At 53.7% G+C, this 69685-nt stretch overlaps 2 protein-coding genes across 9 annotated transcripts; both read right to left on the minus strand.

The window, feature by feature from the left end:
* Positions 1–14401: 14401 nt before the first annotated feature.
* On the minus strand, positions 14402–35698 carry PPP5C (protein phosphatase 5 catalytic subunit). Its single transcript, XM_059150833.1, has 13 exons — positions 35497–35698; positions 29726–29967; positions 22787–22934; positions 21902–22023; positions 19719–19784; positions 19318–19416; positions 18435–18540; positions 17560–17702; positions 17326–17413; positions 16468–16508; positions 16200–16378; positions 15104–15185; positions 14402–14920 (listed from the first exon to the last, which is right to left on the minus strand). The coding sequence occupies exons 1-13, from the start codon at positions 35615–35617 to the stop codon at positions 14858–14860; spliced, it is 1500 nt and encodes a 499-aa protein (XP_059006816.1). The 5' UTR covers positions 35618–35698; the 3' UTR covers positions 14402–14857.
* A 2167-nt stretch (positions 35699–37865) lies between these two features.
* HIF3A (hypoxia inducible factor 3 subunit alpha) lies at positions 37866–65828 on the minus strand. 8 transcript variants are annotated; one of them, XM_059150826.1, is made up of 15 exons: positions 65751–65828; positions 60573–60763; positions 59428–59573; positions 57750–57834; positions 57358–57470; positions 57008–57168; positions 55407–55513; positions 55066–55213; positions 51701–51819; positions 50502–50692; positions 49469–49573; positions 44924–45195; positions 43880–43997; positions 42746–42827; positions 37866–40466 (listed from the first exon to the last, which is right to left on the minus strand). In XM_059150826.1, the coding sequence occupies exons 1-15, from the start codon at positions 65774–65776 to the stop codon at positions 40369–40371; spliced, it is 1962 nt and encodes a 653-aa protein (XP_059006809.1). In that variant the 5' UTR covers positions 65777–65828; the 3' UTR covers positions 37866–40368. The 8 variants fall into 8 exon arrangements, with proteins under 8 accessions (XP_059006809.1, XP_059006808.1, XP_059006810.1 ...); XM_059150825.1 differs by having other exon boundaries at positions 57008–57216; XM_059150827.1 differs by having other exon boundaries at positions 42746–42846; positions 57008–57216.
* Between the last annotated feature and the right edge of the window lie 3857 nt (positions 65829–69685).

Here is a 69685-nt window from a genome sequence, read left to right on the forward strand (position 1 = left end):
AGAAATAGTGTTGTTTTTGCAATTAGTGTTCAATCCCAACCACCCCCCTCTCCCCTGCCCCTTTCAGAGCTGAACCGATCCCGGCAGTTTAAGCCTCCGGGTCGGCGCGTCCTCAGCCGCGGTCCTGGAGCGCCCTCTGGTGGGGATTCTGGGGACCACAAATTGCGTAGACAGCGTCCCGGATCTCGCAATCCGGTGGGTGGGTGGCGGCGGGAGGGGGTCGCCTTAGATCCACGAACCCTCATTCCTCCCTCCGGCCATTCTAAAATCTGGCTGCACACTCGAGTCTCCCGGAGCCCCTTGCCTTGCCTGAACGGGCCGAAGGGCTGGGACAGGGTCAGCTCAAGTGGTGGGGGACGGGTGGGGGCGGCAGGGGGCGGGAGGGGGCTGGTGCGGGGATACCAGGACCTCAGTCCTGAGGATTCGGTCTACACCCCCCTACTCAGGACTAGTGGCGGTAATAAGAGGGGCCCTGGGGTCAGACCTCCGTTAGAGCTCTTCCACGCCTCTCTGAGCCTCAGTTTCATCATCCGGGAAATAGGGATGGAAACCTGCCTTTGTCCTGTTCTCCAGGGTCAGCCCCAGAAAGGCGCCGGGCCTGGCTTCCACCAGTTGGTGACAAAGGGGGGAAACCTGCGGGAGCTGAGCTAGGAAGGAGGGTTTAGATAAATCTAAGCACGGATTTCGTGAAAGAGCAGCTGTGGGCTGAGATCATCTCTCACCCACTCTTCGGCTTTGTGGTTTCCTGTCCTCACGTGGGGTGTACTTTTATGTTTGTTTCTATTTGTTTGGTGTTTATTTGTTTTAGGCCACTTAAGTTAGGGACCCTGTACTTGGGGGTCACCAGCTTGCGGGTATTACGCTGAGGATGACAGCCAAACTTTGGGAATCTGCTCGGGGCGTCAGCTCCGGGTGATGTTCCGCGCAAAGACACCGGGAAGTTTCGTGGGGCGCCTGGGTGGCTCAGGCCTTGAGCCTCTGCCTTCGGCTCAGGTCATGAGCCTAGAGTCCTGGGGTCTAGCCCCGAATCGGGCTCCCTGCTTGGCGGGGAGCCTGCTTCTCCCTCTCCCACTCCCCCTGCTTGTGTCCCCTCTCTCGCTGTATCTCTCTCTGTCAAATAAATAAAAATATAAAAAAAAATAAAAATAAAAAGATACCAGGAGGTTTCGTAGCTTCAGGGTATGGCATAGGCTCGTGTCAGCCTGTGTCACAATCACACTATTGCACACTAACGTGCTCACAAACACAGACTCACTGCAACCCACACACTCATACACACTTGGTCACAACCCACACATTCTAACACACACCGAGGCACACTCACGAACTCACACGTACTCCCAGCCCACCCAGATACACATACACAGGGACACACACACCTTTGAGCATCACACACATGACACCTGGGGAGTGGGGTAGGGCATCCGACTGGAGACCACCCCCCCTCTCTGTGGAGCCCTGGGCTTCACTCTGCCCCACCCCCAGGACCCACTCATCCTGTCCAGGAGCCTCATTCCTGGTCCCACTCCCCAGTGTCACCACATTCCAACAGCATAAATCTGACACTGTCCCTCCCCAGCTCAGAACCTGCCATGGCTCCCCAGAGCCCTCAGGCACCTTTAGTCCTCCGTGGGGGTGTAGACCGAATCCTCAGGACTGAGGTCCTGGTGTCCCCGTACCAGCCCCCTCCCGCCCTCCCACCCCAGGCCCCCACCACCTGAACTGACCCTGTCCCAGCCCTTCGGCCCATCCAGGCAAGGCAAGGGGATCCGGGAGATTCGAATGTGCAGCCAGATTTTAGAACGGCCGGAGGGAGGAATGAGGGTTCAGGGGATCCCTCATTCATCCAGGGTGCTGGATTCCAGCACCATCCAGCATGTAGAAGGGCTTCAAGGAAGTGCGTTGAATTTAAAAATGGATTCATTCTCCGTTTAGATTTTGGTTGCATATTCCTTGTAGTTTTCTGTGCCCACCAGAGGACGCTCTGACCCAACAAATACCTAATTCAGCGAGTCCATCTCCGGCATCCAGAAAGGAATAACAACTTCATCAACCTTTATTAATTTCAGCCCTGCTGCCTGCCAGCCCCCTGCTAAGTGCTCCACACACCTGATCTCTACATCAACAACCTAATCAAGGTAGCTGAGGAAAGCAAGGCTCAGAACGATTGTTTAGTTTTCCTAACTCACACAGCATCTAAGCTACAGATGGGCTCCCCACTCCTGGCCTCTGTGACTTCACGGCTCCTTGCTCTGTTGTTTGCCAAGGTTCCCCAAAGAAAAAAATGGTGACAAGGTGCTGGTCCCCTTGAGAATGGGGGCCAATGCTGGGAAACAGGGTCTCCAGCCAGGCATCCCTCCCCCTCCGCCCAACCCCCAACAGGGCCTGTGAGCCACCGTTGGGCTGGGCACGTTTCTAGCCTTAGCTGCTGATTAACACTACAGCTGGGAGGAGGAAATCGAAGTCCTTCCCTGCAGAAGTAACTAATGGTTGAGGGTCTGAGGGGAGAATGGGAGCCGATTTTAGGAGGAGGAAAGGTAATCCTTTGTAGGTCTACATCAAAGGTTCAAGGGAGCCCAGGGAAGCTTGACTTCTCTGAAGTTTATTTATTTTTTATTTTTTAAAGATTTTATTTATTTATTTGACAGGGAGAGATCACAAGTAGGCAGAGAGGCAGGCAGGGGGCGGGGAAGCAGGCTCCCGGCTAAGCAGAGAGCCCGATGCTATGCGGGGCTCCATCCCAGGACTCTGGGATCATGACCTGAGCATCATGACCTAAGCGGAAGGCAGAGGCTTTAACCCACTGAGCCACCCAGGCACCCTGAAGTTTATGTTTAGAAGAATCCAAAGTAGGGGCGCCTGGCTGCCTCAGCCAGTAGCACATAGGGCTCTTGTTTTCTGGGTTGTGAGTTCGAGCCCTGCATTGGGTGCAGAGATTTGTTTTTTTAAGAAATCTTAAAAAATCCCTCAAAACCCAAAAACCTGAAGGATGCGTGAAGAAAAAGGAAGTAACAGCAAACTGCACACACAGCTATTGAAAAGAAGAATCTAGGTCCATCCTGGAAAAAGTGTCCACATAATATGAGTTAGTGGAGAAAAAAGTCATTGGTAGAAATATGAGTGTCGAGTGACTCCGTTTTGGCTCATTAAATAAATAACTTTCTAAACCCGACATCTATGGCCTGCCAACGACATGCCAGGAATGGTCTAAGACGTTTACATGAACTTTTGTCATGAATTTCCATAACTTCTATAGTTCCCCCTCTTACAGGCAAAGAAGTTGCATGAAGCTGAAGAGGGGCAAAGCATGGTTGCAGACGCAGGTGGAGCCCCACATGAGCTTGATCACCCAGACACTTAACTGACTGAGCCACCCAGGTGCCCCTTCATTCACAAATAAGCATAATTATTTACTAATGGGATATGTGTGCCTGTTGGGCACTGCACAACTTCTCAAACCTTGGGATCAAATTAAGAACCATTGCCTTCATTCTGTCTCGTATGTATTTTTGCGTGGGGTTCGCTTTTTATTGTCTGTCACCCGCGAAATTGCAAATTCATGAAGCTATGACGTCATCAAAAGGCCAGCTTCAAAGGGGGACGGCTGTGAGCTACTGAGCTATCAAAGCGTCCGGCAGATGTCGCTGTGTTTCAATAAAAAATTAAAAATCGCTCATGGCTTGGGAAACCCGGCGCTGGTGTTTTTTGACATATGAACAGGTGACTGTCAGAGCAGGTTTTTATTTGAAAAGCACAGACGGTTCACGAAAAGCTGAGTAAATATATATAGGAAACGAAAACAATGTCTAATTCACACTGCTATGCACAAAAATGAGATCTAGAGCTCTACGTAAAACAAAAAAACTACACACACACACGCGCGCGCGCAACCCATCCAGCTCAGACTAGGGTGTAGGGAGCTATCCTGATGAACTTGTGGGTTTGGGCTAAGCACAGAGTACATCTTAAACAAAACTTCAAAAATATAAACCATCAGGCAAAATCCAGGTGAATCTGATTAAATCAAAATTAAGGGTTTCTAAGAGAGCAGCTCTTAAGTTTTCACTAAACACTCACGATAAAATAAATGGTAACTATGTGAAGTGATAGGTGTGTTAACTAACCTTATTGGGGTAATGGCTTCACAGTATATACACATACCAGATCATCCCACGCTAAGCCTCAAACTTGCACAATGTTGTCAGTTACAGATCGAAAGCTGGAAAGAGGTTTGGTTATTTATTTATTTATTTATTTATTTATTTAAAGGACTTTGTTTATTTGAGAGAGAGAGAGAAAGAGCATGAGCAGGGGGAAAAGGAGAAGCAGACTCCCCCCAGTACAAGGAGTCCAACATAGCACTTGATCCCAGGACCCTGAGATCATGACCTGAGCCGAAGGCAGATGCCCAACCAACGGAGCCACCCAGGTACCCCAAGCTGGAAAGGATTTTTAAAGGGTTTCTGTTAACACATCATCATAGACAAAGTAAAGACACAGAGAATGGAAGAGGAGCACTGCAAATTGCCACATGTTGGGAACACATGATGAGAAATGTACATAGTATTCATGCAAATCAGGGAGAAAAAGAAGGCAAATACAAGAGAAAAATGGGCGAGAACCCGAACAGGCAGTGTGGAAGCGAGAGCAGCGCAAAGGCTCATCTGCACCTGATTAGATGCTCAAAAATAATTGAAATTAGAGATATACGAAGGCAAGTAACAACAAGCTACTGATTTACACCTGTGAGGCTGGAGAAATGAGAAAGCTGGATAATGCTATTAAGGTACCCATTTTCCAGATAAGAAATCTGGGGCTTGGTGGGGAGGTCTTGGGGGACCTTGCCAAGTCCCACAAGCTGGGAAGTAGAAGGACAGGAAGTCATTGGTCTCTCATACCTCAAACCCCAAACTCTTTTTTTTTTTTTTTAAGATTTTATTTATTTATTTGACAGAGAGAGAGAGGAAACAAGTGGGGGAGTGGGAGAGGGAGAAGCAGGCTTCCCACTGAGCGGGGAGCCCGATGCAGGGATCGATCCCAGGACCCTGGGATCATGACCTGAGCCAAAGGCAGCTGCTTAATAACTGAGCCACCCAGGAGCCCAAAACCCCAAACTCTTAACCACTATGTCAGTCAGCCTTCAGCATCATCATCCCTCCCATTCATTCATTTGCTCAGTGATTCATTCATTCTTCTATCAGTTTGTCCAACCATCCATCCATCCATCCAAGAGAGCACCCACCATTGAGAGACACCATTGAGATGAAGATAGGTCTGGTTTGAGCTGACAATGTTAATCACACAATGAGCTGTTTAATTACTACCTGTCAACTCCACGGACTGTTCCATGACCATTAAAAATCACAGGCCGTGTCCCAAAGCACTGATCTGTCAACTGGGGATAAATGAGTTATGGGGGAAGAGATCTAGTGCAGGCACTCGTATCAATCAACGGCAGCCAACCTTCTTAGCCAACGACCTGTCAAGTTATTTAGAAGATGTATGCATTTTCTCCCCCTAATTAAAAAAAAAAACCTTTCAACTCATATGATGAAAATATTTAGATGTGATGGGAAGATGGTTTTATTTATTACTGAGCCCAACGTGGGGCTCAGTCCTACAACCCTGAGACCATGACCTGAGCTAACACCAAGAGTCGGTCGGGTACCTAACCAATTGAGCCACCCAGGCACCCTGGAAGATAGGTTTTCTTTTCTTTTTTTTTTTTTTTAAGATTTTATTTATTTATTTGACAGAGAGACAGGGATCACAGTAGGCAGAGAGGCAGGCAGAGGGAGAGGAAGGGAAGCAGGCTCGTTGCTGAGCAGAGAGCCTGATGTGGGGCTCAATCCCAGGACCCTGGGATCATGACCTGAGCCGAAGGCAGAGCCTTTAACCCACTGAGCCACCCAGGCGCCCCGGAAGATAGGTTTTCAAAAATACTTTTTTAGGGGGCACAAAAAGAAAATAAAGCTTGAAGTCCACCATCCTGGGTGACTTTCATTTACTATAAATGTTCTTACTTAACTTAAAGGGGGACAGAAGCACCGGACACAATCCTTAGCAGGAAGGAAATCCCCCAGATAGATGGAGCAGGAGAAGCTTGCTCTGACCAAAGACCTGCAGTGATTAAGCCAAGGTCAAGGGAAAGGGCTAAGGGTGGGCTGGGGCAGGCTGGACCTGAGCAGGGGATCAGGGGAGCAGGGGAGCAAGGGAGCCCTCCAGCTGTCTTGTGTGTCCTTCCAGAGGGTTACACACAGGAACACACACTTGTACAAGTGGTATCTTCTTTCTGCCATGTAAATGGCGTCACACTCCACACACCTTCCTACTCCTTGTGTTTTGCCCTTATACCAGGCACATCTCAGAGTTGATTTCTTTTTTTTTTTTTTTTTAAGATTTTATTTATTTATTTGACAGGCAGAGATCACAAGTAGGCAGAGAGGCAGGCAGAGAGAGAGGAGGAAGCAGGCTCCCCGCTGAGCAGAGAGCCCGATGCGGGGCTCGATCCAAGGACCCTGAGATCATGACCTGAGCTGAAGGCAGCAGCTTAACCCACTGAGCCGCCCAGGCGCCCCTCAGAGCTGATCTCTTATCAGGACATCGAGAGCTGTGCCTTGACCAACTTGCTCTTTTCTTTTTCTCTTTTCCTTTTTCCTCCCTCCCTTCCCCCCTCCCCCCACTTCCTTCCTTCCCTTTTTCTTCAGTAATGGTTTTATTGAGATACAATGAACATACCATGCAATTCACTGATTTAAAGCACACGGTTCAGTGGCTTTGAGGACGTTCACAGAGTCGTGCAACATCACCACAATCCATTTTTTAACGTTTTCATGGCCCCCAAAGAAACCGCATTCTGGTTGGCAGCCAGGCCCCGCCTCGTCCCCTCCGTCTGCTCTCCCAGCTCCTGATAAGCACCTACCTGCTTCCTGTCTCTATGCATTTCTCTGTTCTGGAAAGCTCATACAGACAGATTGACAGTAAGTGGTCCTTTGCGACTAGCTTCTCTGACTTAGTATACCGTTTTCTTTAAAGATCTTAGAGAAAGAGAGAATGTGAGTGAGGGGAGGGACAGAGGGAGAGAGAGACTCTCAAGCCGACTTCCCGCTGAGTGTGGAGCCCAGTGCGGGGCTTGATCCCACGACCCTGTGATCACAACCTGAGCCGAAACCAAGAGTCAGACGCTCAACGGACGGAGCCACCCAGGTGCCCCAACTTAGCATAATGTTTTAAAGGTTTAATCATGTTGTAGTGCGTGTTAGTTCTTTGTTTATTTTTATGGCCAAATAATACTCCCATTTCCTGGGTCTGCCCCACTGGGGTTACCCATTCATCAGTGGATGTACATAGGGTTGTTTCTGTATTTTGACAATTACAAATAATGCTGTGGTGAGTGTTCATGTACAGGTTTTTGTGCAGACAGATGTTTTCATTTCGCTTGGGTAGAGATCTAGGACAGGACTGCTGGGTCATAGCGGGTATTAGTCTGCTCAGGCTGCCTGATCACAGCTTACCACAGACTGGGTGGCTTCAACAACAGAAAGGCATTTTCTCATCATTCTGGAGGCTCCAAGTCTGGGATCTGGGGCTGAGGTGACTTCTTCTTCTTCATTTTTTTTTTTTTAAGATTTTATTTATTTATTTGACAGTGTGCACAAGTAGGCAGAGAGGCAGGCAGAGAGAGAGGAGGGCAGGCTCCTTGCTGAGCAGAGAGCCCGATGCGGGACTCAATCCCAGGACCCTGAGATCATGACCTGAGCTGAAGGAAGAGGCTTAATCCACTGAGCCACCCAGGCACCCCTCAAGGGGACTTTTTCTGAGGCCTCTCTCCTTGTCTCGCTGTCTTCACCTGGCCTTTCCTCTGTGTGCCTCTGTGTCCTATGGACACATCCTACTGACCTCATGTAACCACCTCTTTGTGTCCGAGTTCGCTCACACTTGGAGGTAATGGGGGCGGGGGGCGGGCGGATGGGGTTTTAACATAAGAACTTGGAGGGGATGCAATTTAGGCTGTCCCATGGGGTAACTCTGTTTTACTTGTGGGGTAAACTGCCAGACGGTTTTCCCAGCAGCATTCTTTTCAAATTTTATTTTTAAATTTTTATTTACTTGAGAGAGAGAGCACGAGCAGGGGAGGGGGCAGAGGGAGAGGGAGAAGCAGGCTTCCCACCGAGCAGGGACCTCAGTGCAGGCTCGAGCCAGCGAACCTGAGATCATAAACTGAGCCGAAGGCAGACGCTTAACTCACTGAGCCACCCAGGAGCCCCCCACAGCAGCGTTTTAATTTAAATGTTGCTGCATTTTCTCTGCACTCATCCTGCCCTCGCAAGAATCCTTGTGAATGTAGACAAAGCTAACCTACATTGTTTTCAAATGTAGAGACATGTAGGCTTATTTAACAGTTACTCAACTTGACTCACTGTCGAGACGTTGAAAGAAGCATTAGCTAACTTCAGTTTTGCTAGTTTCTTTCTGTATTTAGGGCACAGATACTCCCCCCACCCCGGGTTCAGACATTTTGGGGGAGGTGCTCCAAAGAGAGCTCCTGCCCTGCGGACCTTGCGGACCAAGTGTTAAAGGAACTCGGCATAAATGTGTTAAGCTTGTGAATCTGGGTTTGATTTTCATAGCTATGAAAGGCTCAGCAATCCTCCTGGCAGCCAAGAGGAGAACTTTGCCATAATTCTTATTCCCGCTACAGTCTATTAATAAAGTCATTTTGGACAATTTTCCTGATAGACAAAAATAATGCCAAGATGCTTACTTTGTAGATTGTAACATATTCCTGTTAGTTTTTTAATTACATGTACGAGCATAGGAGAAAGAAATCTGGAAGAACCTACATCGAAATGTTAGGGGCTTCCCTTTCCGGGGCTGGGGGGCTCGCATGGTGGGGGGGGGGGTCACCAGCTTCAACTCTGTCCTGTTATAACCACCCGTCATAGTTTTTGGCCTCAGTGATGATTATTATCATCACATTTACTTTATCCAATTACTACCCCCACTGCAGTTGGGGTCACTGGCTGAGTCCTCCGTTGGTCTCACCTGCGGCTGTTGTCAGCTGGGGCTAGGGGCCAGGACACCTGGGCTGGTTCCCCGCCAGATGGCCTCTCTTTCCTTCCAAGTTTTCAAGAGTAGAGCCCGAGCCCCACACAGACACAGTATCCCCCACAGCACTCTTGGTCAAAAGGAGTCTCAAGGCCCTGTGGGCCTCAAGGGTAGGAAGGAGGCTGCCTCTAGTGGTGGGAGGAGTGACATGCACATACATACAGGCAGGGGAGGACTCCGCAGCAATGTTGGCAGGCAGCTGGGCACGGATTATATTTTCTTTTTCCTTTTTTTTTTTTTTTTTTAAAGATTTTGTTTATTTATTTATTTGACAGACAGATATCACAAGTAGGCAGAGAGGCAGGCAGAGGGAGAGGAGGAAGCAGGCTCCCTGCTGAGCAGAGAGCCCGATGCAGGGGTCTATCCCAGGACCCTGGGATAGATCATGACCTGAGCTGAAGGCAGAGGCTTAACCCACTGAGCCACCCAGGCGCCCCCAGATTATATTTTCTAATGAGAAAGGTGTTTTCTAGTTACTATAATAAACTGTGGCAAGAGGTTCGCTTGGATCGGAACCTGTAGAGCTCATGAAGGGTTCAGACTGTGGGCCCCTGCGGTAAAGTTGCTCTGATGAGAAGCTGGTACGGGGTCTTCCACGAACCACGCCCAGGTGGGCAAGAGAGGAGGAAGGAGAGAAGGAGGAGGCCGCGGCTTGGAAGGAGAGGGTAATAAGGCTGGCTTTACGCACTGTGAAGATTTCCCTGTATTCCTCAACATGGTGATAGATTTCTTCTTTTTTTTTTTTTTTTTTTTTTAAAGATTTTATTTATTTATTTGACAGCGAGAAATCACAAGTAGATGGAGAGGCAGGCAGAGAGAGAGAGAGAGAGGGAAGCAGGCTCCCCGCCAAGCAGAGAGCCCGATGCGGGACTCGATCCCAGGACCCTGAGATCATGACCTGAGCCGAAGGCAGCGGCTTAATCCACTGAGCCACCCAGGCGTCCCGATTTCTTCTTTTTTATTATGAAACTAATCTATGCTCTTTGAAACGACTTAGAGAAAGACAAAATCATGCACAGTAAAAATCGGCTAGGATGCTTCCACCCAGAGTAAGAGAATTCCTCTTGTGATTTGATCATATCCTTATAATCTTGGTTACATAGATACAGATAGAGGCAGTTAGGGATATGCACAGAGATAGGGATGTGGTTAGACATACAGATACAGCTGTAGATCTATATGAGTATAGATAGAAGGATGTAGAAGCCGCTATAGATGGAAAGAGGCATAGATGCTATGGTGGGGTGAATGACAGCCCCCCAAAATGTGTCCACATCCTAACCCAACCCCTAGAAACTTCCCTGGGGACCTCATGTGGAGTAAAAGTCTTTGCAAATCTAATAAAGGATTTCGAGATGAGATCATCCTGGATTATCCGAGTCAGGGCTAAATCCAATGACAAGCGCCATCATGAGAGAGGAGGCACAGCGAAGGGGGCGTGGGGAAGAGGCAGAGGTGGGAGCCACGAAATGCCAGGAGCCCCCGGGAGTCGGGGGAGACAAGCAGATGGTCCCCTAGAGCCCTGGGATGCAATGTGGCCCTGCTGCTACTTTGATTTTGAATCTCTGGCCTCCAGCATTGGGAGCAGCAGAAAAAAAAATAATAAATTGTTTCTGTTGCTTTACGCCCCCAGCTCGTGGGGATCCGTCAGCTCGTGGGGTTCCTGTCCCGCCGTGGGACAGGAACAAAGACGGGCCTGAAGGTGGCAGGATGATCACTGTGGATCCAGATCAAGATAGGCTCTGACTGCAGACCCGGCGGTGGCTGAGGATAGGCACCCACGCAGCTAGCAGGGGAGGCAGGTGTCGGCGGGCACAGATGTGGCTGTGGCCGACAGCACAGACAGACAGAATCTAGATCGATGAAGGACCGGAGCCAGCCCGGGCTGACTGTGGGGCGTCACTGCAGGTGCCAAGGGCACAGCCTCCCCCCAAAACGCTCTGCAGCTGAACTCTCAAGCTTTTCCGGAAAATCCTAAATATCCTGCAATTGTTAACCTGCTCGTTCCCAGCTTCTGGGTAATAATCATTTTGTGCCCCCAAATGTAGAAACAAATCTTGTTCCCAGACTGCAGGGTTCTCGCCTTTTCCTCTCGTTTAAATCCTGTTTGCCTGTGCGTGTTGACAGTGGTGCAGTGCCCACCTCCCTCCCTTTCATGTGCCTGCAACTATTTTAGAATCAGGGCTTTGGAGCCTGGGAACGAGGAGGGAGCTAGAGAGAACTGAGGGAGGGAGGTCAGGAGCACTAACAGTAAGGAAGGGAAGGAGGAAGGTGTGCGCCCTGCCACCTGGGGACCCAGCAGCCAGTGTCTTGGAACCAGCTTTAGTCTCTGGGGAGAAACCGGCCCACAGGAGTCATGGGGCAGCTGTGCAAGAGACCCCCCCACCCTCGCCGTCCCCGAATACATTGATCCAGGCTTTGTTAAAATTGGGAGTTGGAGCCCAATTACACTAGTGAGAAATAACGCGTATCCTGTACAGATCATGAGGATTCGGATCAATCAGGTGCAGTAGGAAAAAGTCACTCCCTTTACTGAGGCACTTCCCTGAAAATGACATCTCTTTTGTTTCCTGAAAGGGTCAAAAGCTTCCCCCAAGATGTTCTGCTCTTCACATTCGCATCAAAGGTTTTCATTTCCCGGGTCAGGATCCACTTCCTGGCGGTGTTCTCAGGCAGGTGGCTGGCTGCCTCCGTGCCCATCCCCTCATTTGTAAGATGGGGTGACACGCTGTGACCCAAGACCCCCAGTCCGTGTACCTCCGAATGTCGGCTCTGTCCAGTAGGGCAGCTGCCTGGGTCCATCACGGCCAGTGGGGGTGGGAGGCTTCTAAGACCTCTCCTGTTTCTGCAGCAGGCCCTCCTCAGGTAGTGAGGTATCTTAGGGCCCCTCATTCATGCCCAGACTCTGGGGACCCCTACATTTGCTCCTGCTCAGACTCTAGACCTTCCAGTGGCCTTTGACCAGATTCTGCAATATGGTGTCTACATCTGATCTCCGTGTCTCCCCGCTCTGCCACCTCTGTGCACCTCCCATGACCCTAGCTTGGTGACCCTGACCTAAACTCTAACTAGGGTGGGTTCCCACATCCCAGCATCTGCAGCCCTGCTTCTTAATTTCCTGTTTCACAGACATCTCTTGGCCAAACTCCCTTTCAGAATTTAGACGTTGGTTGTTTCTGTGGTTGGTCAATTGCGTTGAACCCAGACCCAAGCTCATACAGGTCTGTCCCTACTGAGTTCTTTAAAATTAATGGATGTATTGAGGGGAGGCTGAGTGGTTCAGTGGGTTAGGCCTCTGCCTTCGGCTCAGGTCATGGTCCCAGAGTCCTAGGATTGAGCCCCTCAGCAGGGAGCCTGCTTCCCCCAACCGGGCTCTGCCTGCCTCTCTGCCTACTTGGTGATCTCTCGGTCAAATAAATAAATAAAATCTTAAAACAAAAAACCTTACGGACATACTAAGACCTTCCCGTAACAAGTCCCTCCTCCCCTGTCCTTCCTGCCCCACCACCCCGGCTCCGTCATGCTGATGTTTCCTCACATCCCTCACAGCATCTCCTGAAGTGTTTTCTCTTTTCATTTAAAAAATTCCTCTAGTAGTCACTCGGAAAGAGAACACCCCACATACCGGAATAAACTCCAAACAGACCTGAGATCCAGATGGAAAGCACAAAATTGCACAAATGTGGGAAGAAAGCCTGTCGGGATGTCTGTGGAACCTGGGTGTAGAGAAGAGGTCTGACCCCGACTCACAATGTGGAGATCTTGAGAGAAACACCAATGAGTTCAACCTCATCAAAATCAGCTTTTGCCTGGCCACAGCAGCCCAAGCCAAGGCTAAAGAGAAAGGACTGGCATATAAACTGAAACACGGTTAAACTCACACAGAACATAAGCAAATCTTCACAGTTTAAGGGGAAAAAAAAAAAAGGAAAGAAAGCTCCGAGGAAATTCTCTGCAGCATTCTTCCAAACACAGGGGCTCCCACTATTGCCTTACATGCTGTTCCAGCTAGAGGTCCCCGACCCGAATCTCATGAAGAAAACGCCAGACAACCCCACATAAACTTTTCTAAAGGGGGAAGGACTGTACTCATTGCATCTGTCAATGTCCTGAAAGAGCACAAAAAGGCTGAGCACATGTTCCTGATCGAAGCGGACCAAAGAGGACTAAATATAATGCAGCGGGCACCGGGTTCCACGGATACGGACGGACACACGGCAGGTGGACGCAAGCAGACATGCTATCACCGCGAGGCTCTCCTAGCGGGTGTGGGTCATGTGGTTACGTGAGAGGAGCCTGACTTGTAGGAAGAACACACTGAAGGACACAGGGGTCAAGGGCCATGATCCACGCTAGGCTGCGGTCTTCCAAGCGGCTGAGGAAAACACTGGTGGGCACGCGCGCATGGTGTCAAACAGAACAAAACAGTTTGTTCACAGGTGAGCCCAGGTAAACGGTGGATGAGTGTTCTTTGCATTTCTCCTGCAGCTTTTTGTGCAGTTAAGAACTGTTCCCAAATAACAAGTTAAAAAAGACACCAATCAGGGTTTTATGAGGACTGCCAGGCACATACAATCTGGAACCAAGTCATCCCTAACACGCAGCACCAAGCAGCTATTAAATGCTAGCTAGGGGCCTCTTTCTACAGGAAAAACTGCAGCTCTGGGCTTGAAGTTCATTCTGACATCTTGAGCTCAAGCCCTCCTGCTGTGGTCACCTGCCCACAGACGGACAGCACCCAAGGTCTGCACCTCCCCGGAAAAAGGTGGGTCAAGAGAAGCTCGAACTTGAAAACGGAAATGTCTCCACAGGGCCAGGGGTAGGCAAAGCAGCCTGGACAGGACTTGGTATTAATCTCTGATGGAGGATGAAGGAGCCGCAGAAAACACCTCTGGTCTTCCCTGGTAGGGGAAGTATCTGCTTCCCTGGATGCTGTAAATGCCAGGACACTCTGAGCGACTGAGAGCACATGGCAGCCTCAGCGAGGGCCTGTTCCAGCATCGCCAGAAGAAGGACCAGTCTTTCCAGCGTTCTGCTTGGGCCTGGCCTCCCCAGGCCAGCTTGTGCCTTGTTTCCTTGTGTGCGCCCTGGGCCGCAGCTGCAGTTTCCCTCTCCAGGGGCCGCTGTAAGTGCAGACACTGGGGCAGCCTGGCTGGTCAGCCCCAAGCCCAGCCATCCAGCCGATCTAGCCCCCAGGAGATGAAAGAGAAGGGGTGCGGGGCTCGGTGGTCCCCCTACTTGTCGGGATGCTGTGATTATCCCAATCCCAGCAGCTCCACCATCTGACACCAGCTGACTTACAATAATGACTTTATTTTAACATATTTAATTACAGACATAAAATAGCTGGGGGAGGGGGTGAGCCCCAGCCTCGCCCCGTCTCGGGGCCGCCAGGAGAGGGGGATGCAGGCGAGGCCTCCCTGATGACCCTCCTTCCGGGGGGTCTTCCTATGGCGGGGCCCTATTGCTTCAGGGGAAGGGGCCATGCAAACGAGGAAGGCGGGGAAGCATCGGGCCCCGCCCACCCCACAGGCTGAGGCCTCCCTCCACAATGCCCGGATGTGCCCCAACCCCAGCCTCTCCACCTCCTTCCTCTTTCTCTGGGGAGCGGACCTTCTGGTCGGCTCCCCACCCCCTCTGCAAACCTAAAGGGGAATAAATACAAACTTTACAAAGTAAAAGGGGGTCCAACGTTGCCCTGGGCCGGGCCTGGGGTCACACGGGGAGCAGGCCCTGGGTTGCGCGGGCCTCACATCATCCCTAACTGCAGCAGCGTGCTGGCGTAGGCCATGGGCTTGACGTCGGGGTGAGGCTGGGGACAAGAACACACAGGGCCAGGGAGATAGAAATGGGGCATCTTCAGAGCACCAGATGCACACAACAGCCCTCCTGGCAAATGCTGCTAGGCACTGAGCTCTGCCCCTGCCTAGACCGCTCAGCTGCGTCCTCCCCAGGTCCAGGCCAGGGGGGGCAGGGGACTGCACAGGTGACTCACCACTGCTGTGAACTGGTGGAACTGGGGCCGCAGGTCGGAACCCCGGAGGTGGATGTAGGAGGCTTTATTCCCCATCTGGTCACTGTGCAAACAGAGGCAGAGGGGCCAGTCAGGAGTGTGGCAGGGCCCATAGGGACCAGGGCTGGGGAGGTGGTGGGGAAGATACCCAAGGAGTCTGGATGGCTAAGTCTCAGAGAAGAGGGGGAGACAGATGGACAGAACCCATGGGAGATACTGATAAAAAGAGAGGGACAGAGAGGCTTAAGGCTGGGAGAGGGAGAGAGTCATGGATGCAGAAGGACAGGGAGACACAAGTGACAAGCCAACCGGAAAGGCAGGAATCCAGGAGAAAGGATTCCCCACCCCCACCCCCTACTCTGCCCCCTGGGGAGGCTTGGGTAGGAGGAGTGGGGGGATGTGGGGAAGGAGGTGAAGGTGGGGCACGGGGCAGTAGAGGGCCCTCCTGACCCCACAGGCAGGGGGACACGCGGCCCCATGGAGGCAGAGCTCTTGCCAGAACCTGAACTCTGCCCTGAAACACAAGGGACAGAGGAATGTGGTGCCCGGCATCCGGGGGATATGGGTGGCCTGGTTCAGAGCACAGGCAACTGCAAGACGAGGGGCCTGGTTTCTTCACCCAAAACCTGGCAAGAGGCAGGGAAGGAGGGACGGGGAACGGGAACACAAGGAGACTGAGTGTGGCCCTTGTTCAGGTCCTACTTGGAAGGCATCAGACTGGAAAGACATTTATGAGAGACATGAGGAAAGGGCACTGGATTCAGGGGACTTCTCCTGACACCTGATAGTAGGACAGTGGTCTTCTGCTTGCGCAGAGAAGAGTTCTTTCTTCCTGAAGCATATGGGGGTATCAGTGCATGGAAAAGGGAATGCCTGGGGTTTGCTTTAGAAGAGCCCGGGTAGTTGGGAACTGGTGAATCTGGGTGATGACCACATGGGCATTGTACGACTTTACCTCCGCCTGACTGTCTTTGACATTTTCTGATCATAAAATTAAAAAACAAAAACAAAACCCCCCAGCACAAAAAGCAGTAGGTAGGGAAGAGAAGCCCAGACCCGTGGGGGAGGTGGGACCCACCAGTAGTTGGGGGCGGAGAAGACGGTGACACAGCGGCCACCGTGTGCCACCTCGTAGCCCTCGGCCTTGACTTCATGACTGCGGATGATGTAGTCCAGGTGGTTCTCCTCCAAGAAGGCCTTGGTGACATCAGGGCCAAACTGGCAGCTCACGCCCCGCTTGCTGACTGAGCGTCCGTTCTGGGGAGACAGGGAGCTCAGGGTGCTCACCGTCCCACCCTCTCTGCCCACAGCCCGCACCTGCCGGCCACAGCCCTGGGCACACTGACCTGCGGCTGTGGGTCTGACCAGAGCAGGTCGCACATGGGACCTGAGGGGGAGGAGAGGGGACATCAGGGACTGGCCCACCCCACAGCAGTTGGGGTGGGGGCTAGGCAGGGCATTCCTGAGCAGGGGCTCGTGAAGTGGGCTTGGGAGCCCCGTGATCTCCCCTCCAGACCCGTTCAATGTGTTCTGGCCCCGCAATGGGAGAACTTCTAACAGAGCAGTTTAGATCACACCCCTCTGCTGCTCAGAGCCTGCTGTGGCTCCCACCGCCCTAGGAACAAAAACAAAGCCTATGCTCTTTACCCAGGCCTGTGAGGCTCTGTACGGTCTGGCCCATCTACCCCTTTAAAAAGCACATCCCTGCTCACCCTAAAACCACTGGCCACCAACTGTTCCTCGCAGCTGCGGAGCTCACCCCTGACGTGAAAAGCCCTGTGCTTGCCTGGGACGTTCTTCTGTGTGGCGGGTGCCTCCATCCCCATCAGTTCCCATGTGGTGTCCCCCGAGAGGGCATCTACCCACCCTCTCCGGGCCCCGTGCCACGCCTCCCACACTCCCACGGGTGTGTGTGTGTGCGCCCGTGTGAGTCCTCTCCATCTGTGCTCATGGCTACAACAGGAGCCCCGGTATGTCATTCTCTGGGCTCAGCAGCCGAACTCACAAGGAAGCGATGGATGCGTGCTCTCTGTGGTGAACACGAGGCCCCGTGCCAGCACAGCCCCGTGAGAGAGGACACGGAGGCTCGGCCTTGCCGTTCTTACCAAGGGCCAGAAGGCCCACCGGGGCAGAGCCACCCCTCTCGGCCGGAAATGCTGCAGCTCTGGGAGGGAAGGAGGTGCCACCTGGCCCGCCCTGGTCACCTGAATCTGGGGGCTGCCGGTTCCGCTCGATTTTCCTGATATCGTCCAGGGTGACGCCATCCTCACTGAACAAGCCTCCATGCATGATCTGGGGTGCGGGGGGGGGACAGCTGTATGAGTGGAGACGTGGGCCACACCCCAACTCTCCGACGTGCTTCCTCAGCACGTGGCCACATGCAGCCCCCAGGGGTGCGGGAGGTGGAGGGGCCCGCAGGGTCCTGCTGCCGCCCTCACCAGCACTTTGCCGTTGATACACTGGGCCAGCGGGAGCCACTCGAACACCTCGCTGAAGAGTTCATACATCTGGGCTGTGTATTTGGCCTTCACCTCGCCCTCAAAGCCATAGATCTGGTTCATGTTGTCCGTCTCGTGGTTGCCTGGGCAGCAGCAGGATGAAGAGGGGCCTCAGCAGCCCTGCCTGGGTGCCCTCAGGGCCCATGTCCAGGGGCCCCAAGCCCACAACAGTCACCATCAGCTGGTCGGCCCCCCAGAAACCCGAGGAGGCACAGATACTGTTCTCGGCCCCTTTTCTGGAGAGATAAACAGTCTGAGGGGCTCACACTGGGCATCAGGCCACAAGGCACAGGCCTGGTGCAGCCCCAAGTGACCATGGCTGTGTCCTTTGCCCCCGTGGGCCTTGAGCTCCCGTCTGGAGAAGCTGCGTGCCTTCCAGGGTAGAAGGACCAAGGAGGGCACAAGTCTTAAGGAAAAAAGGGGCCCACTATGGAACACGCAGTGTGGGCCGGCCCCGTGCTGTGCCGCCAGCTCCCCACATGCAACCTCCTTCCTCTCTCCCAGGGCTCCTGGGGCTTGGAGGAGACGAGGCAGCCGCCAGACCCCGTGTAAGCCGCAGCCAGCCCTTCAGCACCTCCTACAGGGAAGCCCGCAGCAGGTGGTTACCCAACACCTACCAAGTACCGAGCGCTGCTGGGTCAACCCCTGACCTGGCCACGAATCTGGCACTTGGGCCCCCAGGAGCCCCCAACCCAGCCCACTGCCTCGTTCCCTCCTGCCGCTCATGTCTCCATCTCTTCATGGACAAGGCCACCCTGGGGGCTCATCCTGTACAAGGCCGCACCAACCCCAGACCCAGCTGCCACCCAGCTTACCTCGAAGTAGGTGAAAGTGGTCTGGGTACAGGAGCTTAAAGCCAAACAGGGTGAGGATCACTTCTACGGAGAAGGAGCCGCGGTCCACAAAGTCACCATTAAATATCTGTCCTGCTAAGGGAAACATGGCAGGGCGGACACTGCCTCCCTCCTCAGCCTCCCCACATCCCAGGCTCCTGCCTGTTCCTTCCTAGAGTGGGGGTGTCAAAAGGGCCGGGGGTCTGCGCTGCTGTCTCTCCTGGCTGTTTGGCTCTGGCCCAGCAGCTGGGCCTCTCCGAGCCTCAGCAGGACAGTATTGAAGGTCCCCAACGCACCTGTTTCTCAGGAAAATGAACGGTGGAGGGGGATGTGGGGTGGTCAGCTTGCTCCGCTCCCCCTCCCAGTACAAGCCCTCAAGCCACAGGGGAAACAGAACACAGACCCTCCCACCCAGCACTGCACAGGCCTGGTGGCCCCACACCGTGGCCTTTATCAAGCCATGGTCGTAACCTCAGCAAATACTTCTACAGCTCTGACTGCGGGCTCCTCAGCTCCTCGAGGCCTCTTGACACTCCTAGGAGGCAGACCCTACGATGCCCACTTTGCTAACGAGGCATCTGAGGCCCAAGAGAAGAGGTTGCTCCACATGTGCTGACAGCGGCCTCATCTGCAGACGAAGAGGGACAGGGGCCCAGAGAGAATGAGCCACCAGCCCAGGTTGCACAGCATGCGGGGGCGACCCTGGCCTATCTGGTACCAGCCAGCCACATCTCCCACATGCCCTCGCCTGAGCAACTGCTCTGGCTTCTCCCTTTGCAGGCCCAGGCCCTGCTTGCAGGCAGGGGTGCCTTTCTCAAAGCCCGCTGGAGGAACAGGGAGGGTGTGCTCTGCTGAGGAAGGATACATAGGGATTGGTCTCCGAGGGTAAACCATTGAGCTCAAAGATGTTGAGGAGGTCATAGAACTGGCCATGGGTGTCCCCGCACACCGTAATCTTCTCTGTCTGGAAGAAAAGAGGCCACCGGAGAGGGAGGGGCCCAGAGAGAGACGTGGGGAGGGGGCAGAGGTGAGGGGAGGGGCAAGAGGTCACAGCAGACCAAGAAGAAGCATGCAAAAGACACAGGCAGGGGACACAGAAATGAAGGGGGTGGGACAGAGACCAGGAGGCCCAGAGAAGCGGGGTGGGAGAGGGGAAGAAAAGGCAGATCAAGCCAGGTGGGTCTGTGAGTTTCTGAGCTCCACAGCCCCTCCCCAGCCGGGGAGCTCCCACCTCTGGCCGTCCACACACTGCCCCACGGCGCGCACCTCTTTGAGCGTCGTCTCCACAAGCGTGCTCAGCTTAGAGAGGGCCTCTTTGACCTGTACCAGGATCTGGAAGGCAGGGTGGGCTGTGAGCCCAGCTGGAGGGAGGACCTGTCGCCCATCCCAGGCCCCGGCGAGCCTGGGCTGACCAGCAGACACTGCTGTATGGAGGGTGAGGGAGAGGCTGGGAGGGGAGATGGCTGGGCAGTGGAGGCCGGCTGAGCAAGTGCTGGCGGGAGCCACAGGCAGCCCCCGAGCTGTGACCCCAGCAGCCTCTGTGGCAACGTCAGGATTATGTCACGTGAAAACCGAGATTCTGGGTTCCCCTTAAAATAATCAGCGTCATGAAGAAACAAGGGAGAATCCAGATGTGAAACATTTTCTAACCAAACTGGCCCAGACATGTGTACATGTGTCATGAAAGAGTCTCCCCAAAAGGGCACGAGACTGTTCTAGATGAAGGAAGATAAAAATGCAACATCTGCTCTTTCAGTGGAGTCTGGATTTAAAAACAAAAACAAAAAGCAAAAACACCATAAAAACCAAAACCACAAAATAGCTTAAAAGGACATTTTTGGGAGAATTGGGGGGGGGGCAGGTATTAAAGTATTTTAAAGTATGTCTAGAAATGTAGATAATACTAGTTTTTGCTAAGAGAAGATCTAAGATGACCTTGGCGTTGCTATGTATATTTGACAATGTTTCCAGATCTTGTGGACAGCCTGTGGACTGTCTGCACTAGGCATTATTTACTAACTTCTGAGGGGGGACACCTGACCTGTGGTCACACAGGAGAATGTCCTGCTTTTAGGAGATACAGTTATGATGCAATACCTTTCTGGTTCAGGAAAAGAAACAAGAAGAGAAAGCCTGCTGTGTGCATGCGCGCGCACACGTGTGTAGAAAACGAAGGTAAATGTGTCAAAGTGTTAACATCCAGGTGAAGGAGGCATGGATATTAGCTGTACTGTTCTTTCCATGTTTCTGTAGGTTTGAGAATTTTCAAAATAAAAGCTGGGGAAGAAAATACCCCAAACTATAAAAAAAAAAAAAAAAAAAAAAAAAAAAAAAAAAAAGCAGAATATGTCCACCTCTGGTCAGAATGAGGAGGTTACAAAAGACTGTCACTCTTGTCCCAATGACAACAAACCCCAAATCCATAAAACCCAATTTCATGAAAACCATCTGAGAGCCGAGGGTGCTCACAAAGAAACCTAAATCCATCAGCTGTGGAGGCAACAGGCCCTTCCGTGGGGCTTCCCAGGCGCAAGGCATGAGGCAGGAGGCCATAGGGCTCCTCAAGGCCCAGAGCGAGGGCAGCCGGCAGGGCGCTCAGGCCGTGTGCGGGCTGGTGACAGCCGAGAGCCCCGAGCAGCCCCCGCCACCCAGTGCCTTTGCTCTCACCTGTCAACCCATTGCCGCTGCCGTCACACAAAGGGAGGCATGAGGCAACACGGTGTGCGTGTAAGGGGGGAGCCTCCCCAGGCACAGGAGTGAGGCCTACACTGGACAGCATAGAACTCGCAGCCCAAAAATCTGGCTGTGGGGCTGAAAATCAGAGAGCGCTCCCAAAGTTCCAGAAGCTGGAGACTTTGTAGCATAAAGACATCCCTGGGATCCTGCCAGGGCTGACGGGAGGGTCTGGATTCCAGTCTTAAAATACCATGAGCCAGGGCTGAACTCCAGCAAGAGCCGCACAACTGTGGACCAGATGGATGGGGCCCCTCACGCCAGTGGCCTGACAGAAGACAGGGCCGCCATCTCCTGCGCACAATGCTTACTTAGCTCAGTCTCTACTGTTCTTCTACCCCAAATGTCTAGCAGATGAAAAAAACGATGAACCACACGAAGAACAGGCAACAGAAGCAGACCCAGAGATGACCCAGATGGTGGAATTACCAGAGACTTTAAAATAACTATGATAAATGTGTAAAAGATCTAGTGGAAAAGACAACATGCATGAACATATGGGGCAGGGAGATGAAAACTATTAATAAAAATAACTAGATGGAAATGCCAGAAACGAAAACGCAGCATCAGAAATAAAGGCTTCCTTTGCGCCGTGCTCAGCACACTCCCCACTCGGCAGTGCTGGCCGCCGGGGCCCCTCTTCCCCTCGACCCGCCCTTTGCGGCAGATGCTATTGGGGGGTCCCAAGTGTGTGCAGCACCTGGCGGGGGCGTTACCTGGTAGGCGCATTTCCGGTGCAGTTTCTTCTGGTCCTTGTACCACTGCATGAGCTCCTTCATGAAGGTGATTGTCACTTTGCCATCCTCAAGCTTGGGCCCGCTGTACTCATCCTCAATGGCTGGTGTGTGAGCGGGGGCGGGAGTCAGTGGCCAGTCACCACGGGGCGGGGGTGGGGGTGGGGGTGGGGGTGGTGCGGCACAGGGTTGGCTCCCGGGCACAGGGCGAGAGGAAGATGGATGGAGAAGGTCCTGCTTCCCAGCCAGGTCCTTTCCCTGCCCGCTCCTTCTATTCGGACGACTCTGCTGACCTCTCTGTCCAGTGGTTCCCCCTTTTCCAGCACCTTCTCTCCCCACTGCCTACTTGGTTTTATAGCACTTAACATGGTTAATTCATTTGTTGACTTGTTAATCATTGCTCTCCCTACCAGGCATCAGCTCAAGGAGGGCAGAGACTATTTTATTCACAGCTGTATCCCCAGTGCCTGGGGTGCTCAGTAATTCACTGTGGAATGAATGACTGACTCCTCAGAGGGCCTGGAGGACCTAGACAAATCCCACAGGGAGACCCGTGAGGGGTGGGCTGGGCGGTACAGATGCAGATAGGGAGCTAGGCCCCGGCGGGGGGTGGGAAGGACTCACCCACCTCGCCTGAACTGGGGGACGCAAGCCCCAGTGCAGGATTGTAGAGTTCCCAGGAACGCAGGCAGAAGAGCAACAGACCGCGGCCCTGGTACTGGGCCAAGAAATAGCTCCACCCCCCACCCCGCCCCCCACTCCCCAGTGTGCGCTGCACGGGAATGGAGAGCGGAGGATGGAGAGTGCCTGTGCAGGGGTGTGGAATGCTCGGTGCTGGGTGTGGCAGGGCCCCCAGGCTTGACTCACTCATGCTCTCGATGTCCAGCGAGTCGACCACGGAGCGCTTGTGCTCATCGCCGGCGATGGCCCGCTCGAAGGCTTTCTGCTTCACGATCTTGTTGCACTCCTGGTACTTCATTTTGGCATCCTTGTCATGGGGCTTCACCTTCACCACCTGGGCAGGTAGGTGGGCAGAGGGAGGGAGGGAGAAAAGAGGCATCAGCGCCCAGGAACAGCTGGCCTGGGGCAGAGGAGTGGGCAAAAAAGGGGGCGCCGCGGCTGTGCTCGGCCGGTCTGGCCCTGGGTGCAGTGAACCTGGACCCAGACCCCGGCCTCCATGCGCCAGTGGTGCGACCCCACCCTTTGTCACCTCCAGACGACAGTCTGTGCGTCCCAAAACTGGGCCAGGAGAGCTACCCACCCAGGGCAGTCCTGAGGTTTGGGATACACTGTTAACCCAAGCAGGTGGGATTTCTTACAAAAATCTTAGCTCTGTCATTAAAATAAGTCTCAGCTTGGAGTTCCTCCAGGGGACCCCAGCAGGCTGAGGCTTGCTTTACCGACATGACAGTCCACACCAGCACCAAGTGGGATGAACAGGAAAGGGTGGGCTGGGCCCACAGGCACAAGGAACAGACTCAACAGAACCAATGACCTGCCGGATAACCCGACCCCCGGGGCCTCCATTTTCTCATCTATAAAAGGGCAGCAGGGGGCACACATGACAGACTCCACCTGGCAGGGCCGTGGGGAAGCACAAGTCAGCAGGCTGCAGCCAGCACCGCGTGGTGTCCCCTCCGTCTCCGCCCCTGAAGGGCAGCGAGACTGTGGGCAGAGGCTGGCCGCCTGGGTTCAAGCCCCAGCGCCACCACCCCTCAGCCGAGCAACCGCGGAGCGGCGGGTCAGCCTCTCTGTGGGAGGAAGCGGTAACTGTCTCCGCTTCAGAGGCCAGCCAGGTCACAGGAGCAGACTTGCACAAAGCGTGCGCTGTGGTGCCGGCCAGAGTAAAGTCCACACCAGCCGCAGATGCACCTCATGGCCCCTTCCATGGGCCACTGCGCTTGAAATGGGGTCACTCGCAAACAGGCACCAGGCCCGTGACGTGGAGGTACAGTAAGTTCTCAGTAAAAGGAGCACCCCCACCCCCCTTTCTATCCCACTTTCTGTAAAAACTCTGACCCTCCTGCTTGGAAACAGAGAGGGCTCTGCCACCTTCTTACTGTGTCACCTTAGGCAAGGACATCACCCCACCCCTTCCTGTTTCCTTATCTGTAACTGTACTTGCTATGAGTGGACCCTGCCTCACCTGCCCACCCCACGGGTCGCCCGAAGAACAGCTCCCCCAGATCCTGTGCTGTGGGCCCAGAGAGAGCCCTCAAGTGCGGGGATGCCACTACCCCTGGGAAAGGCTGGCGGGGGGTGGGGTCAGAAGCCTGTGCAGAGGCACCTCCTTACCCCCGCGGATCACGGGGGCTCATCCACCCTGGGGACGGGTGCACAGACCCAGCAGATGGCAGGAAGCCGGGTCGTGGCAGGCGATGGCTTCCTCCTTGTCTGGGCAGGCTCGGGCTCGGGCAGCCTGCCAGGTGGCTCCACCTGGGGTGTGGGTGCGGTGTGAGGCTCCGGAGGGAGGCGGCCCCAGACATCCCCTGGAGTCCTTCCCGACAGGGAGAGGGTACGAGTCCACACCCTGGGATCAAGTCCAAACCGCCACTCGGCTTGGCCCACATGGGCCTGCCCACCCTCCTGCTTTCTGTTTGCCCGGCACAACCCGGCCAGACCAAACCCATAAGTCCAATGTGCCAGCTCCCGTCACCTTGCACTCGCCGCCCCCAGCCGAGGACACCTCCCTCCCTCCTCCAACTCCCTCCTAGCTCCTCCCCCCCCCCCCCCCCCCCCCGCTGTCCTCCAGGAGCACCCCCCGGGCTGGACATGGGTGTCTCCCCACTGGAAGATGGCCCCCCAGGGACTGAGTATGTCCCGGTGGATGGATGAACCACTGAGAGTTTCCTCTGGCTGGTCCCCGTTCTCAGAGAGCTCCCAGGGTGGGCAGAGGATGGGGACGAACACTAACAAGGCAGGGAAAAGAAAGCAGTGGCAGTCACGGTACACGGCTAATTTTCAGAGCCCTTACTCCTTTGTGCCGGACGTCTTCGTACGCACTGAAGTTGCTCATTTAATCCTCCAAGCAGCTCTGCTGGGTGTTACCACAACCCCCCCCTTGATGGATAAGGAAACTGAGGCCCAGAGACATGAGGTAGAGAAACTGAGGCCCCAGAAGCCAGGATTCTGTTCTCTGCCTGCACAGGATCCCGCCTTGCAGCACACATGCTGGGCCGCGCCTCTCCCAGCCTGTGGCCTCCTGTCCCTGTCCCGAGCCCCCTCAGCTCCAAGGAAGAGGGCAGGGTGCCAGCACCCCTGCGGGGGGCCTGTCACGGGGACTGGCAGCCAGCACGTGCTCATTGTGGGCCTGGCAGCGGCCGCGGCTGCCGCCACGACTTACTACCAGCCAGGCTGCGAAAGGGGAAGTGGCTCTGCCGGGCCCCTCTGCTCCAGAGGAAGGTCATTTGTGCCAGACTGGAGGGCCTGGGGAGTCAGAACTCAACACTGGACTTGTCTTTAGAAAGAGGGGTGTGGGTTGTATCATGGTGCGGATCCTGACCGTGGCGTCTGCGTGGTTACGGGGGAAGCTGGGAGCACGATCTCACTTCACTTCTCACAACAGCAGGTGAAGCCACGATGCCCTCAAGAAGCTGTTTTGAGGGACGCCTGGGTGGCTCAGTTGGTTAGACGACTGCCTTCGGCTCAAGTCATGATCCTGGAGTCCCGGGATCGAGTCCCACATCGGACTCCCAGCTCCATGGGGAGTCTGCTTCTCTCTCTGACCTTCTCCTCGTTCATGCTCTCTCTCACTATCTCTCTCTCAAGTAAATAAATAAAATCTTTAAAAAAAAAAAAAAGAAGCTGTTTTGACAAGCGCCACTCCGCTGGGGGCACTCACACCCAAGAACCACAATGCTCTGGCTGATGGCACAGTGAGCTGGGCTCGCGATCCCTCCGTGACGCCCCCGGCAGGTCCGAGTGGCACCTCCTGATGACAGTATAGCACTGGGCAGTGGAAGCTCTGGTCACCGCAAGTGGAGGCATCGAGACCATTGACGGCCTCTTATAAGTTCAGGTCAGAGCGGGCCGCCAAACGAGTTGTCAAAACAGCACTACAAGTGTGACGGGATGTGGCCGGAGAGGGGCTGGGCTGGGCTGGGCTGGGCACATTGATAGGAGGGACCTGTCAATTGATAGGACATTGACAGGCTGTGACAACGTCTCGGGCAGGCACTGCACAGTGACGGTCTCAAGCACGACACTGGGGTTGTCACCCTCCAGGGTAAGACCCTCTAGTGACTTAATTAAGTCACTAAGTTATACTCAACGTTCCCTTTACAATGCAACAGAAGAGAAGAGAGACCGTTGGAGCAGAGCCGAGCCACGGAAGAGGCTGTGCCAAGACGCTCTGCCTGCTGCGTAGGGCTGGTGGTCACAAGCCTGACTCGGGTACCAGCCTGTCACTTCCTGGCTGTGGGACCTTGAGGGAGCAAACCACACTCTGAGCCTCAGTTTCCTCATCTGTAAATCAGGGATAAGGACAGGCCCCACGGTGCAGGGTTGGTGTGAAGACTACCAGTTACTAGGGCAGGAGGGTCACCGTTGTACCCGGCCCACGGTGGGAGCCGTACGAGGCATGAGCTCTGGGCACTCCTGGCACTATGGGGCAGTCATCCCATGGGTGTCCGCGTGCTGTGAGGGCTTGCAAGGCTGGACGACGCTGGAAGAAGAAACCCAAATGCAAACCCTATTATACACCAAACCTCCAAGATCCAAGGTGGGGAGTGTAGAAGGAGTCCCCGGGACCAGCTTGAGCCCAGATGACCAGATGCATTCCCACCACAAACAGGAAAGAACACGGCAGGGAAAGAGCGGTCCTCTGAGAAGAGGACCCAAAAAAAGGGACAAGGGATCCTGGAGCAAAGGTCCCTCTGAAAGGATTTACTCAGAGGTGAGAGGGATGCGGGGAGCGGGGTTCAACATGGACCCATGGCAAAGGGAGGCCGGTTCCTGTGGAGGCCTCTGGAGGGGCAACAGCCCTTCCTGCCGGCCACGGGCTCTCCCCCAGACACCCCCAGGAGGAAAAGACCACGAATGCTAAGTGGGAGCAGGCCCCACTCAATGTACAAATCTCAATTATTCCTCACACGAACACTCAGGCAGGCCCTGGTGCTGTCCCCGCTTCTACAGATGAGGACACGAGGGCAGAGAGCCAAAGCACTCAGAGCTACCCAGCCCGTGGCTGGGTGTCCTGACTGTGCAGCCGGTGCCAGCTCCTACATCAGTGACCTTGAGGCTTTTGATTATGACTCAGGGTAAGGAAAGATAGGTTTTCTACCACACACCCATATACACATACGTGAGAAACATTTTTTCACAAATATGTACACACTTCCTCCAAAGGAACTGCTTTATTCTGCTCTATTCTATTTGAGGAACACAGAGGTGCTGGTCTCAAACCACTGGGCTGACCTCACGGCCCACTAAGAGTCACAAGATGGGACTCTGGGTTCCAGTTCCAACTCCACCAGGAGACCTTGGAGGAGGGGTGCCCCCCCAGACCTCTGCGTCCTACCTGCACAGTGGACCAAATCCACACTCGTGAAGCGCTCACAACAGAGCAAGGCCACGGTGAGCGTGCAGATGAGGACAGAGGCCAAGAAAGGGAAGACCCTTCAACCAAAGGCAGAGCCTCAGTCCTGTGTTCACCCCAGGCCACATCTGGGCTCTGCCTCTGCGGAAACTGCAATCCAGATCCAAACGGGAGCCTAAAGCGCTAGTAAGTTGCAGGGCTCCTCCAGACGGCAGGAGGCCAGGAGGCAGACACTCTGGATGGGGACTGCCCGGCGCTCACAGAGCCTGAGGAAATGTCAGAGTGGAGAAGCGGACCGCCCAAAGGCATGGGGAACAGCCACACGGGCAAGGATCCCAGCCTCATGTGGGGACTCCCCCACTGCTCCTGGCAAAGCCTCCACAGGGAAACAGGCTGTGACAACGTAAATGCTGAGTGTGGCCCCACCTCAGGTTGGTTCCCAAAAGGCTGTGGACCCCCACCACCAGCCTTCCATGGCATCCAAAAGGCCTGGGAAGAAGCTCAGATGTGATCATGTCCACAAGACGGCTAGAACCAACCATCTCAGCCTCATGAAGTATGAGGTGTTAGGCGCCTGCCTGATCTGGAGGCAGAGCCATAAGGAGAAGGGGTCTGTACCCCCAGGAAAAGAGTTCCCTGCAACTCCAGGCACGGGGAAGACACGGCCACAGACCTGTGCTCAGGCTCGACAGTCCTCTGCCCTGCCCCATCTCCTCCAGGCCCCTCCCCACACCCGGAGCCCTGAAAACCCCTGCCCCTGTCCCACCCTGAGGGCCCCCCTGGGTTACTTATTAATGGGCCTTCACCCCAGGGACCTCTACTCATACCACAGCCACCTAGGAGGTGGCTACTCCTAGTGCCCCTATTCTCTAGATGTGGACACTAGGGGACCACAGGGGAAGGTTAGGCTGGGGAGTGGCCTGGGATCTGAAGCTCCTTCCTAAGGACTCTATGCCATGGTTCCTTCCCCTGCCCTCCCAGAGGTCACCCCACTCCCACCCCTACTTTGCCCCCCGTCTCTAAATTACCACCTTTTCCATGCCTCTGCCCCCACCCGGACACAGATGTCCCGGGGCCAAGGGCTTGGCTCAAGACTTCACTTGACCTGAAATCCACCCTCTGCCCCTGGCCAGCAGCCAGCCACACTCCCTCCAAGAGCAGACCAGGGCTCTCAGCCCCCTGGGCGCCCCTCCCCGCACAACAGAAGATCCTCAGCACCTGGTGGTGAATGAAACAAAAGGAGGGAGTATGGGGGCGACTGAGGGGGCAGAATAATAACGCAACACATTCTGACTGAGCCCCTGTTGGTGCCGAGCAATGACTCAATGAACAGAACAAGCAAAACCCCTCCTCTCAGGGTCTCCGAAGCAGGAGACACAGGTGCCAGGGGTTCAAACCCCAGCTTTGCCACTTGCCCACCACATGTTGGCAGACAGGTGACCTAACTCCCTGGGCCTCAGCCTCCCGATCTGCACAATGGGGTTAATCATTGGTCCCCCTCCCACAGGGCTGCCACAACAACTCATTCTGCCAGTCCGCAGAGGGCATGGGGCATCCCTGGTGCGAACACACGTGACTGACATCCCCAAGCCTATCGTGCCCATCAGGGCGAATCAGAGGGATGGGGGTGGCCGATGAGCAGGTGAACTAGTGACCTGCCGTGCTCTAGGTCCCCTCCCTCGTCTCCTTGTCACAACACACGCCCTGTCTGCTGCCCCCTACGGCATATGGCCCTCTCTGCCTTCTTCCAAGCACATATCCTCCCCCTGCCACGACTCTGTTTGCCTACTCTAAGTCACAGGTTTGGGTTTTGCCCTCCTCCAAATTAGAGCTCCTCCTCTGCAAGATAGGCTGCATGGATCTTGGTCACTAATAGCGACAAAAACCCCAACAGTGCAATATAGGGCACAGGCTATGGGCCAGGCACTGGTCTGAATGCTTAAAAAGCAGAAACTCATTTAGTCTTCATGCCAACCCTTAGAGGCAGGTCTCAGTGCTCCAACTGCTGTGGAGCAGGCGGCACAGAAAGGCCAGGTGACTCATCCAGTGTCATCAAGCAAGTGATGGCAGAGCTGGGATGTGAACCCACAAAGTGTGCTCCAGGCCAAGGGCCTCTCAGGCATTTATCTGTCAGGTGGGTGAGGGGCAGATGAATGTAGCCTCCCCTGCCAGCCACGCACCCAGAGGCCATCCTTCCCCGGCCTGGCCCTAGACAGCATTCACTGGGCTTGGGTGCCGGCAGGCGGCCCCCTCCCCGAGGTCCGGCTCACCGTCTCGTAGTCCCGCAGGGCCGCCCGGAACTTGCCCAGCGCCATGTTGCTGGCCGCCCGGCGGTAGTAGCCCTTAATGTACTTCTTGTCGATCTCGATGGCCCGTGTGGCGTCGGCCAGCGCGTAGCCATAGCACTCAGTGCGCAGATAGGCCAGGCTGCGGTTGCCGTAGTAGATGGCATTGCTGGGGTTCAGCTCGATGGCCTGGCTGTAGAACTTGATGGCGTTCTCGTAGTCCTTGGCTGTGGAGATGGAGGAGGAGGCGTCATGAGGCAGGGCTGCTGCCACCCAGTAAGAACAGGCCCCAGGCTGGCTCTCCCTGTCTACTGCTGGGGACACCGAGGTCTACAGCTGAGCTCAGGAATGTCTACTCAGCTCATTCCCTCTTTCCCCTCCCAACTGTCCCACGCTTTTGTCTCCTCAGGTTTAAAATCCCAGGACTCGGGCGCCTGGGTGGCTCAGTGGGTTAAGCCGCTGCCTTCGGCTCAGGTCATGATCTCAGGGTCCTGGGATGGAGTCCCGCATCAGGCTCTCTGCTCAGCAGGGAGCCTGCTTCCTCCTCTCTCTCTCTCTCTCTCTCTGCCTGCCTCTCTGCCTACTTGTGATCTCTCTCTGTCAAATAAATAAATAAAATCTTTAAAAAAAATAAAAAAATAAAATCCCAGGACTCGAAGTCACTTCCACACACATGCCCAGCCATCACCCCTTAAGGCCCCAACCTGGGTGATACTTCTTCCAGAACCTCGGAGGGTCTTCCTCCAGTCCTATGGCCCAGGGGAGATTTATTCGAGTACCAGAGCTGAGATGTTGTGAATCAGCAAATGTGACTGCCCTGAGTCCCTTGGTTGTCTAGCCCCCCCAAAGCAAGTAAACAAGCCCAAAGAGGGAGCCCAGTAGGAGAACAGGAAGTGGGAAACGAGAAGGAATCTACTTGGACCTCAAGGAGAGGGGGACACACCAGCAGAGACCCAAAAGAAGCAACAAACTGGACAAGACGAAAAGCATTCCCAACAGAAGGAACAGGAGGTGCAAAGGCCCTGAGATGGGGATGGAAGGGGCGTGCTGTCAGCACAAGCCTTGTGTTCCAGGACCAGTGAGAGGCTGCTGTGGCTGGAGTATAACTAGTGAGAGGATGGAAGGGATGAGGGCAGGGAGGTCGGCAAGACAAATCCCGAAGGCCACAGCCGCAGCAGGGTGTGGACACCGAGGTTCTAAGTGTAGAGCAGCAGGATGGGTCATCTGGCCACAGGGAGGTTCCTTTTATCTGAAATGAGTTATGGGTGTGCACTTTACATCCTGACCTACAGAATCCTCACATCTCTCCATGGCACAGGCCCCGTCTGACACTCACTTTATAGATGAGTCACAGAGGTCTTGTTCAAGGTCAAACACCCGTCTGTATCTGCAGAGCCAGGCCTGGACCTGTCCCATGTGCCCATTCAACAGGCAGGAGGCTAAGGCTCAGAGACTTGCCCGATTTGGGGGACTATGATGTGCACCCCCTCTGCCCCACCCTTCTGGGGCTCACAGTCCTGCAGGACACACACACACACACACACCCCTCCAGACACCGATGACCCAGAGTGTTTAGCACAGAGACAGACTGGGAGATCTGGAGGATGAGAAAGAGTGAGTCAGGTGAAGAAAATGGAAGAGGGTTCCAGGCTCCCTGAATAGTTCTTCAATGAATAAAGGAAGGAAGGAAGGAAGGAAGACGGAAACAGACTGACAGCAGGAGAAGGAGAAGTCAGGTCCCGGGGAGATGTCCAGGAACAATATAGCAATTCCTCCTGCAGCCTAATACCTGGCAATCTTTCAAATGGCTCGGATGTCCCCTCTTCTGGGAAGCCCTCCTTGATCCCCAGGCTGGCTCAGGCACTCCTTCTGGCTGCCCCAGCCTCTGGGCTCACCTATCCCAGCCCCGCTGGGTCCAGGTTTGTCACCATTCAGTGATGAATGTGTCTTCCTCAGGACTGGGAGCCCCGGAGGGCATGCCTAGGACTTCCCAGAAACGAGCAAGGGCAGAACCAGACAGCCCAAGTCTGACAGACCCTCCCTGGAATGCCAGTACCTTCGAGGACTACCTCCAGCCTCCTGGCTGCGTTCCAGAGGCCCTCTGGCCAGCTCTCTGGATGGCTGAGGTGTTACTCAAGAGGCCGTCTGGCCTAGGGTGGGGAGCCTGGTGTGTCCGAGCTTGACACCTGGCTCTGCGGATGCTGTCCACGAGGCCTCAGGCAAATAGCCTTTCCTCCCTGCATCTCCGCTGGCTCATCTGAAAATGCAGGAATCATGCTTGACCGTGCCCTGCCTCGCCAAGCTGGGAGGGCTAAATAAACTCTCATTCGGAATGTGGCCACAGCAGATAGTTGCAGAAGAAGAGAATACATGACTAACCCAGAAGAGGAGAACCAAGCAGAGGAAATGGGAGGGGACTGTACTTCCCACAGCATCTACCCAATGACACTGACTCCGGGCCCTGTTCTACCTGCCTTACAAATCAGGTGCATCTAACCTGGAGAGAGTCCCCATTTTAGAGATGAGGACACAAAGGCACAGAGAGGTTAAGTCATTTGCCTGGAGTCACGCAGTACACAAGACAAAGAAACAAGATTTGGATCTAGGAAGCCTGAGGTCCTAACCACATCTGCAAAGTCTTAGGACGCAGAGGCCTCTTTGGGGGTTTGAGAAAACTCCTCCCATTTTACAGAAGGGGGGCGATGAGGCCCAGAGAGAGGGGACCAAGCTCTGAGCTCACAGAGGGGTTTGCAGCAGGGGGTGGGGGGGGCGGTATCCTCTTCTCCCCGCAGGCTCCAGGTAAGGAGTCTGAACACGGGAGCCAAACACGTGGTGAGGAAGGGGGATATCCGGGCTCTGCTGCTCACGCTCTGACCTTGGGCTGGCGGTTTCACTTCTCTGAGCCTCAGCTTCCTCTATAAAACAAACAGCGCTGCTCCTACCTACCTCCCAGCGCCTCAGGAAAGATTAAGCAAAGTGGTGTACCTGGCCACCACAGGGGCTCAATTAAGGAGAGCTTAATTATTCTTTTTATTGTTATTCCCACAGCCCCTGAGGCTGGGGCTCTGTGCCTGTCACTGCCTGCCAGGCAGTGAGGGGCCTGGACCAGGAGGAGCTTTCTCCTCTGTGCCAGCTCAATGCGAGCACCTCTGGCTGCCTGCCCAACCTCAGGGCTTCTGAGTGCCCAGGTCCTGGGGGGCAGGGGGCCCCTCCCCATGGCTGTTTCCCAGAATTCTTACCTCGACTAAGCATCAACCCTTGACTCATCCCATTGCAGGGACAGCCCCACCTTCCTCGCCATCCCCCAGATGGAGACCATGCCTTGTCCTGGACACTTCTGGGTCAACCCCCCAGTGCCAGGCAGTGGTCATGTTCTGTCAAGTCAGCCTCCCCAACATCTCAGATCTATTCATCCACTTCCATCCCTACAGCCCCGCCCTGCCCGGGTCTGGCCTTCATCCTGTTGGGCCCAGGTTCCTGCCCCAGCCTCCTCCCTGCTCTCCCAGCCTCCAGTCCTGCCCCTCTGCAGGGGTCCAGCTAAAGCACAAACCTGGCCCCATCCTTCCCTTTCTCAGAACTATCCATGGCTCCCCGGAGTCCCCAGCAGAAAGTTCAGGCTCCTCCCTTGCCTTTTACACTCCAGCCCCACTCACTTCCTCGGTGCCAGGCTCTGCTCACCTTTGCCAGGATAGGCCTTTGCCATCCCGTTCTTTCTGCCTGGCATTCCCTCCTCTCTCTCTCCAGCCCTCATTTCCTCTCTGAAACATTTCTTTAGTTGGTTTCTGTCTCTAGTCAGCAACGCCACCACCTCTCACCTATCCACTACCCTGGTCTCCATCCTGGCTCGAGCTCTTACCATGCGTCCCCACCACCCTGAGGATGACACCCACTCCCTGACTGGGCCTCCAAGGCTCCACCACCAGCCTCATCCCTCACAGGTCCTGCCTCCTTGTTGCTGCAGCCTGACCAAAGGCACCCACTGAAGGCTACTGAGGCTCTAGATTCCTCCCCTGCTTCCTTCTCCCCGGCTTTGGTCCTGTAAGTCCCCTGCCTCTCCTGCAGGATCAATTCTGGCTATTGGACCAAACTCTTGGACTCCTCCATCCTTTAAAAAAAAAAAAAAAAAAGAAGGCAGCAGCTCCCCCTCCCTGTTTCTCCACTCCCTTTTAGGCCCAAAATACTCAAAGCACTTTGTCAACATCTGCTGTCTCTACTTCCTCACTTCCTGTTCACTTTTGGGTGTCCTTCTAGCTGACTACCACTTTCATTGTTCCCCAGAAACTGCTCTTGTAAACTGTTCTTGTTAAGGCTACCGCCAACATTCGTGGAGCCAAACCCAATGGCCAACACTCAGTGCTCACCCTGGCAGAACCTGACCCAAAGCACAGCCCTCCCTTCTAGAAGCACGCCCTTCTCTCATTTTTCCTGACATCTTTCCCAACTTTCCTTCTCCTTCACTGATTACCCCTCCGCAGCCTCTTCTTCTTTTCTTACCTTAGAATTTCTCAAGGTTCTGGCCCCTTCGCTCCCTATATAGCCTCATACATTCCCAGGTGTTCTATTTCATTCATAGGCTGACCATGCTCAAATTCCTCTCCTTGGAGCTCCAGACTGGCCCATCTATCTACTCAATGTCTTCTCTTGGAGTAAAACCCAAACTACCTTTGCAGTGACTCTTGGAACCCTACCTGATCTGGACCCTGTTCTGAACTTATCTTGTATCAGTCTCTCCGCTAACTTGCTCAAGTTTCAGCCATGCTGGTCTTTTCATTTCCTACCTCAGGGCCTTTGCATATGTGGCTGCACCCACCTGGAACGCTTGGTTGCGATTCTTCTCGATTTAAATGCCTTCTCCTCAGTAAGGCCTTCCCTGACCCCGCTTTCTAAAGCAGCCTCCAGCCCTTGTTCTCTACTTCACACCCTGTGGGATTTTTTTCCCAAAGCATTCCTCACAACTTCTAAGTATTTTATCATTTCTTGTGTTTTTGCTCAATGTCTGATTCTCCTGCTCAATTACATCCGATAAAAGGGCAGGGCCATATCTGCTTCATTCGCTGCTATATCCCCAAAGTCTAGCACAGTTCTCAGCACAAAGCAGGTACTCAATGAACATGCTGAATTAGTGAACGAATGAGTGCCCCCACATTTTACTCTTTCCCAAGCTCTTATGTCATACTATTCTTGGGATTTCCCCACCTTTACTCCCAGGGCCTCCCACGCATCCCTTTTCCTCTTGCAACCCCAAATCTCCTGTCACCTTGCCCTCCCTCCTCATGATCTACTCCCCACCCCACCCCCAATTCCCTACTCTATTGGGACATTGCCCCCCACGCTCCACTTGGTGCCACCCACCCCAGATCTCCCCACTTGGTAGCACCATCACTCCCCAGCCCCGTCACTACTTGGCAGCGCCCTCTTCAGGTCTCACCATAGCTAGCACCTCTCAAGGATCTCACATATGGAAAAGCCCTCGTTCCCGTCCCCCTCCCGCCCCACACTTGGTAGCGCCCTCCCCAGTCTCCCCACTTAGGAGCACCCGCTCCGAGTGCCACTTCTAGGCATCACTCCTTCTGTCAGAAGCCCCCTCTGTCGCCCCCTCGTAGCGCCATCCTGGGCCTCCCCACGCCAGGTCACTTGGTAGTGTCTGCCCCGCGCCCAGGCTGCCGCTCCGCGTTGCCATGGCTCCGCGCGGGCCGGGCACCCCTTGCCCTGGGCAGCTCTCCACCCTCCCTGGCCCCTCTCCGGGGCGGGCTCACCTTTGAAGTAGTCGTTAGCCTGCGTCTTGAGCTCCTCCGCCCGCTTCAGAGCGCCATCAGCCGGGGGCTCGTCTCGGGGGGGCTCAGCACACTCAGTCCGCTCGCCCTCCGCCATCGCCATGCCGCAAAGCGACCCCCACCCTGGCAACGGCCGCCAGCGGCACCCGGCCGAATCGTCGCGAAGGAGTGCCGAGTTGCTGCTGCCGCTGCTGCACAAGTGTCGTAAAGCGCGGGCCCCAAAGGCGCCCTTGGCGCGCCTGCGCAGGGTTCTCTCGCCATAGAGCGCGCGGAGGACAAGGTGACCAGAGGGCCCCCAGACAGCGGCCTTCCTAGAACGAGCCAATGGGGAGGGCGAGAGGGGGCGCGCGGGACGGGGGGTGAGGGGGTGGGGATGAGGTTCTGGCCTGGTCCCCCGCTCTCAAAGTTTACTCCAAGGCTGCAGAAGTTGAGGGGGTGGAGATGGGTTTCACGGTGGGGTGGAGAGGGGTTTCACGGTGGGGTTTCCCCGCGGTCTTCTCGGGTGAGTGGGTGGGTGTGGCTGCAGGGCAGCCCCGTGCCCAGCGCATAACTAGAGCCCCGACACTAGCCTTCGTGACAATTATTTGTGTGACCTTGAGCAATTAGGGGCAGTTACCCCCCTCTGAAAAATGAGTGGTTTCTCAAACCAAGTTCCATCCTTGAGGTGCTTCTGGCTGTTAACTGAAGTTGCCCTGGATCCGCTAGTCCTTGAGCAAGGCAGAGAAGTTTGTTACGCCGTCTCCTGTCTTCACCCTCATCCCCGGGTCCCCAGCCTGCCAGGGTGCCTCAGTGCCCTTAGAAATAACACCTGAACTATTTCTAATGACCTAGGAAACCCCGAATGGTATAGCCTCAGCCAACATGTCCAGATGCCCCACCCCCACCCCTACCTACCACCCACTGCCCACTGTACAGCCATGCAAGCTGTTCTTTCCAAACCCTCAGCTTCTACTCCTGTGGGACTGTAGCACTAAATCCTTTAAGAACCTGCTGTGGCTCCCCTCACGGAAGCTCAAGCTATCCCACTCCCCAGTCTTGTCTGGGCAGCCTGATCCCACCACCTCCTGTCATAGCCAACAGTCAGCCTAGAAGGTAGATACCAATATCAGCTCCATTTCACCACTGAGGACACAGATTTGTAGAGGTCAACAAACTTGACCAAGGTCATACAGTGAGAGTGGCAGAGCCAGGATTTCACCTTGTCCCACCTGATTCTGCTCTTAAGTCGTACTCTACTTACTGTCTCTACACTCTATAGCCCACCTTGTGAGTTAGATTTTTGAGATTTTTAGGGGTGTGTATGTAATGGATTTGAATCCCAGATTTGAATCCAGCTCAGTCCTTCCCTGCTGTGTGACCTTGGGGAGAATCATCCTCTCTGAACCTCAGTTTCCTCCTCTCTAAAATAGGGACAATAACTGTGCCTATTATAGGTGATTAGAAGAAGGTTTGATAAGATCATAAGGATAAAGTGTTTGGCAGAGGGCCTGACACAGAGTAAGTACTTTTTAAATACCCAGAGTGCAACTGAGTGCCTGGAGCTTCAAGGGGAGGGGCTCACTCTGCTGGGTGGGCAGGGAAGGTTTCCTGGAGGAGGGGATATCTGAACCAAGATCTAAAGTATGAGTAAAGTATGAGGACCCAAGTGGGGAGGAGGAAGGGAGAAAGGCACTGAAGGCAAGGGAACAGTGTCAAGCCTTGAAAGTGTTTTCTTTTTTTGAAAAGATTCCTACATGATGGCGTGCATGGCTGAGCCCATACAGCATGTGGCTCTTGACCTTGGGGTCATGAGTTCAAGCCCCACATTGGCACAGAGATTACTTAAAAATAAGAAAAAGAACAACACAAAAAGACTCCTACATGCAACATAAAAGAGGGGTTATAAGAGTGATCTTGAGACAGGACGCAACAGGCATACCCATCTACACATGAATCTGTAGACACACGATCTTACACACACAAGTACAGGGAACATGTCACATAGTTATCAGTACAGAATGATAGTGTCAAAACAGTCTCATATGTGTAAGGATAATTGCAACACCACAAACCTCCCATACTCAGGAACACGGAAACCCAAAGTCACCAGAAACACACATAAAGCAGAATCATTTCACTCGGAGGATACTAACAACGTACAGGTAGATGGAATTACAACTTCCCACCCCCACCAGTTCATAGAATTATATCACAAAGACACTTATGTAGAATTACATCACCAGACCCACAATGTTACCTAGACCCTTGCAGGAACACAGAGTCACGCATACACACAGAATCATGGCCACACAGGACAGCCAGGGTACCCACACACCCTGAAGCGACCCCACAGATGAGTCAACACACAGAGCTCTGGTGCCTACCAAGGCGAGGTCTTTATCATGGTATAGAGATTAATGGGTTTCAGAGCCTGAGCGGCTGGTCCAGTCCCTTTCCCTTCCCAACCCCGCCCAGCTCCCTCCATTAAGAGCCCAGGTCACCCCCGAGGGAAGGAGCGACCTGACCCTTCTTCCCCATAGCACCAATCTGGATAGGCCATCCCATGACAAAAGAGAGAAGTGCCTTCCAAAAAGGGGATGAATTGGGCTGGGGGGGGGGGGCGCTTTTCGTGTGGGAGACCCAAGAGTAGCACCATCGTAGAAACAAGGTTGGAGGGTAAGCGACACACAGGTGGTGGCAGGAGTTCTGAGGAGTCCTGGCCTCTCTCCCCACCTGTGATATGCAGATAGGGCTGTGCGTGTGTCTGTGCGGCTGGGGAAGTCTCCTGGATTTTAAGGGAGCCCCAGGTCCCCCAGGTACCTGGGGTAAAGTAAAGGTAAGTGCATCCCTGGAGAGCTGAGAGCGGGGGGGAGGGGAATTCCAAGATAGTGAAACTGTAGGGATAGCGAGGCTTGAGCATGAGGTCCACTAGCGAGGGATCTGGAATGGGAAGACTACAGATAGAGGAGGAACTGGGGCAAGCTGAGTAGTGTAGGAAGCCCAGAATAAAGTTAGGATGGGGTCTGGAATCAGAAAGTCAAGGGTCATAAGATTCTGAACCAGAGGAATCCATAGGGTGACATCCAGATTCTAGAATCAGAAGCACCTGGAGGCTGAGTTCTTGGACCAAAAGAATTTGGATCTGAAATCAGAGACAGTTGGAGGCTGTGAGGCCTAGAATCAGAGGAATTTATAGAATAAGAATAGAATTTGAAAAACTGTGAGGATGAGTTCTAGAACCAGAGAGATTTGGGGAGTCACAAGACCTAAAATCAGGAGCTGGGCCTTACCCCTACAGGGTCAAGAACCAGAAAAATTTGTAAAGGCAAGCTCTATAATCAGAAGTCTGAATGCTGAGTTCTAAATCTAGAGTAATTTGGAGTCATAAGATCTGGAGAGCAAACTGGAGATTTTGAGGTCTAGAACCAAGGGAATTGATAGGGTAAGTTCTGGAATAGGAAGACTTCTGAAGCCAAGTTCAAGAATCAGAGAAATGATATCAGCAGATCGGGAATCAGAGGGTCCTGGGAATTGCAAGTTCTAAAGGCTGTGTGGTCTCGAACCAGTGGATGGTGGCGATCACGAGGTCTAGAGCAGAAGAGACCTAGAGCACGGAGTCTGGCCTGAAAGTACTATAATGGTTAGAAGATTTACATACCACTCACTTTATTTCTTTTTGATGGGAAAAACAAGTCTTGAGGGTAAAAGTTGGAAAGGAAGGAGCTGGGCGTTGTGACACGTACCACCAAAACGATTCAGAAATTAGGAAGTCTGGAATTGGAGCCAGGCGTATTCCAGATCAGGAAGACTAGACCCAATACGAAGCCTGGGTTTTGGGGTCCAGAGTCAGAGGCAGTTGCTGGTTGTAAGAGCTGGAATCAGCAGGAGTCAGAGCATGTGACATCTGGTTCAAGGGAGACTTATTTACAGAGAAAGGTCTAGAACCAGAGGAAGTCAGAGTGAATGCTAGAACTGGAGGGCTCTGGTGGGTGTCAGCTCTGAAGCTGTGAGACCTAGAACCAGACAACTTGGGAGACCATGGAGGTACAAAAAGAGACAGCACTGGAGGTGTGAGGTCTGGAATCAGGTTTGGAGGATGTGTTGGTAGAGGGGCAGGCTAGAAGAGCAGGTCAGAAGTTGTGTGGTCTAGAACCGCAGAGAGCAGGAGGTTGCCTGGTCTGGGAGCAGAGGAAGCTCGAGGCTACCCCCGGAAATGAAACCAGTGTCCAGGCAAGGCTGGGGCAGCAAAAGTCCCCATTGGAGGAGCAGGCAGAGAGGGTTGGCCACTTGGAAGGCTAAGAGACTGGTAAGAAGTTGCTAGGAGTGAGGTCTGCTCCAGAGCTCCCCCCACCACCGCATTAACACCTGAGGGAGGAGGGGAGATCAGAGTCCCGCATTCTTACGGACCCCAGGCCATTCATAGTGATTCAAAACCTATCATGAAATCAACAACAACAACAACAACAAAATAAAAGATGGATGGAAAAGAAATGTGACTATGGTTATCAATACTCCCCAGAGGCGAGAAACACAGATCTGAACCCCAATGTCCCCCACCCCGAGTCACCCAAAAATCAAGCCAGGAGAGTCGGAGAAAGGGATGAGGTCACCAGTATTGAGAACTCCAAGGGAAGTCCTGAGAGAAGGAGGAGGAGGGCTCCAGGGGCCCCTCCCAGAGGTCACTGAGCTGAGACCACCCCAAAATCCCCAGACATGAGGGGCAGAGGGGCTAGGGCTGAGGTAGGCCCAAGGTGGGCAGGGGCCGCTGAGAGGAGAAAGGGAACCCCTCTCCTGGTGCCCCCTTCCTGTGCATTGGCTGCCGGCGTGGAGTGTGGTTGAGGTCCTTTCTGGGGAGTAGAAGGGAGAGGGGCTGGCTCAGTTGGCCTGGGCCAAGCCTGCTGCTGCCTGGAAGTGGCTCCTGGGCTCGGCTGTGTCCTCATCTGGGTAGAGAGAGAGCAGCGAGGGGCCCAGGCCTGTGGGGGGAAGACGGAAGATCAACCAGTGGGGAATTACTACCCAAACCCATCTTCCCCTCCTGACTGTTAAAAGTGTGGGTGATAAGACAGGCATGCCTGGATTCAGATCATAGTAAAATCTTGGGCAAGTCTATTCTCTGAACCTCAAGGTGCTCAGGATGTTTAAGGCAGTAGTTAAGAAGGCTGGAGCCAGATGCAGCCTGACTTTGAATCCAGGCTCTGCTCTTTACTTGCTGTGTGACCTGAGACAGGTAACTTCACCTCTCTGTGCCTGGGCTACCTCATATGTAAAAGGAGCCAAAAATACTTCCTTTCCAGGGCTGCTGTGGGAAGGAAATGAATGAATCCATGTAGAGTGCTTTGAACAATAGTATTGGTGAGCGCTCAGCAAGTGAGCTCTTGCTATTTATCCAGGAAACAGGGAGACCTAGACCTAGACCTGGGAGATACCCCACTCATGAGAATTTACCCAGTCAGAAAATACTGAGCACCTGCTGTGTGCCAGGCACAGGGGCCACAGCAGTTAACAGGACAAAACTCCCTGCCCTGGGTTCCAGGGGGGGACATCAGTTCTGTCATGTACACAGTAGGTTTTGCACAAAACCTGGCACAGAGTGAGTGCTAAATAAATATTAGCTCTTCCTTTACAAATATGTACTGAGCCCCTGCTCTATGCCCAGCCACTGCCCTGCCTCCCAGAGACAGGAGAGTAGGGCCATGACAAGACAAGCCTGGCCCCTGCCCTCACATGGCTCACACCCACAGGGAGAGGACAGCCAAAAATCAAATAATGACATCAACACCCACATAAATATGTTCTAGGATGAGTGTTACGGGCCATGAACTTAGGAAGTTAGGGAGGGCTTCATGGAAGGGGTAATATTTGATCTGAGATCTAAAGGATGCTTTAATTAATTAGGCAAAGAATAGAAGGAAAAGCATTCAGGCAGAAGGATCAACATATGCAAAGGTCCTGAGGCTGTCTCTTCTAGGGAGATTACATCAAAGTCAGCACAATGCCCTATAGAGTCCCCCCACAATCAGCCCCTCACCCTTCTCCTCTCTGCTGCAGCTATACTGGCCTTGTTGTCCCCCAACTAAGATATACTCCCACCTCAGGACCTTTGCATTACCTCTGCCTGGAATGCTTCTCCCTCAGAAACTGTCACTGCTCACTCCCTCACTTCCTTCAGGTCTTTGCTCCAATGTCATCTTCTCAATGAGACCACTCTTAATTGTACTACTTAAAATTGAAATCCTCCCACCCCAAGTTCCCTTTCCCTTTGTATGCATTATTATTTCCCCAGAAGCACTCATCTTCCTCTCTCGCACCCCTTCTTGTATTTGTGTCTTTATTCTGGACTGTGTCCCCACTACAATGTCAGCCCTGTGACAGCAGGGATTTCTGTTTTTGTTCACGGTTGTGTCTCCAGCTCCTAGGACAGTGCTTGGCATTGACTGTGTGTTCAGTAAATCTTTGTCACATGTATGAGGGACAGAATGAACCAGAAGACCGTAAACATGGCTGGAACAGAGGATGTGGAGCTGAGTGTGGTCTGAGAGGAGGCAGTGATCAGACCCCCAGAGGCTAGAGTATAAAGTGAGGAGCTTGTTTGCTCTTTCTTGGAAAGGCACTAGGGAGCCATGGATGAGTTGGGAGCAGAGGGAGGCCAGAGTCAGAATCGTGCTTTGGTAAGATCCCCTAGCTGAGTGTGTGTAGGTTTGGAGTGGAGCTCTGGCTACTGACGATTGTACTGGAAGGGGAGGATGGGAAGCTAAATGAGCCCAGCAGTGTTCTCACTCTGTGGAGGGGCTGCCGCACCAGCGTCGCGTGAGAGCAGACATTTCTTGAACATTTACTGCCAATCCGGTCTTGAGCTAAGCTCTCCTGTGCTGCCCCTCCACAGATCCTGAAAACATCTCCTTAAGGTAAGAACTACTATAATGGGTCCTAACTATTTCCCAAAGCCACACAGCTGGGGATAACCAAGGCAGGGCAGGCCCAAAGCAAAATCAGACACAGACTTTGCGAGGCCCCGCGTGGGCCTCGGCTCAGCTTCCACCCCAAGGGACACCTCTGGCAAGCCCCTGCCTCCCTGGGGGCCTCTCTTTCCCCCCTCAGTGCCACTGAGAACAGGGAAGGGCTGTCTGTCTTTACCAAGGTCAAATCCAGCCATGGCATCCCCCTCCCACCTTCTGGATTGCCCCACCCCTCCCCTCTCAACCATCTGGGGCACCTCCTTGGGGAGAGAGGGACCCAGAGCAGTGCTACTCACGCAGGGGCTCACGCAATCCCAGGAGGTGGGTGCTGGCGTCCTGCTGGCTCCCTGGGGCTGGCCCTCCGGTCAGAAGGAAGCTCTGCAGGAGAGACACAAAGCTGCCACTATCACGGTCAGGATCGTCAGTGTCCCTCTGCTGGTGGTCCTGCTTTCAAATGCTCCTCGTGCCCTGATGTGAGCGTGCTGCTTCCTGCCCGGACTCTAACCCGGGCAGCTGCTCGTCCTCTCGTGTGCAAATGTGAATGCAAAGCATTATGATCACGGCGACAATATCTTAAGAACAGTCGTGAGGATTCAGCAAAATGTAATCACACAAGAAATACCGTGCATCGTCTGCCGCAAGGTAGGCCCTCGGCAACTATCAGCTGTGGGTACTGCCACACACCTCTCGTGTTCAAACCCCTGCTTCGTGTGAGAAGCCAGAGAGCCATGGAAGGTGCTAGGGGAGGCTAGTGGCAGGGGCGCAGCCTAGGCCAGGTTTTGGAAAGGGCGTCCTGGTTGCCATCATGCAGAAAGGACAGCAGGGGCGAGATGGAAGCAGGGAGTTGGGGGAAGGAGGCAGGGGAGGGGGGTCGTGCCTTTGCTTCGTCGTTTTTATACTATTTATTGACAGCCACTAAGGACCGGCCTGTTTTCACTTGCCTCTCGTGAGTCCTGTGAGATGTCACCATCCCACTTCCCAGATGAGGAAACTGAGGTTCATGGCAGTCCCATCACCTGCCCAAGGTCTCGCAGTTACGAGGTGGAAGACCTGGGACTTGACCCCAAGTCAGTCTGACTGTTGTCTGGACTCTTAATGCTACACTAATAATCCAAGGCCAAGAACCGTTCTGGGTTTGGGAGGGAGGCCCATGGGAGAAGTTCCTATACATACTAACCTTTGTCATTTCTCCCCTTTACCCTGCGTCACTTTTCTGCTTAGAACTCACCACCAACTTACATAAATTTGCAGAGCCCTATCCTACCATGACCTGAGCTAGCAATCAGGGTCCTAGCCTCACCTGGATGACTGACCTTCCATTTGACCTTCAGTCAGCCCCCTCCCCTCTCTGGTCTTCCCACGTGTAAAACACTAGGTTTAAGCCCACTAGGTTCTGAGGGCCAGAGAACCCCACGAATCCCCCAAAATACCAGGCTGAGGGGAGGCAGCAGGAAGTTTTCGGCTTCTGGGCTGGGGGACCATTTGGGGGGTCTCACTCCTAGCAGCTCCACGCCCTCGGCTTCGTCCTCTGCGCTCCGAGCCAGGGTCCTGGAGGGAAACAGGTCAGAATCTCAGCACACGACAAACCTGAGCAGGTGTGGGCCCCGCTGTAAGCGGGTGACGGGTACTCGTTCACTCTCCCAAGTGCCTGTTCATTCCTTGACTCACACATTCACCCATCCTTCTGCCCATCGTCCATTCATCCACCCATCAATCCAGCCACCCAGCCATCCGCCAATCGTCCATCCACCCATCTACCCGTCCATCCATCCGGCCATCCACCCACCCACTTACCATCCATCCGTCCACCTACCATATTCATTCATATCCTCCCTCCCTCATTCAATAAGTCTTTATTAGACACCCACTGTATATCCACCATCAAGCTGAGAGCTTTGGGAAATAATGAGATGTATCCATAAAACCTCACATGGACAGTCAAGGGACCATTCTGGACACTAAATGGCGCCCGCCTGCCAGGTGGAGAGCAGAAGCTTGAGCATTAGTAATTTAACGTCTCTGGAAAGAGGGCGTAGACCCTCTGAAATTATATGCACAATTGTGCATGCGTATGTATGTGTAAATGTTCTTGGGAAAGAGTCCATAGCTTTCAACAGATTCTCAAAGGCGTTAGGAAACTTGGTTCTAGACAGGTTTTTTTGACACTGTTGCAATGTCCTCTTAACTGTGACAAAAATTGTGACGAGGCCAGATATAAATATGTTCTAAAGGAGAGGGCCCCGGTGGACTGGTGGGATCTGGAGGAGAAGAGTGGAGGCTACTCCAGCCGGGCACAGCCAAGACAAAGACAGAGGGTGGAACAAACTGGCACAGGTGGCGCACACCGAGGGCCTGGCCGGAGCAGAGGTCAGAGGAGGAATGAAGCGGGATGGGGCTGAAACAGGAGGCAGGAGCAAGAAGTGGGGGGGGGGGGCAGCTCACTCCCTTTATATCCTCCCTCTACTGCGGCTCACCTCTTCCGAGCCCCAGCCGTGGGGGAGGGCGCCAAGGGGTCCCCTCTGGAAGGGCTGGAGCAGCTCAGCCGAGGGTCACTCCCCCAGCGGGGCAGCAGGGAGGGCTCGGGGGCTGGGGGCGACAGGCCATGGAAGCTCCGAGCACGGGGCCGGAGGACAGCGCCTGGAGGTCTGTGGAAGGCCCTGGGCCGCTGCTCGCTGGAGCTGAGCTGGAAGTCATCATCCATGGAGATGTAGGGGGCCAGCATCTCCAGATCCAGACCATCGACGTCCTGCGGGAGGCAGGAGGAGGTTAAAAGCAAGGGCCTCGGCTTCAGGTGGGCCTGAGCTGGACTCCCAGCTCCGCCGTCTCTGAGCCGGGTGCCCGAGGTCAAGAGTCTGAGCTTCGCTTTGCTCATCTGTAAAATGGGTGGAAGGACTCTGTGGCAGCCAGTCACCAAGATGGCTCCCAAGGAGCCTCGCCTCTTGCTGTTTGTGCCCTCGTGTAGTCCCTACTGCAGGGACAAGGGTTGATCTGGGCACAATAGGATTTCGAGGGGATGATAATGTGGGACTCCCAACCTCAGGTTATAAAGAGACCATGGCTTCTGTTTTTGCTGCAAACTCTCTGGGGTCATGTGCTGTGGGGGAAGCCCTACAGAGAGGCTCCCATGGCAAGAAACTGAGACGTCCTGCCAGTGGACAAGTTGGCCATCTTGGAAGTGCATCCTCTGGTCCCTTTTGAGCCTTCCAGTGATGGGACCCTGGGTGATGACATCTTGACTGTGACCTCAGAGCAAAGGCCAGGCCGCTAAGTGGCCCCCAGGCCCCTGATCCCCAGAAATTACATGAGGTTGTACATGCTCTAGGGGAATGGGTTACCCACAAACAAATGACAGGTGAGATCTTCGTCCTGAGAGTGGGGTGCTGCCCTAACGAAAGCCTGAAATGCGGGGCAGCTTTGGCACTGGGCAGTGGGTGGGGGCCGCAAGGGCTCTGAAGAGGCTGTTGGAGCCTAGACTGCCTTGAGCAAACAATTAGTGGACACGTGAGGCATAAGGAGCCGGCCAGGGGGCGCCTGGGTGGCTCAGTGGGTTGGGCCGCTGCCTTCGGCTCAGGTCATGATCTCAGAGTCCTTGGGCCGCTGCCTTCGGCTCAGGTCATGATCTCAGAGTCCTGGGATCGAGTCCCGCATGGGGCTCTCTGCTCGGCGGAGAGCCTGCTTCCCTCTGTCTCTCTCTGCCTGCCTCTCCATCTACTTGTGATCTCTCTCTGTCAAATAAATACATAAAATCTTTAAAAAAAAAAAAATTAAAAAAAAAAAGGAGCCGGCCAGGGAGGGCATAAAGGGATGTGAGGAGCGCATGACCGGAAGCCCGAGGAAAGGGGGTTTTTGTGTGGTGGCTACAGTTTAGTGTCACCTATGGTTTTGTGGAACTCGGAACAGGTAACTGGTGAGCCGGGCCATCCAGCTAGGAGCGTCCCAGCCCCAGTGCTGAATGGCTGCCTGATTTCTTCTTGCCCTTGGAGGAAAGACAAGAGGAGAAAGGAGCTAAAGGAGAAAGGCTACACACGAAGGAGCTGAAGGGGACTTGAAGGTCTGGAAGATTCTCAACCTCCCCGTGAAGTGAAGAATTAACTTTACCCAAAATGAGGTGTGGCCTTTGCCCTGGCTCCTTGGGATTTTCTGAGTGACAGGAGCGTCTCTGCTCCTCATGGTGAGCCCCTGGGGCCATGCCGGACACTGTGTGCCAACGAGATGACTCAGGCTGGAGGCCGGCCATGCCCAATGGCCAACCATGCGACGAGAGTGTCGGGGCCCCGTGAGATCAGCCTCACCTCTGGGGGAAGTGTGTGTGTGTTGGGGAGGTAGAGGTAAAGATCAAGGTTAACTACATGGGCAATAATTCAGCCGTGCCTACATAATGCCCCTTCGGTGAAAACTCTAGACTGCCTGGGGCACCTGGCTGGCTCAGTAGGGTTGTGTCTGCCTCTTGGTTTCAGCTCAGGTGATGATCTCAGGGATTGAGCCCCATGTTAGGCTCCAAGTTCAGCAGAAGTCTGCTTGGGTAGTCTCTCCCTCTGCCCCTCCCCCTGCTCATGCTTTCTCTCTCTCTCTCGAATAAATAATAAATCTTAAAAAAAAAAAAAAAACAAACCTAGACACCACAGCTTGGATGAGCTTGCTGGTGTGGCAATATGCCGTGTTGCCAGGAGCATGACATGTCCCCGAGGTCATGAAAGCTTTGCATTTGGGACCCTCCCAGTCCCAGATTCCACACTATGCATCTCTTCATTTGGCTATCATATTCTTTTGAAGTAATAACTATCATTTTAAGTCCAGTGCTGTCCTAAGTTCTAGAGCTACTGCCAGCAAATTACGGAGACCGAGGAACTCATGGGAATCTGAATTTATAGGTGGCTGGTCTCTAGTGAGGGCGGCCCTGGGCACCACAGCCAACGAGCTTGCAGCTAATGTTAGAAGTCTTGGACAGACTTGGCAGACAGGAGGACTGTGGCCTTCACCTTGGGTTTGGCTGAGCCTGGGAACTCCCCAGATGGCAAGGCATGCTAAAATTGAGCAGGGAAGAGCGCTCTTGGGAGGGCCTGGTCTAAAGATGAAGCCCAGGGTATGACTAAAAAATTATTTGTTAAGACTTTAGAAAGATCAAAGGCATTGCCCAGAATATCCCTCAGTCAGACAACAGCACTCTGGAGTTTAAGGATGTGCCTCACAGATTTTCTCAGTCAGACAACAGGGCGTCTGTTAAATTTCTGGGCACTGTCACTCAACATCTCAGCAAAAGCCCAAAGTAGGGGCGCCTGGGTGGTTCAGTGGTTAAAGCCTCTGCCTTCGGCTCAGGTCATGATCCCAGGGTCCTGGGATGGAGCCCCTGCATCGGGCTCTCTGCTTGGCGGGGAGCCTGCTCTCCTTCCCCTCTCTCTGCCTGCATCTCTGCCTACTTGTGATCTCTCTCTCTCTGTCAAATAAATAAATAAAATCTTTAAGATAAAAAAAAAAAAAACCCAAAGTAAAGAAAGGCTTATCTTGAAGAGATCGTGGGCTTTACTTTTGTCTAAAGGAGTGAACTCCAAAGAGATTCATGCAAGACCCACACATTTTTTTTTTTTAAAGATTTTTATATAAAGAGAAACATTGTCAGCTTGGACTGGAGGAGACAGAGATGGAACTAAATGAAAAGAGACCTTTGGGCCACCAAAGTTCCCTAGTGAGAAAGCAGGTCAGGAAAACCCTCTCAGCTGCAAACACATGTTACCCCTTATGAAACAGCAAGGAGGACTCCAAGCGAGGAGCCCAGCGACTAGACAGCAGTGCCAAGAACCATGGAGAAAGGCCCTAGGAAGTAGTAGGGATGAGTTCTGATCAAGGAACTTCTCACAGGTGCCCAACTGGATTTCAGAACTCCTGGGGACTAGTGACTCCTGCGTGCGCTCCAGTCCTCTTCCTCTTTTTGAACAGGGAATACATGGCCTTACTCTGTGCCTCGCCCACCACCGGATGTGGGGCATGCGGCAGACGCATCACTTGTCTCTTTAGTTCACGGGCCAACAGAGGGAGAGCTTCACCATGCCCAGACCCGATGCAGGTGACAAGCTTCCAGATGTTGGGCTGATACTGTCATGGGAAGAGACTTTGGGGGCACTTGGGAGGGGGTGAGTGTATTTTCCATGAGGGTGGGGCATAAATTATTGGGGGTCCCCAATGATCTTTGCCTTCTGGTGTATGCGGATGCCTTCTGCATTGTATCAGGGTTGGTCTGTATGACCGATATAATCGTGAAGTGATGATGTGTTGCTTCTGAGATTCATTTATAAAAGACTGCATTTTCTGTCTTGGGCTCACTCTCATTATCTCTTAGGTTCCCTGGCTTTGGGGGAAGTCAGAGAGCCTACGTGGTAAGCAACTGAGACCTCCAGCCAGAGCCAGTGAGGGACTGATGCCTGTCAATAACGATGTGTGTGAGTTTGGATGTGGCTCCTCTAGCCCCTGTACCCCTGACAGAAAGCTTGACTTCAGCCTCACAAAAGACTCATCAAAAACCATCCAGCTTAGCTGCTCCCAGATTCCTGAATCTCAGAAATAGTGTGACACGATAAATGTTAGTTGTTTCAAGGTACTCAGTTTGGTGATTTGTTTTGGAGCAACAGGAAACCACTACATCATATCACTGCCATTCATCTAGCCACTCAATCATCCAAACATTATCCATCCACCCATCATCTACCCAATGAACCAGTGGCCTATCTAACTACCCATCCAAACATCCATTATCCATCCTTCCATCCGTCTAACCATCACCCATCCATCTATCCCCCATAATCCACCTAATGAATATAGTGGTCCATCCATTCATCCATCCATCCATCCGTCTAACCATCACCCATCCATCTATCCAACATCATTCACCTAAAGAATACAATGGCCTTTCTATCATCCATCCATCCAGTGGTCCCCTCAACCACGCTACCACCCTCTCTAAAGCTCAGTTATGTCAGCCCCCAGAGCACAGAGGTAAAGATTGTTCCTTCCAGGCCAGCCCTTACCTGAGCTACATCTAGATCCGACTCCACAGACTCAAGGTCCTTCCCTGAAGCCACGAGTTTGTGCGTGTTCTCCATGTTCAAGTGTGGTCCATCTGGGAGATCAGCCTGTGGGAGAGGCAGACGCTTAAGGAAATCTGAGTCTAGGAAGTGTTAACAGCAAGACAGTCTGGACATTTGAGATCAGGGGCAGCAGTGAGGGTTAAATGTCACACCGCTGGGACACCAAGGGGGTCAAATGGCAAAAGCAAATGAATTCTGGACCTGGATGTTTGGAAGGTGGAAGTGGCCAGAGATGGATTGACAGGAAAAACTCAGATTCAAAGACCAAAGCCCAAGGCCAAGATACTCAGGCCCTCTTGGGAGTCTGGAGTCTGGGTCAAATGATGCAGAGTCCGCTAGCCCAGGTGTAAAGGTCACAGGCCACAGTCTTATTTCTCTGGTGGAGAGGAGATCTTGGGGGAAAGGTGGCTGGGGAAGAACGAGGAGAGTCAACAGCAGATAACATGGGCCCTTGAGTCAACGGTCACACTATCTGAACTCAAGTAAACAAAAAGTAGCTTCTGTGGTATATATAGCACCCTACAGGGTATCAGGGGTCTACCAAGCACTTCCCGTGAATGATCTCAATGAACCCTCCCAGCAATCAATGAGATGACTACTTGCTATGATCCTAGTTTTATAGATGAAGACACTCAGGGCCCACGTGTCCAAGGAAACACAGCTGGGAAGTGGCAGATTCAGGATTTGAATCCTGGTCTCTGTCATTTAAGACATCAGACATTCTTGACTCTTTGAGTGCCTGGATGATTGGTCACAAGCAAGGAGGGAGGGTACCTGTGCCAGTCTCAAATAGCCCATGTTTTGGTCCAGATCACAGTTGAAGAATCTGGGATCTAGATCTTAAAGGAACCCCATCTCACCCCAACCTTCCCACTGCACAGAGGGAGAAACTAAGGCCCAGAGAAGAACAAGATTCAAGCCAAAGGCCAAAGCAGCCTGAGTGCGGAGGGTTGACTTGGGAGGGACTGCTTACCGGAAGAGGACTTTGGGGCCGCTGTGTGGCTGGGGGTGCACTGGGGGTGGTGGCTCCTGAAGTCCCATCCAGGATGGGTGCCAGGAGGCGACGGAGTTCGGGGCTGCAGAAGCGCCGGGGGTCAGCGGCCAGGGTGGCCTCGCTCAGTGCGGGGGGGTGCAGGAAGGCCAGGATCCGGGCACCAGAAGCATCTACAGGACACACAGATGGGGAGGACACAGGGCTGAGCGGCAGAGCCCTCCCCACCAACCCAGGGAGCCTCGCTGGCATTTTCCATAACCGATCAGGGTGGAGGCTGCTCATAGCACTGAGGAACTGAGTTCTGGGGAACCGTTGCTGTATCCCTTCAGTTGCTAGATTGTGGGGAGACCCTAGAGGGTCCTACAAGGGCCAATGTGGGGTGGGAGGCACACAGTAGGCTTGGGATAGTAGCAATTGCCCAAAGATGGGGAAATGTTTTAATATTTAAAATCAACGCAGCTAGACCAAGGCACATGCCTGACCCGATTCTTCTCCAATGGCACAGAACAGCAATCAACCACTCCACTCTGGGCGCGGGGCAGGAGCGCTTGCATATTGGGGGGGACTTGCATATTAGGAGAAAAGACAGGCCCCAGGCCCCCAAGGAGGTTCTAAGGTCCCTGGAGGTGAGTTCTGAGGCAGAAAGTAAAGGCTATCAGTGACCCCCACACCATACCCAGGAGCATGGGCTGCCAGCAACAGCTTGGAGAAGGAGATGGCCTTGAGGAGCCATTAGGAAGAAAAGCTCGCCCAGGACTGGGGGGAGGGTCAGGTGGGGGAGAAGGAAGAGGGAGAAAGGAGCCCCAGGAGGATGATTATCGGATGCCAGCGAGCAGTGAAGTGGGAGCAGGGAACCAGCTGAGGGGTGGGGGTAGTGGGGAGCCACAGCAGGATTCGGAGCAGAGGAGCATCAATTGAAGCGATCATCCCAGGGACACAGGAGAAGTAGAAGGACCAAAGAAAGAAAAGCATTCTGCGCAGAGGGAGCTGCCAGTGCATAGGCCCTGAGGCACGAGAGTCTAGCAAGTTCCAAGAGCACTAAGGGAGCTGGTGTGCTCAGAAGGTGAGTGAGAAGGGGAGGGAGGCAGGAGTCAGGTCACGTAGGGCCTGGTGAGCCCCATTCTTAAGGCATTTGGGCTTTTCCCTCAACTCCTCCCAGCCCCAGCCCTGCCCCATACCAAGGCTGTCCCGGAAATTAGGGGCATCCTTCTGGGAGGGGGTGCCCCGCTGAACGGGTCTGCGAGAGTGTCTCTCCGTCTGCTCCAGGGACAGCACCACTCCGGTCTCTTCCACCCGGCTGGGGTATAGGGCAAAAAGGGGAGCAGTAGTCAGGGAGGGTCCTTGGGCCCTGGCCCAGGCAGCCCCCTTAGATGATGTCCTGCCACAGGAGGTGATCTCGGTCAGGGCAGGAAGGCATTGTGCAAAAAATAATTTGCCATATTTATGCGTTTCTTTTATGGATTTAATTTTGGTTGAATGCTTTTTATCATAATAGCATTTAAAATAAAGTTATGTGTGTCTTCCCAAGCTCTCTCTGTGGAAGGAGACAAGAAAAAAAAAAAAAAGTTGGCATTTAGCACAGCTTGGGTAGAGAGGGGAAACGTGTGGGGGGAAGACAAGGGACAGAGAAGGGGAGAGGCAAAAGGCATAAGAACAAAATATTCTCTTTATATTTACTTATAAACATATTCTTATAATGATTGATGAAACATATATATTTAACATTCTTACATTACCAAATATGAAGAATTCGGAGGGATATATTTTAATGAATAAGATTTTATTTATGAAGTCTCTATTCATAGACATTTTTCATATTCAAGGGAATGGATTTATAAATATAGCCTTCTTATGTCCCCGGCACCTCCCTCCCCCCCTAGTCTCTAGCTGCTGAGACAACCCAAATGTTCTCAGTCCAATTGGCTTTTGGAGAATCAGTCAGGGGGGCTGAAAACCAGGCCCTCATTTGTGTCTCATTTACATAACAATACCCAGGATGGCACATGGGTGGTCCCCCCACCAGCTCTTTGAGAAGCCCCTTCCCCACCCTCACCAAACCCCTACTGGGCTGGACACACCCCAATTTAGGCTGGACCAAAGCCACACCAATCCCTTTGAAAAACACAAGCCTGTCCATGTCCCACGTGTATACGCACGGTTCACACCCGCACACACAGGAACACAGAAACAGGTATATACCCAGACGTGCAGGCACAATCTATACTCTCGCACTCACATGTGCATATTCTGCATTCGTTCATCCCATAAACATGTCCTAGACAACTATTACTGTCTGGTGGCAAAGAGCAATGGCTCTATAGCCAGTGGTCTGGGGTCAACCAGCCTTGCCACTTTGAAGCTGTGTGACCTCAAGTCTGTGGCTGAACCTCTCTGTGCCTCATTTTCCTCCTCTGTAAAGAGGCAATATAATAATGCCTCCTCCTGGGTCCCTGCGTGGCTTGGTCAGTTCAGCGCCTACCTTCAGCTCAGGTCATGATCTCTGGGTCCTGGGATCGAGTCCCGCATCGGGCTCCCTGCTCATCGGACAGTCTACTTCTCCCCCACACCCCAACTCCTCCCCACTGCTCATGTTCTCTCTCTCAGATAAATAGAATAAAAAAATAGTAATACCTCCTCCCCAGGTTGTTAGGAGGCTTAAGTGGGCTAATACACATAAAAGGCATACAACTGAGCAGGCACCTGGGGAGCGCTACCTAAGTATCTGTGATTCTCATTGCCTGAACAACTATTCGGTGCCAGGCGCTGTTCTAGGTGCTGAAGATTCAGTAGTGCGCCATGTAAATCAGTTTTATTCTTATAAAGCAATTGCTCACTGCAATGGAGGAAGGCTTGGGTCTGGGAGGGGAGGGTTTTTATACCACAAAGTATAAGCACCTGAGCACACAGACAGCCTCACAACTGCCCACCACACAACACCTATACAGAAAAAGGGCAATTAATACCATAAGCTCCTTATTTCACTGGAATTAAGTAAGCCATTCCCTCCTCTACCATCTCTGCCAAGAAAAGTGAACTCTCTGGGCCTGTTCTTTGCTTAGAGTACAGCAGACTGAAACCACAGGGCCTGGCCATAGAAAGGCAAATCTTCACAATGAGCAAAAGGAGTTTCCAGAAGAGGGGGGCAGGTCCCCTCTTTCACAGTGACAATGGCAAGACCTCTTGCCACATGGACAAGTTATTCAAAGGCTCTGATTTGGAAAGGTGTTAAAGTGAGAACATTCCACAGAGAATTAGTCTTGTTTTCTCATGGGGCTTGAACTCCGGATTGTGAGATCCAGACCTGACCTGAGACCAAGAGCCAGACGCTTAAGTGACTGGAGCCATCCAGGTGCCCCCCCACTTCTGTTTCCTAAGAGAATCTGTTCTTGATCAGAAAGACATAGGGAAACCCCTAAGACTTTAGAAATTGAGAGCATGTCCTGGAATAGAATTTTCAAAGAAGACCTGTAATTCTCTCTGTCTTCGTGCTAATTTGCTGCCCCTCGTCACAATGTTGTCATGGTGAAAAACTTCGAATATGCTGAACTCAGTGGAGGAGAGTCTGTGATTTTACCCCAGCACATCTATTAGAATGGTTAAAATTAAAACCAAAGAAGACAAAAACAGAGGACACAGAATGCTGGCAGGCGTGCGGGAACCCTTACTCACTATTGCTGGTGCAAAGGCAAAATGGTGCAGCCTTTTGGGAAAATGACCTGGGCGTTTCTTATGAAGTTGAATACACACGGACCATGCCTAGGTGTTTACCCAAGGGAAATGAAAACATGATCTCACAAAAGCTTCCATGAGAATGTTTACAGTAGCTTTTTTTGTCATCACCCGAAATAGGAACCAGCCTAAGTGTCCTCCAAAGGCAAATGGACAAACAGACTCTGGTCTGTTCATATTCATACCAGATGACACCACTCAGCATTAAAAAGGAGCAACCCACACACACAGCAGAGATACACTTTAAATATGTTATGCTAAGTAAAAGAAGCCAGACTCAAAAGGCTCGATCCTGTGGGATTCTATGAACGGAACATTCTGGAAAGGGCAAAATGCTAAAGGTCAGAGGGCAGCTCGATGGTTGCCAGAGACTGGGGTGGAGTGGGGTGCACTGGGATTCACTACAACAGAATGTTTTGGGGTGATTCTCTGTAGCTTGACTGTGGAAGTGACTCCACAATCCCACGCCTTTGTCAAAACTCATAGTACCGTAGACCAAAAAGTGAATTTATTATATGTAGGTTACACTTCAATTTTTTAAAAAGCAAAAGAGCCCCCACGATTCTGTTAGATTTCTTACTTTAATTTGAGTATGGAGCCCTTCTCAGTTTCAGTGAACAGCACGCACACGGGCGTGGGTGTGCACACCCACGCCTGTGTGTGTACGTGCAGACACACCTGTGTGCATTCGGTCACGCGTGGTCTGCAGACACAGACATGTGAGCACTTGTTCTCAGAGTCATGTGCACACACACACATGCCTCTCACACCCATGCAGACCAGACCCACGCCCTGCACACCCCCTCCCACTTACCTGATTAGGAAGTGGACGCAGACGATACTCTCAGACTGGGGACCCCGGCCCCCTGAAACCACTGTGGCCTGGGTCTGGGTCCACAGATAGCCACCACTCCGGGCCAGGAAGCGATACTGCCCCGTTACTGCCTGGCCCTTGCTCAGCACTGGGGAAGGGGATGCGGGACGGGTCAGGGCCACAGAAGGGGCAGACGGGAAGAAAAGGCACTGGGGACAGGGGCTTGGGTATGAGGGGACCGGGGAAGAGAAGGTTCCTTGGGACATGGGGTGTAGGGAGCTGGTGTCGGGGCATGGGGGGCTAGGAGGGCCTGTTTCAGAGTGCCAGGAGGTCCCACGTACAGGTGTGGATGCTCTGGCCAACGGCGTCCGAGTCCAGAGCGTGAATGTACTCGTAGGCCGAGCAGCCGATCAGGTCACTGGGGCTGTAGCCGGCAACCTCTGCGATCCTGGGGTGGGGGCAGTGGGGCTTGGTCAGTTTGACTGGCTGAGGTGGAGAGTGGGGCTGGGGGCCATGGGGATGGATTCAGCAGAACAGAGACAGTGGTAACAGAGGGAAAGGGAGAGTAAGAAACAGAAAAGGGATTATGATAGGCTGAATAAGGGCTCCCAGAGAGGTCTGCCTCCTAATCCCAGGGACCTGTGATGACTGAGACCTCACAGGGCAAAGGGGACTCCATGGGGCTGATTAAGGGTGGGGTCTTGAGATGTGAAACTTCACATGGACGAGCCTGGTGGGCCCTGTGTGGCCATCGGTGCCCTTATAGAGGGATACAGAGAACAGGACAGGTCCTGTTCTGTTCTCACGGAGGCAGAGGGCGGGGCCGTGTGTTTTGAAGATGGAGAAAGGGGCTCCAAACCAGGACTGTAGAAAGATTCCAGAAGCGTTTAAGGCAAGGTGACTCCAGAGGAATGCGGCCCCTGACTTTAACTCCACCGGACTCATGTCAGGCTTCTGGCCTCCAGAGCTCTGAGATGGTGAATGTGTGTTGTGTTGAGCCCTTTGGCTTGTGGGGATTGTTACGGCCGCAGCAGGAAATGGATGGGGGTGACGAGGATGGGATGAGTAGAGCGAAGCAGGAGAGAAAAGGACCAGGTAAGAGAAGGGAAGGAAGAAAATCAGAAAAAGAGAAATAGGAAGAAATGATAAAATAAAATGTAATAATGATGACAATGATTAAAAATACACACTTCTGGGGTGCCTGGCCGGCTCAGTCGGTGGAGCATGGGACTCTTGATCTCAGGGTTATGGGTTCAAACCCCACTTAATAAAAAAAAATTATTTTTTGTTTTTATTTTTGTTTTAACACACCTCTATGGCGTTCTGCACCAGGTAATGCACTGGGTAGTCAGAACAGCTCTCTAAGGAGGTTCTGGTACCACTCCCTAGGACAGACCAGGAGAGCACAGTACAGAGAGGTGCCCACATTTGGCCAAGGGCACACAGCTAGGCTTTAAAACCGAGCCAATGGAGCCCAGACTTGCCATTCCCAAGCACAACTTCAGGGCGAGAGAAGGAGGAAAGATGCAGGAACATGAAGGGCCGAAGAGAGGGGAAGAAGGAGAAAGAGAGAGAGCGGGAGAAAGGGAAGGATGGGGGGCGATGAGTAAGGACGGGTGTGCCGAGCGCTGCCTTCCATGCTGGGCACTGCGCTAACTGCTTTAGGTGCACTGACTCGTTTAAGGAAAGCAACAGAAGGACAGGGAGGGAGTAACGAAGACTCAAAGCGGACAGGAAGAGAACCCAAGGTAAAAAGACCCACAGAGAATGCCAAAGATGGACAGCCACACAAGACAGAGATAGATGGCATCAGAGAGAGACGGAGATGGACCAGAGGGAGAACTGGGGGGCAAGAGAAAAACCAGGAAGGGACCCAGGGGCAGAAAGTAAGAGGAGGAGCCGAGCCAATGGAGGGGTGGGGTGCAGCGGGGCTGCTGCCCACCTCTCATCACAGTAGGTGAACTTCATGTCCAGGCTGTGGCGGCTGAGGAAGGCCCCCCGGCCCAGTGGGGGCTCCAGGCTGCCCGGGTGGGGGATGGCTTCACAGATGAGCACCAGGCATTGCAGGGGGGGCTCCAAGTTTGGGCTTCCTGCTGGGGACATCTGTGCAGGAGGCTTGTAAGCCCTCATGTGTCCAGAGCAGTGCAGCACCTGGTTGGGGTGAGCGGGGGCAAGGTGGGGAAGCACGTGGACCTGGGGCTCCCGTGGGTCTGGGAGGTAGGTCTCTGGGGACCCCACCGGGAGCTGAGAAGGAGAAACCCCAGACCCTCCTCCAGGCCAGGCCCTGCTCACCTTCCAGGTGGCCGCCTTGAGGTTGAGGGTGCGCCCGCGGCCGGTGAGGGTGCTCTTCATACGCAAGGAGAAGCAGCGCTCGGTGGGGGCCTCCGGCTTCTTTTTGGACAGGCCTGGAGAGGGCCCCGGGGAGGGGGGTGAGTAGGGCACCAGGTGGCTCTGGACAGTGCCCAGTTCCCTCCAGCGCCCCCCCCCCCCCGCTAGCCTCATTCCCAGAGCAGAGACCTGGAACCTGGGGTGGGGACAATGCTCTTTCAGAGCCCCCAGGGCAGTACCATAGCCCCTCCTTCCAGCTTCCTTAGTCCGGTCCTCCAAAGGAGCAGGGGGCACACTGAGGGAAAGGGGGATCCGCAGCTTTTATAACCGGGGTCAGAGGCCTCCAAGGAACTCACTCTGCCGGGGTGTCAGGGCATCCTGTAGCTCCTCTTGATCACAGGGATGGATGAAATCAAAGATACTGTGTCCAATGAGCTCCAGCTGCCAGGGAGGGAAGCAGGGGCAGTCTGGGGGTTAGAGCACTTTCGCCGAGTCCTCCTTCCTCAGCCTCGCCATCCCTGCCCTGATTTATAAACCTGGATTACTTCACTAGTTTGTTTGTTTGTTCATTTATTCATTCATTCATTCATTCATTCACTTACACAATCACTAAGCAACCCTCTCTTTAGCACCTCTTCCAGATGGGTGGGCAAAGCTATGACCACACAGGAAAAATCCCTGCCTCTCAGAGCTTACTGGGTGGCAGAGCAAGTGGTCAATAAAGAAACCAATTAAACAAAACATAGATATAAAATAATATGGTACATAATAGGAAGAAAACTGGAATAAGGCCATGAAATGACAGCATGCTATCTTAGACACCATAGTCAGAGCCCATGTCTTGAGGGGACACTGAAACAAATTGCTGAACCAAGCCAGTGAGGTGGTCCTGTGGTTCTCTGGAGTGTTCTGGAAGAGGGAACAGCAAGTGCAAAGGTCCTGAGGTGAGACCCCTTTCAAATCCCTCCTGGTCTCCAAGCCAAAGATTTGACAAGTTATTTCAGTTCAGGAAATGAGCATGGTGCTGGCGGGAGGGTGTGCTGAAAGCACTTCCTCCAGCTAGGTTCAAATCCTGGTCTGCCACTTCCTAGCTTTGGGGCCTTGGGACATTCCACTCGCTGAGCCCGAGAAGAGCTCAAGCTAACAGAGAAACTGGTACCAGGAGCAGGATAACAAGGTGGGAGAAAGGAACAGATGACAACTGTGGAGCCTATTTATGTGAAATAGAAAAAAACCAGTAACTGTCCTGTAGGGCATGCCGTATGGGTTAACTGAAATCAGTTCTCACCTGTGTATCCTGCCTTCTCATCCCCAGGCCCCTGCTCATACTCCTCCCATCCAGGGTCCTGCACCCCTCCCTGTGGATGGACCCTCAGCCTCCAGCCTCATCTCTCCAACTCTAACTCTGTGTGCACCAAGTGGCGGGAGGAAGGGCTTTTCCAATGGTAAATCCAATTCTGCCTCTCTCACAGCCTCTCCCCCGCCGAAAATCCATCTAAGGTTCCCTAGTGCCCTGGCAATAAACCTAATTTGGCCCTAAATTATCCAGCTCTGTTGACCTCTCTAGACCTTTTTCTCTCACCTTTCCCACTGTACTCTGCACTGAACCAGGATAAACATCTTTAACCCATCCCCCCACACACACACTCTAATGCAGTTTTATCTCACCTTTGGTCTTTGCATATTCTGTTCCCTCAGACATGTGCATTCCCATTCTTCACAGTTCCCATCCACTCCCCAAACCTTCCGACTGGCTAAGTCCTTCATTAAGGTTTCAGCTCAGATACCTTCTTTTCTAGAAAGTCCTCAATGCCCCCTGAGGCTGGCTCAGGCAACCCCCTTCCCCTGGCCCACATGGCCCCCTAGGCTGTCCCATTCCTGCGCTGACCCTTCTGCCGCTTCCCGTCTGGTGACACATCTGTCTCCCCTCTGTGCTGGGAGCCCTGTAAAGACAGGGCTAGGCCAGTCTCAGTCACCTCCGTATCCCGGCATCACCTGCACGGGGCCAGGCACAAAGCAGGCAGCTCCTCTCACCTGACTGAGGCCCAGGTGTTTGCTGACATTCTCCGACAGGTAAGCCATGTCTCCCTCGGCAGTGAGCACCATGACGAAGCCCTCCAGGGCCTTCAGGTAGCAGGCATCCAGAGCTTCGCCCCCTGCTCCCACCTGGTTCCACTCCCCTGGTGTCCGGGCCAGGGCGGAGGGGGTTCTCTAGTCAGCCAGCCACGGGGCCACCCTGGCTAGCCTCCCTTTGCCTTCCCTCACTCTGAAGAACTTACAGGTGCCCCCAGGTGAGCAAGAATACACGCCCGCGGTTTGGGAGTCCCAAGGAAGGGGGCAGGGTTTTCCCAGGGGCACAGAATTCTAAGGAGGTGGGGGTCTCCCACAAGAATCGAATTCTAAGGTGGGAGAGTGGTCTCCTAGGAGGACAGGCAGACTTCTAAAAGGATGGGATTCCTAGGGGTCAAAATTTAAGGTTAAAATTCTGACTAGAGGGAGTCAGAATTCTAAAGGGGGTGGGGAAGGCCTCCCAGGGCTTCAGAATTTCAGAATTCTTGGGGCAGGACCTTGTAGATGGGCAGAATCCTAAAGAAGCAGGGACTCGTCCAGGTGACGAGGATTCTAAAAGGGCAGAGCGTCCCAGAGAAGGAAAATTCTAGGGGGCAGGGAAGGAAGTCTCATGGGCAGAGCCTGCCAGAAGATGGCTCCACATTCCCCGTAAATAAAATGTTTTCAGGGTCCTGGAGATTCCAAGGGGTGTGTGTGTCTGTCTGTCTGTCTCTCTCTCTCTCTGACCCCCCTGCAGGGTAGAGTCCTAACTGGATGGGAATTCAAGAGGAGGGCTCTGAGGGGAGGGGCGATGGATCTAAGGAGCTAGGGAGGGTACGCTCTCAGGTGGTCATTAAAAATTGGGCAGCTAAGCCTCCCAGGGACATTTATCGCAAGAAAGTCTTCCTGGGGGCCAAATCCTAAGGGTTGAAGCACCTAAGGGAGTTAGCGGGTCTCCTATTCCTTAAAATTCCAACTCGAAGGAGGTGGGGCTTCCCAAGGGGCGGGGCCTCACCCGTGATCGACTCAGGAGGTGGCGGGGCCTCGTGCGGGAAGGGGGCCCCCTCCGCCGGGAAGACGTTAGGGGTTGGGGCCTTGCCCAGGTGGGCGCTCCCGGGGGCGGGGCTCACCTGCAGCACAGAGGCGGTGCATGCGCAGGTAGCTGATGGTGAGGCGCATGATGGAGGCCTTGTCCAGGTGGGCGCTGACTCCGCGCGCGAAGGGCAGCGTGTGCGCCAGCTGGTACAGCACCTCGGTCTCCTGGCTGCGCCGGCTGCGGGCCGCATCCCGGGACTTTTCCTTGCGCAGCTCGGTGCTCGACCTGCGGGCATCGGCAGCGTTCACTGGCGGCGCCCCCGGAAGGGAAAGAGTTGGATGGGACATGCACGTGGGGCGCTGCCACATGGGGCCCTGGGCTCAAAGAGGGCAGGGCCGCGACCGTGCACGTCTCGCTGTGTGGCCCGGGCGCGTTTCCGGAGCTCTCTGGGCCTGCGAGGGTTATACTCTGGGGCAGCTCCTAGTCGCGGATTTTATCTGTCCCTGCGCCAGCCCATGCTGCCCCCAGCGCCTCACTCTCTGAGGCGTGCCCAGGGCCGCTGTCCCCTCCCTGACTTATCTGCTGTTTGTTCCCTGGGCTGGGGACGCCTGGGAGACCGGGAGGCCTCCTGCTGGGAGGGGGCTGGCAGAGCTGGCCCCAAGCCAGGGAAGGGAGGGATCCTGAAGATGTCAGAAGCCTCCGGGCCCCCTGCCCTCCAGCCTCCCTGAACCCCGTCTCCTGCCCTTTCCCCTCCTCAGCTGAGCTGAATCCTCAGAATCTTAGAACACAGATCTCAAAGTCCAACGACCCATCAACAGGGGCCCTACTGATGTGACACAGCAAACCAACCCCAGTGTTCTGTCCAGCCAACAGCTAACCACTCACCCCTACCCTTCAATCCGCTTCAAATACCTGACTTCTATGGGTGGGATTGGGGGTGGGGGTGGGGGTTGAAGGATGAGTATTGTTTCATCAGAAATATCTGCCACGTATCCAGCTTCTTCCCTGTGCCAAGTGAGTAACTCACATTAAACACACTAAGAGCTCAGACAACCCCAGCAAGAAGGTAATGACGTTATCCCCACTGAACATATGAGGAAACCAAGGCACAGAGAGGTTGCAGTGTTTGCCCCTACGGAATGAGGCCACGTTTGGACTGTGGTCTTCCTGAACTCTTCAGCCTTCTCTGTCCTATGGCCCTGGGTTTATCTTCAGGTTACTGCTTCTCCCTGTCTTAAATGTCTAAATCCAAACAACACAGTTTTTGAAAGAAAAAAAAATTGGAGTATATTATATATATCGTACAGTATGCATAATCTTCTTTATATTTATATTGATAAAACCATTAATAACAAGTTATGATCTGCTGAGCGTGTGTCTGGCATTGTTCTAAGTACTTCACCTATGTGCACTCACTCAATCCTGGCACCTTAAATTTCCACTCCACAGAGGGGACACCGGGGCTCTGAAAGGTAAAGTCCTTTGCACAAAAAGTCACAAAGCTAGTAACTAACTGGCAGGGCCAAGATGTGAACTCAGGCAGTGGGGTTCCAAAGCCTTCTCTCTGATTGCTTCCTTGTGACCCACTCCGGGGAAGCAGAACTCTAGGAAGAGAGGCTGTCCCTTCCAAAACCAGAGGCCACTCCTGGGGATGGCATCAACCTGGGGGGGGGGGGGATCAAGCAGGAGACCTGCAGCCCCACCCACAGGCACAATTGGGAGAGCGATTTGGAGAGGGAGGGGCTGTCCTGTCAGGCTGCAGAGGGAAAATACTCCCTGCATCCAGTGGGAGGCACAGAGTTGGGCAGGCTGAGTGGAGGGGTGGAAGGAGCCAGTGGTCACCCCCATCCCCTCCCTGCTAGCTGGTGGGAGGCGGGGGCCTCCAGTCCTGCTCTGCCCAGAGGACATTCCGTCCTGTCCTGTTCTGTTCCAGCCCTGTTTGTCTTCCTGCCCAGAGGGTGGGGGTGGGCGGGCCTCACCGAGCGGAGCCGGGGCCCAGACAGAGGGAGAGGGAGTGGGAACGGGAATGGGGGTGGGGCCAGCCCCCCACCTCCCAGGCAGCTGGGCTCTGTAATCCTCTCCGTGGCAGACTTCTCCCTCCATAGAAGGAGCCAGCTGGTGGCTGCAGCGGGACCCTCCTTCCAGCTCCCCGCCTGATCTCGGGACGTTCTTCTGACAGGAAGTGTGGGCCTCTCACTGGCTTCAGCTGGTTTCAGAGACGCCTGGGTCTCCAGCCTTTGGTTAAATGGAGTAGGGACGAGCTTGACCGGAGCTTGGCTCCACTGTGTATGAGCTGTTTAACTCTGGGACAAACCGCAGGCCCTCCCTGAGCATAACAACATGACCCCACGGGGTTGTTGTAAAGATTACACAAATTCGTATACGACAAGGACTTAGAACAGGGCCTGGCCATTGATGAGTGCCATGAGGGCTACACTTCTGATTACTCCGTCTTTGTCCACATCAGGAATGGAAGGCTCTGGAGTCTCCTGCACGCTGGAGAGATGCGTGGGCTTTGGTGGGAACCCCGTGGTGTGGTATGTGTGCCATCACACACACGACCTTTACACAAGCACCTTGGACGTAGACCAAAGCGTCGTGAGAGTGATCAAGATCGCTTTGCGGTACTGAGCACTCAAGGAGCCAGAGACCCCCAGAAATCCTCCCAATGGCCCAAGGCAGCAGGAAAAATGATCTCCCTTTCGCAGGGTCTGAACTCAAGGCTCTGAGCAATGGCCTCACTGGCCCAAGTTACCCCGCTGGTAATCATGGCCCCCACCACAGGGCAGCTGTGGCCCACCAATCTCAGAGTCCCACGGAGCATCTACTTCCACCCAGAATGTTGTCCGACTTGAACACAGTTTGTTGTGACCTGTGGGGTATCCTGCTCCCCAAAGATCAGTTCCCTCACTGCTCCTTATTTTGATGTGCTGCAGGGAAGGGGCGGTATGATTCCCACCCACCCACCCCCCATTTTCTAGGATATGTCACTGAGGCTCAGAGAGGCAGTCAGGGGCCCCAGGCCACACATTCCAAAAGCAGATGGATGAACTGGATCTGAACATGACTTTAGGGCCTGTGCGCTTAAATGCCATGCAGCGGAAGGCATGTCCACCCCAGGAGTCCCTGCCCTGTCCCTCCTTTGCCCAGTAGCCTCAGTGCCTTCCCTTGTCCCACCTCTGCTACCTCCGGATTTCCCCAGCTGGCCAGTCTCCCTAGCTGGCCCCATGCCCAACCCTGGTCCAGCCCCCTGGCACACTGCCCAGGTTGGGACGTGCAGCTGGAACCCTGCCACCCTTCCCCTGTGTTCCAGCAGAGAACAGGGGGCGGGGCCGGGGCCTGGAGGCCCCAGTGTGAGGCCTGGGAATGGGGGCTGGGGCCGGGTGGCCTCCCCCCAACCCTGGCCAAACCAAGAGACAGAGAAGCCCACCTCTGCAGAAATTGCCACCGGAGAGCAAAGGCAAGGAGAAAGTAGGAAGACACAGAGCCATAGTCAGGGCTGCTCCTGGCCCTCTCTCTTCTGACACTGAGCTGGGTAGTGGGGTGTCTTGAAAAAAGTGTAAAGGATCCAGGGGGCCTTAGGTTGTGTCTGGGCAGGGACCCCTCTGGGCACTACGAGGTCAAAGGCAGGGTTTGGGAAAGGACTTGGGGTAAGGTTAGTCAGGAGGACTCTGCCTCTGCCTCTGCTCATTCCCAAGGACATGGTTACCCAGTGGGGGTGCCTGCACCCTGAGTCCTATCGTCCCTTGGAACCCTCTGATCTGGGGGGCACCTTACACCCATCAGGGACTTCCCAAGAACATCCCTGTCTAGGGTGGGATGGCAGGAAGCCTGAGTTGGAAGAAGGGAAGGGGGTGAGGCCGTACGGGGGCCCACTCACCATCACCCAGGCCCCCTTTGGCCCAAGTGCCATCCTAGGGGTGCAGGAGGGGACGGAGCGCGGCCAGGATCCGGGTGCGAGTTATGAGTGGGTGGTGCGCGGCACTGGGATGACACCACAGGAAAGGGCTGGCCTTGGTGGGGAGGGGGGAGCGCCCCAGCTCAGCCAAGTGGGGCCCCCACCTAGCCAGGAGGGGGTGCTGGGAGGGGCTGGGCTGAGGCTGGCCCAGAAGGGGTGGGATGGAGTTCCCTGGCAGGCCCAGAGCCAGAAACTGGAATAGAACTGAAGGGGGGAACAGCAGTGGGGGGGGGGGGCAAAAACATGAGGGTGTGGACAGATCCAATCAGACCTGGGAAGCCAGGGAGGAGGGAAGGGGGTGAGGTTTCCTGGATGCCTCAGATTGGACAAGGGAAACCAAGGGCCTGTAAGATTTTTCTGGGGCCCCAAGAAAACATGGCCAGATAGACCCCTTGGCCTTGGACCCAGAGCACTCAGCAGCTCTGCACCTGCTGGGCGGTGATCACAGAAACCTACCCTCCGGCCAGGAGGACCCAGCTGAACACTTAGGAAGGGCGTGCTCCCATCAGAGCTTGCGCTGAATTGGGTACAGCACCCTCCATGGGGGATTCCCCAAATAAGGCTTGGATGGTGTGCCCCTGTCCACAGTCACAGGCACTGAGTGGGGGTGGAGAGGGAGGTAAGGGGCTAGACCTTGGGAAGTTCGTCAGGCTGTTTCTCTGTTATCGAAAGGTGACTCTACCTTTCAAAAGGATACAGAAAGGTCCCTGGGAAAGGTCCCAGGTAGCTGCTGAAAGGTGACCCTCTCTGCTTATCTCTAGGGACCCCAAGGTTTGAAAGTCTGTCAGGGACCATCCAGTTATAAGGGCTCTCTCTGCTCTTGAACTCAGAACCTGACTTTCCATTCCAAGGGACTCCCTGGATCTGTGAAGGCTTATTCTGGGGGCACCCCATATACCCTAAGATCCCCGGGTTCCGTAACAAGGAACAACCTCAATTCTGGGAATTCGGAGGCCAGTAGGTTCAATACATGGAAGGAGAATGCCTTCCTCAGAAGCCCGGGAACTACTCGAACACAAGCACCCCCAATTCCGTAGGGGCCCTAACCTGGAGGGAAAGCGAACCCCGAGCAGCAGGAAATTGGGGATCACCACCCCGAAGTCACTCCAGGCTAAAGGGGCGGGGCGGGGCAGCTGGGGACTTGGGGAACCCCCCTCGCCTGCAGTCCGGTAGGATGGTGGGTGCGGCGGCCATGTACCTCCAACCGCGCGGCCCGGGGCCTCCTCAGCTTCCCCCGTGCATCCCCCCCGGCTCGGGGGTCCCTGCAAGGAGAGCCCCCCCGCTTCCCATCATTCCTGCCCCGAACCCCAGTACCTGGCGCGCTGTAGCCCCAGAGCCATGGCTCGCCGTCGTCGCTCCCGAGCCCTTCGAGGCCCCTAGCCCCCTCCCCTGGCCCTGCGAGCCCCCTCCCCAGCTCCGCCCCCCGCCGCGCCCGGCCCGCGGCTCCGGTTGGACGACGGATGTGTCACTTCCAAGAAAGAGGCGGGACCAGGCGAGGACCTGAAACTCTCGGAGTGGGGGGATACCGCGGCATACACCGCCCCCCTCCGCCACACCCCTAGCCGCGGACTTCCTCCGCAGTGTCGCCCGCAAGGTCCGCGGGCCGCGCCTTCTGGCCCAGCCTCTCTCGCCAAGTTCTGACACCAGCCCTCTCCCGAACCCACCGAGATCACTTGACCCTGATACCGCACCCTCTAACCCTCACCTCCAGCCCACCTCTCTATTTTCCCACCCCTGGTCGGGCCCCTCAGACCACCAGGCCCACCCCCTGCAAGTCGCCCAACTCTGCCTCCTCCATCTCCTCCTCCTTATCCACTGAGAACTCCCGCTTCTCCCCACCCCCACCCCAGCGCTACATTCCCTCTCGGTCTGCAGCCCCTCTGCCCCCATCCCTGCAGCAAGTACCCCCATCTGACCCCAGTCTTCCAGTCTGCACCCTTTGTACCTCAGCCCTACTTCCTTGCCTCCCTCACTCCCTTTTCAAGTTCCCACCATTGAATGATTAAGTTTATGTCAAGTAAATATGTAAAACCCCAACACACCCATTTTCTAAAAGAGCAGAGAAATGGTATCTTTCTACTAGTGAAGTAAGAAGAGAGAGGTACAAGGTCACCAAGGAGTGTCTAAAGCATTAGGATTGGCTAGGGAACAGAGTGTGCGTGTTCGTGTGCGTGTATGTGTGTGTGTGTGTGTGTGTGTAGGGGACGGTTTACTAACCCACGGGGGACAGGTATTCTAGATGCAGCTTTGGACAGGGAAAAGGATACTATAGCCAAAGTTTGTAGGATTTGCCCTCCCCAGCTTTGCCCTCACTCAGCTTTCTGGTGCGGAACCACTTCTTTCTGTTCTCCTCTATTTAATTTGAATAGGGCTGGCCATAGCACTCCGCTCACCAGCTCCAGGCACACAGGATCAAAACCTAGCCAATCAGTTTATTCTGTCTCCCTGGTCACAATGATTGGTTCAGGGAAGACATGTGACCTAACCTAAGCGGGTGAAAACCAACAGAGACATCTGCTACAACTAAAGAAAAAGGTTATTTCTGCTGGAGCTTCCCAGCTGGTAGGAGGTAAGTCCTTACCAGGAAAGAAGAGGCTTTAAGAGATCAAAGTCAATACAGAAGAAAGCAGAAATGAAAATCTGCTCAAGACACTCCTGACATCAGCACTTGGGTACCTGGATCCAGCCATACCTGAACTCCACTTTAATCTCAGAACAATTATGGGGGGTTTTTGGGCTGTTGCTATTGTTGTTAAATATTACTTTATTCATTTACTTTGTGCTTAGATTAGTGTGAATTGATTTCAGCTGCTTTCACTTGATAAACAGAGAAAATATCTCCCACGCTCTAGTGTGGAGGCAGTGGAGTATGAGAAAACTAGAGGCCTAAATTAGAAAGGGCTTCAGGGGAAACAATGCATAGCAGGGGCTATGCAAGACATAGCAGAGAGTCAATGCGGGGATTTACAGCACCTGAGGAAAACTGGCACTTCTGAAACACACACTGCAACAGAATTTACAAATACACATGGATGCACCAAGAATCTATGGTCTAGGTTAGCATTAAGCTTCCCTCGGTGGTTCCTGGCAGCTAAGGCAAGAGGGGGAATGTGTTTGTTGAAATCGTTTTCATTTTTTGCTGACTGGTTTTTGCTGACTGGATGTGTTGTTTGTTTTGAGAAACAAGATTTGTTCCTGAAACTCAACTTTAGCAGAGACCTTTTTGTTATTAAAAGGTAGAGTGATCTGAGCCACCAGGGACTGTGGGAGCTCCGTGGAGCTGCCTCCCCTAGCCTCTCAAGAATAGGATAATTAGCAGTGAGGAAGGTAAAGAAAGGGCTGGGGGAAACTATTCTGGACAGAGGGAAGAGAATACAACAATGTGGAGTGTTGGGATCGCGGGGGCACCTGAGTAGGAGACCACCTGCCACCTGGAGCATAACGAGAAGAGGTGGGAGGTGATGGTGGGGTGGTGCATACAGGTGAGCCCCAAGTGGGTCTGAAAGGCATTAAAGAAGATAGGGCGATCTCCTGAAGGCACTAAGGCGCCATGGCAGAGTTTTGAGCAGGACAGAGATACAGTGGGTGACTTATAAAAATCCCTCTAGTTGCTCTATGGAGAGTGGAGGCATGATGGAGTGAGACAGGAGGTCGGAGAACAGGAAGGAGGCTGGGCATAACGAAGACCGGGGCCAGGGTGAAGGAGAGGAGATGGACTGAAGAGACAATGAGGTTCACATAGAACACCTCACTATATCAGTATCAATCAACTATGGCACACCCAGCAAGAGAAGGATGAACTACTGATAAACATCCAGTATGGACGAATTTCAAGATCCTTATGCTGAATGAAAGAAGCCAGAAACAAAACAAAGTACGCTATGTGATTTCAATTACATGAAGTTCCAGAATGGGCAAGGCTGATCATGGGGGGTGGGGGAGCAGGGGTGGGGGAGATCAGGACAGTGGTTCCTTATCTTGATGGAGTTTCGGTTACAAAGGTATATGCATTTGTCAAAACCCAGCAAATCGTACTCTTCAGATTTGTGCCTCTTGTTGTCTGTAAGTTTTACCTCAAAATAGAAAAATATGAAGGGCAAACTATTATTGATAGACAGATAGAAGGACTCAGGGGACATGGTGCTAAATACACAGGAGAAGCTGTTGTAGGCACTGGGACTGCCGTGGTGAACAAGACAGGTCAAGATCCCTGACCTGCCTTCATGGAACTTACACTCTGTTTGGGCAGAGAGACTATACACAGAAACGTAAGTGAAATATAGTACGTTATATTGTGACAAGTGCTATAGAGAGATGTAACCCAGAGAATGGAGGGCATAGTGATTTTTGGCAGTGGGAGCTATAATTTTAAACAGTTTGGTTATGGAAGAGCTTAATAAGAAGGTTTCATCTGAGCAAAGACTTGAAGATGAGGGGGGAACCCCGTGGATTTCTGGGAGAAGAGTGTGCTAAACAATGAGAACAGCAAGTGCAAAGGTCCTGAGGTTGGACTGGCCCGGTAAGTTCAGGGATCAGCAGGGAAGCCAGTGTGGTTAGAGCAGGGGGATGTAGGAAATGAGTAGGAAATGAGGTCAGGAAAGGTGGTGTGGGGTCTGAGGTGGACAGTGGTATGGAAGATCACGTAGGATGGGTTTTTAGGCTATGTGTGGCTTTCACTCTGAGGGAGATGGGAGCATGGGAGGATTTTGAACAGGAACATGGCATCTGAGTTAGGTCTGAAAGAAGTTCTCGTTCCTTCAGGTGGGAAAGAATTGGAAGCTCTCCCGCTTACAACACAAACCACCCCACAGAGAGATTTATTTTGCTCATGAGTTGCCGTCTGACAGGGCTCAGTGCAGACACCCCATCTCCACCCTACTTGGCATCAGCAGGGGCAGCCCAAAGGGGTGGGCTGGAATGATCTGCAGCTTCCCCACTCACTGGCCTGGCACTTGTTGCTGCTACCAGAGGGGACCTCACCTGTGGGCTGCGGCTGGGACATCTACATATGACCTTTCCATGGGGCCGCTTGGACCTTCTCACATCATGGCAGCTGGGGCCAAGGGAGACGAAGAGGGAGCAAGGAAACAGGCAGGAGCCATGTCTCCTTTATGACCTGGATTTGGAAGCCATGCAGAGTCGCCTGCATGCCCCTTTCTCGAGTCAGTCCTGAGGTCCTGCCCAGCTTCCAAGGGAGGGAAGAGACTCCACTTCCTGATGGGAAGGGGCCAGCTTGCATGGGAAAGAAC

This window comes from Mustela lutreola, chromosome 16 (genome assembly GCF_030435805.1).
Source record: "Mustela lutreola isolate mMusLut2 chromosome 16, mMusLut2.pri, whole genome shotgun sequence".
Taxonomy (NCBI): Eukaryota; Metazoa; Chordata; class Mammalia; order Carnivora; family Mustelidae; genus Mustela; species Mustela lutreola.

What these genes read in the sequence shown, in the direction of transcription:
- PPP5C (XM_059150833.1), bottom strand. Translation starts at nt 35,617, where the DNA reads ATGGCGATGGCGGAGGGCGAGCGGACTGAGTGTGCTGAGCCCCCCCGA. An exon ending in GGTCAGACCCACAGCCGCAG is followed by an intron (nt 16,379 to 16,467) that starts GTCAGTGTGCCC and finishes CTGTCTCCCCAG; the next exon opens with AACGGACGCTCAGTCAGCAA. An exon ending in TTCTCCGCCCCCAACTACTG is followed by an intron (nt 15,186 to 16,199) that starts GTGGGTCCCACC and finishes CTGTTTGCACAG; the next exon opens with TGACCAGATGGGGAATAAAG.
- HIF3A (XM_059150825.1), bottom strand. Translation starts at nt 65,776, where the DNA reads ATGGCTCTGGGGCTACAGCGCGCCAG. An exon ending in TGGCCAGAGCATCCACACCT is followed by an intron (nt 55,214 to 55,406) that starts GTACGTGGGACC and finishes CCCCTTCCCCAG; the next exon opens with TGCTGAGCAAGGGCCAGGCA. An exon ending in TAATTTCCGGGACAGCCTTG is followed by an intron (nt 50,693 to 51,700) that starts GTATGGGGCAGG and finishes TGTGTCCTGTAG; the next exon opens with ATGCTTCTGGTGCCCGGATC.